We start from the raw sequence: 72,089 nt of genomic DNA on the forward strand, positions 1-72,089 counted from the left end.
ACTAGATGCCTCAGAATGTTAGAAGTTAATAAGAAAATACCATGAAAAAATTATTCTATTAACTTAAGATACTCATGATACTAGATATAAAAATTCTAAATAAAATATAAGCAAATAAAATCCAGCCATGCATGCAAAAAATAATACATCATAACCTAGTTGAGTTTATTCCAGAAATGCAGGTTGATTGGATAAACACTGGAAAATCACTGAATGGAATTCAGCATGGCAAATAAAAGAAGAAACACATGATTGTATCAATACAGGCTGAAGAACACATTCAATAATTCAGTAGAATTACATATATTCATTATTTTTTAAAAAAATATTTTTATCATAGTAGAATTAAAAAGGAATTTTCTTATTCAGAAAAAAAAAACTTAGTAAAGTTATGTACAAAAAGAAATATATCATATATCATAAGTTAGTTCATGATGTTAGTTCTGTTTTTTTTTTTTTAATTTTTTTATTTTTTTCAGCATAACAGTATTCATTATTTTTGCACCACACCCAGTGCTCCATGCAATCCGTGCCCTCTACAATACCCACCACCTGGTGCCCCCAACCTCCCACCACCCACCCCTTCAAAATTCTCAGATCGTTTTTCAGAGTCCATAGTCTCTCATGGTTCACCTCCCCTTCCAATTTCCCTCAACTCCCTTCTCCTCTCCATCTCCCCTTGTCCTCCATGCTATTTGTTATGCTCCACAAATAAGTGAAACCATATGATAATTGACTCTCTCTGCTTGACTTATTTCACTCAGCATAATCTCTTCCAGTCCCGTCCATGTTGCTACAAAACTTGGGGATTCATCCTTTCTTTCTTTCTTTTTTTTTTTTTACAGCTTTATAAACATATATTTTTATCCCCAGGGGTACAGGTCTGCGAATCGCCAGGTTTACACACTTCACAACACTCACCATAGCACATACCCTCCCCGATATCCATAACCCCACCCCCTCTCCCAACCCCCTCCCCCCATCAACCCTCAGTTAGTTTTGTGAGATTAAGAGTCACTTATGGTTTGTCTCCCTCCCAATCCCATCTTGTTTCATTTACTCTTCTCCTACCCCCTCGACCCCCCATGTTGCATCTCCTCTCCCTCATATCAGGGAGATCATATGATAGTTGTCTTTCTCCGATTGACTTATTTTGCTAAGCATGATACCCTCTAGTTCCATCCACGTCGTCGCAAATGGCAAGATTTCATTTCTTTTGATGGCTGCATAGTATTCCATTGTGTATATATACCACATCTTCTTTATCCATTCGTCTGTAGATGGACATCTAGGTTCTTTCCATAGTTTGGCTATTGTAGACATTGCTGCTATAAACATTCGGGTGCACGTGCCCCTTCGGATCACTATGTTTGTATCTTTAGGGTAAATACCCAGCAGTGCAATTGCTGGGTCATAGGGTAGTTCTATTTTCAACATTTTGAGGAACCTCCATGCTGTTTTCCAGAGTGGTTGCACCAGCTTGCATTCCAGTTCTGTTTTGATATCAGAAGTAAGCCAATGTAGACTCTTATTACTATCATTACTATTATCAGAACTTCTATTCAACATTGTTCTAGTGTGCCTATACAGCAAAATAAGGCAAGAAATAGAAATTAAAGAGAGAAGCATTGAAAAGAAATAAGCAAAACTGGGATGCCTGGGTGGGTCAGTCAGCTAAGCATCTGCCTTTGGCTCAGGTCATGATCTTAGGGTCCTGGGATTGAGTCCTGCATGGGGTACCTTGCTCAGTGGGGAGCCTGCTTCTCGCTCTGCCTCTGCCTGTCACTCCCCCTGCTTGTGCTCAGTCTCTCTCTCTCTCTCTTTCTGACAAATAAATACATAAATCTTTTTTAAAAGAAAAAGAAATAACCAAAACTGTCATTGTTTTCAAATGATTGTTTATAATCACATTTCAAGTTGTGTGTTATGATTGTTTACATAGAAATTCTATGTAAATTATCACATAAAATTTTTAGAATTACAGTAAAAATCAAAAATATTTCTATACAGGAAGAGCACAAATTAGACACTGAAATAGAATATAGCATACTACTTAGGGTGAGTAATTAACATTATAATAATCAACCTCCTAAATCTCACTGTCTTAACACAATACTGATTTATTTTTCACTCATGACAATAATTTAATCAAGTATTTCATGAACAGTTTTGCAAGATGCATTCATGGACCCTGCCTCTTTTTAAATCATGTACCATCATCTTCTAGGACTTCTTCAGAATTCTCTGCTAAGTCTGTACAGGCAATGAGCAAAGAGGAAGAACAGGATTGTTGTGAATATTTAAGAACAAGTCTACAAGTAACATCTATCATGTCAATGGAGTCTCAGAACTGTAAGCTTCTTATATGCTCAGAAAGATTAAAGAGGTCATCTAATAGATTCTCCTATAATAATTGTGGTGGTAGTGTATGTGTGTGTGTGGGGGGGATAATCAATGTTTATTTATTTATTGTATTCCATGTGTAGAACTCAGCAAACTCCTTAAGGAAAAAACTTCAAATCCTACTGAAGCCAATGCACTATTTCACTATTCAGAATCTATAGGCGATATGGCTTCTCTTTCAAGTTTAGACTGTGGCCCAGGAATCTGACAAATAAAACATGTTATTTGTCCCTATGCTGATAACTGCCCAGCCCCACTCCCAATATAATAATAAAACAGGGACAGGAAAATGTCAATAAATCCTCTCTTTTTTTGTAGCATGGTGTCGCCACAATGTTGCTCATGTCCAAATTTCTGAAACCTGTGAATATGTTCCTGCCCATGGTAAAAGAGCTTATGTTGATGTAATTAAGTTAATAATTTTGAGCAGATGAGCTCAAAATAATCACAAGACTACTTATAAGAGTGAAACGGGGGGGGAGGGGGGAGAATGAAACAGGAGGCAGAAAAGAGGGAAGGTGTTGTGGATGATGGAAGCCAAGAGGAAAAGGTGATACTACGCAGCTGGCTTTGAATTAAAGATAAGAACCAACATATCATTACGATCAAAAATGTAGGAAAGTGCTTAACAGGAAGTTGTAGTAACAGCAAATCTTAGAAATTCCAACTCCAGAAAAAGAACTTCCAGATGTACCACCCAAATATGCAAAGACACATTTAGAAGGAATATCCTGGCAGCATTTTTTTGTCAGAGCAAACAATAGGAAAGAACACTAATTTTCACTGATAAAGGACTGAGTATATATATTACAGTCTCAGGCATATGAGAGAATACTCCTCAGTAGATTAAAAAAAGAAAAAAAAAAACTTTATCAAGAGAAGGAAGCAAACCAAGAAACAGAATTTTTTTTTAAGATTTTGTTTGTTTATTTGAGAGAGAATGAGCAGGAGCAGGGGAGACGAGGAGAAGGAGTGGAAGAAGCAGATTCCCCTCTGAGCAGAGAGCCAGACAAGGGGTTCCATCCCAGGGATCTGGGATCATGACCTGAGCTGAAGGCAGGCACTGAACTAAGAGCCACCCGGTGCCCCCAAGAAACAGACTGTTATCTGTAGAGAACAAACTGATGGTTCCAGAAGGGAGGTGGGTGGGGGGATGTGTGAAATAGGTGATGGGGATTAAGGAGTGCACCTGTGAGGAGCACTGGGTGATATATGGAAGTGTTGAATCACTTGTATATTGTACACCTCAATATTATACTCTGTTAACTAACTGAAATTTAAATGAAGTCTTTAAAAAAACTTTATCAAATTAGGTTGGTGTAGAATAATCTCCAAATACATTCATAAACTTAAAAGAACAAACAATACATATACTATTCATTCATTTAGGGAGAAAGCAGTTTCATTTTTATGAGTCTAGAAAACTTCTTGCACTATTCATACATATAAAAACTGCTATGTTGTTTGGAATGAGGATTAAGGTGGTGTGGCTATGGAATAAGACATAAGGTTATATTTTATATCACTTAGAATTTTTGCAATGTTCACCATATTTGTTTCTACTTTTCAATTTAAAAATCACAATCAGATAGATACAGATAAATAGATGGTGGATGAATAGATGGATGCTTGGATGACTAGATAGACAGAACAAAGTAACATTAAACCTTTTGGAAGATGAGCCTATGAAAATGATCTTATTCAACAACCACCTCATTTTACTTCTATTCTTTCTATTTTCCAGAAGAAATTAAGGTTTTTTTCTTGTTTATCCAGGTTTTCTTTATCACTACCTTTACATATACACACTACTTCTAGCAAACTATCAAAAGTACCTTGTGTACTCAGCCTTCTATTTCTTGAATAGTCACTCAATTTGTCACAAAATATATATCTGGCCTTATGTTAAAAGAAATTTCACTTCAATTTACACAATTACTCTGTACAGTAGTCCCATGTCCAGCTTCTATTTGACCTATGCATTGCAACCTCTTGGTCATTCCATATAAAACCACTGCTTATACAAAATTTTAATTATTAGCAAAACACACAAAGATTATTAAGAATCTGGATGGCAAACTAACTTGATCATTCACCAGATATTTATCGAGAGCTTACTATACATGCGTGGCATTCTGCTGAAGAAATAAACTGAAGGACTCTTTTTTTTCTAAAGTCCCTACCCTCAAACAGTTCAAGTATTTAAGTAGAGAGAGAAACACATACGCAAAGATTATAGTGTAGTGAGTGCAATAAAGAAGACTAGCACAGAGTATCAACAGAGTCACAAAAGAAGGGCCTAACTGTCTATAAAGTGGTCATAGAAGGTTCCTAGAGCATTGACCTTTTTAGGAATGCAGTGAAGAAGTCTTTGGAATTTATCCAATGTACACACACACACACACACACACAAATCTAGCAAAGGCACTGAGGTTTAGAGAGCAGGACAAATTGGGCAAATACTATGTAAGGCAGTTGGCCAGAATAAAGGCCTGTGGCATGGTGGACAATGTTAAATTCTTAAGGTGAATCCTTGATGGGGAATCTTTGTTGGGCATGCCTCAAAGTGTGCATTTGTACTTTAACCAGAGAAAGAGTAGAACATGAACATTTGGAGGATGGGGAAAGGTCATGACATAATCAAATTAATGTTTTGTAAAGATCCTTCTGGCAGCAGCATGGAGAGAAACATGAAAAATGGACTGAAGCAAGGACAAGACTTGAGTTGAGATCTATGTTTTCCTGCTTTTGAGGTAATTCATTACAAAGGCTGGAGGGTAGCGTTACATGCAGTCAGGTGCAGGGTTCCAAATAAGAAGGTCGAAGCTTTTAAGATCATCTGGTTCTGCCACTTAATGAAACTGAAATTCCCCATATGTTATCCTCCATGAGTGTTTATCTGCTCTGTGTTTAAAGCCCAGAAACCAGAGGATTAACTCAATAACTTCCCTGACAGTCTACTCATTTTTTTGATTTTTGGAACAAGTCTGACTTTTACGAAAATGTCATTGTTGCCAAAATCAGAATATCCGTGCCGTCACTTCTTTCTCTTAACTTCTTTGGTCATTAGCATCCCAATTCTCCCTTTCTGCCTCAGCCCTGCAAACCACTCAAACAGTATGTGTTTTTCCTTCTTGACTATCAGTTTCTTCTTATATAACATATGCAAATAAACTACACGGAGTAGACAGTACACACCACCACTTGGGGTTGATTTGTGATGTTGTAATGAGGAATACTCATTCATTAGAGTAAATACAATTTTGTACCATCTTAAGAAATAAGTAAAACATGGGGCACCTAGGTGGCTCAGAGGGTTAACGCCTCTGCCTTCATCTCAGGTCATGATCCCAGGGTCCTGGGATCGAGCCCTGCATCGGGCTCTCTGCTCGGCAGGGAGCCTGCTTCCTCCTCTCTCTCTGCCTGCCTCTCTGCCTACTTGTGATCTCTGTCTGTCAAATAAATAAATTTAAAAAAAAAAGAAATAAGTAAAACTTAAGTAGATAAACCTTTTATAAATAATGCAAGACTTGAACAATATATATACTTTTTTAAAAAGATTTTATTTATTTATTTGACAGAGAGATCACAAGTAGGCAGAGAGGCAGGCAAAGAGAGAGGGAAGCAGGCTCCCCACTGAGTGGAGAGCCTGATGTGGGGCTCGATCCCAGGACACTGAGATCATGACCTGAGCTGAAGGCAGAAGCTTAACCCACTGAGCCACCCAGGCACCCTAATATATATACTTTTAAAGCAGGAGAATAATATCATATATTTAAGGAAATATGAATAATGAAAACCAAAATTAACCAAGATCAGCCATTAAAAATATAATTTTAAATTGTTAAAAATGTCCTTATTTAAATTGCGGATTTTTTCATTTTAAAAATTTCAATATTTTTATTATAGTCACATGCATAACATTGCAAAAAGTACTATTTGAGATATTAAAACACACTTATGGAAGTAACTTTTAACTGACAAGAGGCTACTAATAACCATTAGGGAAAAAAAAAAAAAAGAGCACTTAGCTCTGGAACCAAACATGTAAAATGACAGATAAGTCGGTAATTTCTTTTCAAACCCAAAGGTATGACCTGTGAACTATTATATATATAGTCATAAATACACATTAATTGGAATTTTAAGGATATAGAAATTGAAGTGTCCAGAAGTTTAAAGTATTGAAGGTAAAATACAAATGGCACAAGACAAACTCAAATCCATTTCTTTCCATTTCAAACCCCATGCTTTTAACCACTATGCTATATTTCCTAAGTTAATAGAAAGTAAAGAATTAGTAGTAGCATTTTACAGTTTCTTTATTGATTATAGATTTGCTTTCCAAGCATAGAGTCATTTTTATTGGGCAAGGGGAACTAGAACCCACAGCCTTCAATTTTGATGCTGTTTTCCCTGCATCTAGAAAATGTTTATAAATAACAATGATATCAGGTTTCATCAGTAAAGATCACAACATGAAATCTGTTTCTGAATTTACTGTTAATATTAAATTGTGGGACGCCTGGTGGCTCAGTGGCTTAAGCCGCTGCCTTTGGCTCAGGTCATGATCCCAGGACCCTGGGATCGAGCCCCGCATTGGGATGTCTGCTCAGCAGGGAGTCTGCTTCCTCTTCTCTCTCTGCCTGCCTCTCTGCCTATTTGTGATCTCTGTCTGTCAAATAAATAAATAAAATCTTTAAAAAAATAAAGAAATAAAAAAATAAAAAATTAATAAATAAAATGCTATTCAACATATTATTTAGAATCCTAAGTACATATAAGTTTCCAATATTAAAATTTGTTTTATGAAAAATATCTTTTTAGATAGACTTTGATTCTGGGAAAAGTAATTATGTGATTACATTGTTCATTTAGTTATCAAGAAAAAAAGTAAAGATCTGCACATCTGTGTTCATCTTTTAACCTCATTATCTGATTTCTATTTTTTATAATTTTTCTTATCAAAGGGATTTTAAGTCATGTGAAATAGTTATGTGGGTAAATGTGTGTAGAATAGGTTATCATCTGTGTAAATACACATCTGAATGAATATATAAAAAGGAAGAAATCTGGACCAAAGAAATTGTAATGTATAAATTTAAAAATAATGTTCAATTATAAGTTCATATTTCCATACATTTTTAAAATGTTGGTGTATCTGTTTAATAAATAGCATCTCATGACCTTGAAAATACACCTTGCAATACCCCTTGTAGTTGTATCCATAATAATCATAAACCTGTAGTATTCAGAGAAATGGAAATTATTTAGTGTGTTATTTAAGGACAAAACAATATAAATTAAATTCATTCATATGAGCATAATTAAAGGCCTATCCATACAAAGCAAAAAAAAATGTAGCTGAGAAATAAAGAGTGGTTAAAGCCATGTAAACTGCAAATTTCTATATAAATTACTTGGCATCCAATTTTTGCTAAATATTTAATGTTTCTAAAGTGGGTTTCTGCTTATACATCTGTCTTTTTGCTTTTCTCTATAGAAAACGTGGAGCAGATGGGGACAGTGAGACAATATAAAGATAATTCTTCTTCCTGAATGTGAATTCACTAAATATTTAGGATCTTGGCAGTAGCAGTAGTGTGCCTTTCACAGAATGACAGTCCTATAATCTCTCCATCTATAGACAACAGCTGTTTTATATATTGACATACTTTTTCCAATTTTTTTCCATCCACACATTGCCAACTTGAGGCATACGTGTGTCTGTGTATGTGAATAGATTTATATGTATTTGTGCATACATGTATGTATCCAGATTTTCTCGATTAACATTCAGTCACAAATATCTTCCATATATAATACTTCATTACGTTCATATCCATAATTTATTTAATTATAAATTGTTAAAAATTCAACATTCTTTGCTATGTAACTCTGGGGTGTATATTAATCTTTTTGTCATGTCTAATGGCATTCTTAATATGAAGAGTTAATAGTAAATGAACTGAGGCAATAAAATAATAAAAATTTTATGGGTTTTAACTCTTACTGAGATTTGGTATGTTTATGTATGCATACAGAAAGAAAAGTAGCAAAATCAATGTATCTCAGAACAAGTATATTTTAGCAGCCTTTCTTTTAGATGGTAAGACAAAAATAGGTTGGGTAGTTACATATAGCATTCATAAATACACTTCAATAAATTTATTAGTATGTCAGTAAATGAAGACTCTTTAAAAGCTTAAGATAAAATGGATCCCAAGACTAAACACAAGCAATAATTGAGGCAGATAGCACACACTTCAGAGGGATCTCTATTTTTACAGTGGAATCCAATATCCTTGGATATAACTTGTTGCTGATTTTAGAGACTCCTCAGGTGACATTACAAGCTACATTAAAAATTTAAACCTTGGGTTCCTGGGTGGCTCAGTGGGTTAAGCCTCTGCCTTTGGCTCAGGTCATGATCTCAGGGTCCTGGGATCAAGTTCCGCATTGGGCTCTCTGCTCAGCAGGGAGTCTGCTTCCTGCCCCCCCATGCCTGCCTCTCTGCCTACTTGTGATCTCTCTCTCTCTCTGTCAAAATAAATAAATAAAATCTTTTTAAAAAATTAAACCTTTGAAAATGAAATGTTAAGTTGAATATTCAAAAAGTATTATAAAATGAAATAACAATAATGAATGATGATGTATCACTGCAATTGCATTAATAAAATAACAAATAATTAGGGCAAACCCAGAAGAAACTGGAAGAATCCTTGTCCTTGTTGGTTCGACATTATCTAAGTAAAGAGACTTGTCTGCCAGTTCTCAATATCTATTTATATTGATTCATTTAAAATTGTCAATTGGCATATAGTTACTTTCCATTTTAGAATACCCTCATACTTTATGAAACCCTAATTTCCAATGCATCAAAAAGAATTCATATTATTATTTTATATGTTCTCAAAAGGTAAAATTGCTCTAAAAATGAAGGATTTTCTTTTAAGAGTGGGGGGAATTATGTGGTGTCTACATTGAAGCATGCTTCCTACCACCAAGTAAACAATGACTTTCTATAAACAGAAATGCTCAGACTCTAAAAAAGTATATTCCACCATTACAAATCATCTAATAGTACTCAATCCTTTGGGGGCTCTTGGGTGGCTCAGTGGGTTAAGGGTCTGCCTTTGGCTTGAGTTGTGGTCTCAGGGTCCTGGGATTAAGCCCCCTGCCCCATGTGGTTGGGCTCCCTGCTCAGCAGCGAGTCTGTTTCTCCCTCTGCCTCTCAGCCCACTTGTGCATGTGCACTTATGCCATCTCTCTCTTTCAAATAAATAAAATCTTTTAAAAAATAAAAGAACTGAATCCTTTGTACATGTGAACTGTTTGAAATATGAATTCTAAAACCTAAACTTTCCTGGGGAAATGGCATCACAAATTTCTGGACCTTCAAAATTCAGATAGTAGACTTCTCACTTGAGGGCAAACCTAAAACATTACATACACACCCCTTTCCCTTAAAAGAAAAAGATTTAAGAAACACTAGGTGAAAACTAGAAACACTAAACAATAGATAATACATTTCACAATAGCATTGTATCCTGATTTAACTGAGCAAATAATATTGGCCCTCAATACCTAATATTAAGTATATAAACATGAGCATTTAATAGTTATTGTTATTTCAAAAATTCTCATCAGAATTCCTTTCTATTTCTTACCAAGAACTAAGTTGACAGCTACCTACAGTTACTATGGCTTTCTAATAAAAAAAACTCTACTAGTGTTCACCTGCATCTAATTGCAATTATGTACAAGGCCCATCCCCATAACTAAATAATGGGAAGAAGAAATGAATATTACTATCTGTGGCTTCTTGACTCAGGGATCAGCTGAGAACATGCTTTGCCTTTGTCAGGAAGAGATGCAACTCATTCTTCTAACCCTACAAATGACCCTTATATTAAACAGTACAAGACCTTGTTAGTGGGGACATAAATTAGTGTTTTAGAGACCATTATCTAGGGGCCATTAATGTTGTCTAGTGACTAGTTAAGAAATCGATGGGATTCTAATTATCCAATCTTCAAATCCATTTTTTTTTACCAAAAGTGAATCTTTTTTAGAATTGTCAAATTGCATTAAGATATATATTCAATAATAATTATTTTTTTTAAAGATTTTATTTATTTATTTGACAGAGAGAGAGATCACAAGTAGGCAGAGAGGCAGGCAGAGAGAGAGAGAGGAGGAAGCAGGCTCCCTGCTGAGCAGAGAGCCCAATTCGGGGCTCGATCCCAGGACTCTGAGATCATGACCTGAGCCGAAGGCAGCGGCTTAATCCACTGAGCCACCCAGGCGCCCCATATATTCAATAATAATTATTAACTACCTACTATGTAGAGGCACTTTATGTGAACACAAAGATTATTAGACTATTGTCCCTTCCCTCGAGAAATCGGTGTAGAGCAGGTTAAGACAACACATTAACTACCAAAGGAAAAATGCTTTTTGTATCTTAGCTAACTTAACAGATAAGAAATAGATCTGGACAGCCCCAAGCAAATACCCCTTTAATGGCATCTACCACCAGCGAAGCTTTTTTTTTTTTGACCCAGAATTACATGATCTATTTTTTTATTAAATTTCACTGAATACAGGACCATTTTGATGTTTATTACCCCATTGAATTCCCTGACTTTAGAAACATCTCTATGTAAATGGTGTGCTGGGAAATGTACTTTAGTCTCTATTCACTCTCTGAAGTAGTCATTCATGGTTCATTTGACCACTCTAGGGTTCAAGTTCTCTTATCTGAAAATGAGAATGCAAATTACTTCACAGATATAAAGCCTGGCATCAATGCTATTTTTAAAAACCTCATGATTCATTAAAACTCTTCATAGTCTCTGTACCCCAAACCTCTATTAGGTGCTTAAGTGCCACCAAAGCTTTATCAACAAGTACTCACGTACCACTCACAGGAAACACTCACATGGTGAAGGGCACATGTTTATGTAGTCAATGCCAAAGGTACAGAGCGTTAAACAATTATGACATGAACACTTAAAACAGATCCCCATTGTTGGATTTAGTTAAGTACCACCAATTTGAATGTGCACTTAACATCTATGCACATATTTTACCTATAAAACTGACAGAATTTCTAAATGATATTAAAAAGCATACTTTTTCCAACTAAGATAAACTTTCACTGAGTGGTAACTAAATAGGAAATATATATATATATATATACATATATATATATATATATGTATATATATATATATATCAGTATAGATATGTGGTTATATGCAGATATGTGATATATACCACATAGATATGTGGTTTCTTTAACTAACATGTTGAGTATTTAAACTAAGGAAGGATCTTAGTGAAAATAGCTACAGTGGTATGAAACCATTGCTAGATGTCAAAACAAAACTTAAAATGAAACTAATTGGACTATATGGAGTATGTAAGAAAAGATTGATCAAACTTTGTCAAAACTTTAAATATCATCTCAAGACCAGCTTGAACTTCTCATGAATTTAATGTACATGTATAACTAATTCACCTATGAAACTTTCCCAACTCTGAAATCAGATGATTTTACTTTTAAGCTTATAATGAACTAAAGTAGGAGAACTACTTAAATGGTAAATCGATATGTTTCTATCATTATAAAAAAGTAGTCTGCTGCTCTTTCCAAATATCAGCATCTACTAAGGAAGTACAGGACATTGGAATTTTTTTTTTTCTTCCTTTGGGTATGAAGAGATTCAGCAAGCCTCATCCTTCTGCCACTAGAGGAAGACGGTGCACATATTATTCACGTACACATAATGAGCTGTTTACATCTCAAGGGTGTTGTTCATATGGCGGGGTGGAGATTGAAATAGGTTTACGAGTAACTGAGAAACCAATATATAAAGTTTTTTTTAAAATCTACATTTTATGAATATATATGGAACTGAATTTTCCAAAGTATGAAGATGATATCTTTAAGGTCTGAGCTGTATAATACATTTACCAATCATTCTGGTCCAACACAAAACACCTTATTACTAACAAATCCAGGACATCTATTTGGGTCTGCATTATGATTGGTTTCACACAACAATAATCATTGCATTGCTTATCTGCTTTTTATGCATTTCTCACCATCATCTTATTACATGAAAAATAAATATGTAATTCGGTAACATTTGAAATTGAATTGGTAAATTAACTTGTAAATCTACAATTTCAAAAAATATATATCTGTACAATTGTTACATGTTACTTAAATATCTGTTCTCCTTTTTAATTTGCATTCTTTTTCCAGAAACAGTGCTATACATAGACAGCAACTTTGGTCTTCAAATGTATTAATTTTTTAGAGATTTTGGTAGTTAAATTACCATTACAGAAGAGAAGCTGATGGAAAACTGAAGGAAAAGGCTCTGCAAAATGCTCGATCTTCATAGATAAACAAAACTTTATTTTTTAAATATTGTGTCCCATATGTTTCTTCTAATGTAAGCAATCATGAAATTTTTTGTTTCTCGTTTTTGTTGTTGTTGTTTTGTTTTGTTTTGTTTTGTTTTGGAGGAAGGGAAGGTGCTCAATGCCTTATCCTTCTAGTGCACTGTGAAACCAACAGAAGAACATGGATTTCCATCCTATGCTTGGGGCTCTCAGACTTTTTCACCCTGCACACTGCTTACAAGGGTTACCTTTACACACTCCCATCTGTGACATTGTTCATTTATGTAAGTTATTCTCCATAGGGGCAGACATGGATTGCTGTATAATTTATAGCTTCCACATTTCTCATCCCATCCCCATATTCTAAAATAAACCTTAGGTAGAGCTGGCTGAACCCTTTAAATCTTTACTTCATAAAGAATGGTTCTGGGACCATTATACCAGAACTTGTTAAAATATAGAATCTAGGCCAAATCTGTTTAATCACTCGGGTTAAATGTCAATATTCTCTGGTCAAATCAACTATGACTAGTATTCCAGGATCAAATGAGACAAAGTATGCCAAAGTGTTCCCAAGGAAATATCTCTGTCTGCTTAGTTCTTAAGGGAGTTTTGGGAATATAGTGACAGATTCTTGGAGTTTCATGGTCCCCTCTCAAATACAACAAATGACTACAATATTTGGCAGCATATAATAAATTCCACAAAAGAATGCTTACATTTGTCGACGCTGCAAGAGGAAGAGATTTCTATTTGAAACAGTAGACTCTCTTGGGAACTTTTTGAAAACATTTAAAAACTACATTAAACAAATCACTTTTGCCATAGATGAATGTGTTTCATAATGTAGTAACTGCTTAATTATGCAGGTAAAAATAGATTTTAAAAAAGATTGGTGAAAGTCTCGGCTGCTTGCAATATGTCATTTGTTGACCTTAATTGGTTATTAAACTTTTCAAATGTAAGTGTGCCAAAATTAATGTTTGAGAAACCAATTGAAGGCTGTCAAATATTAGATGAATTTCTCATACCTTTATATTCAATATTCACTCTTCTGCTTGAGTAAAAGTAGTTCTAGATGCTTCTAAATTTATCAAGTGTTCATTAATTATACAAGATTGTTCTCTGAAGTCTATATAAAAGGAGAGATAACTGTCTTTATTTTGTTGACAACAATAAAGGAGACAACAAGTTAAATTTCACTCTCAAGACCCTCCAGGATAGGATCTAAAATTACTTCTCCACCGCTCTTTATTTTCTACCTACTTCCCCATATGTCACTAGCCATTGCTGAGATAGACCAGATCCTGTCATATCTTCTTATTCAAGTCCATACTGAATCCTGTGCCAAAGAATACCCTCCTCCTGCCTTCTTCCTTCTTATGCCCAAGTTTGGGACTCTTGATTATCTTTTAAGACATAAATAAACTTTTTCTATATATCTGTTCTCACAAGTCAAGACCACCATCTACTGTGCTGTGATATACAGAATTTGGTATATGTTATTATTATAGCATTTCTCTTATTATATTGTAATAACACCTGACATGCCTTTTTCCTCCAATAGACCAGGCACTCCTCCAGAACAGACAATAGAGCATCCATTCTGGCACTCCATTAGCACAGTGCTTCATACAACAGTGTGCTCTCAACAATGCTTTTTGAATGAAGGGATGAATTTTTCATTGATTAGGCATTAAGATAAATTCATCTATGTAAAGTCTCCCTTTTACTTTTTTTATTGCATGCCTTATAGCAATGACAACAGCAACCAAACAACAGACATTTATTGAGGACTTGTCTACTGCTAGGCACTGTGCTAATAGCTTTACATCCATTATTTATCTCATTTAATGTTCGAAACAATCCTCTGAAGTGAGTACAATTGTTATCCCCATTTTAAGAGAAAGAAACCGAACAAAGAGAGATTACACATTTGGCAAATGGTAGTGTCAAAATAAAAACAGGTTTTCTGACTCCAGCACTTGCCATTTTGAACAAATACAAAAAGAAACCTCCTACATGATTGATATAAAAGCTAATGAAATGGTTTAGCCAATGGCATAACTTACCAAACATCTGAAAACAAACCTCTATTAACTGAACAAAATAAATTACTCTTCATAAGAAACTTTCCACTGCTTTCATCTTTCCCACCCTGCACTGTATTTATTAACACATTGCAGTTGTGATAGAAAGAGATTTCATTATTTACTCTGGTATGGTTCTGTTTATATATACCTATTTGACTGCTATATAGTCTTAATTTATCAATCATCCTAACATTAAATATTTCTTCCAATTAATAATTCCCAGTTTGCTTCTAAAAAAACCTCTGTATTTACTGTGTAAGACCATGGAATATATAAACCATTGAAAAATTCTATCTAATCCTTGAATAAAATGATGTTTAGATAGTACTTTGATTAATTGTCTTAATTCTTTATTTAAAATTTACATAGTGTAGGGTGCCTGGTCAGTTAAGCATCTGCCTTCTGCTCAGGTCATGAACCCATGGTCCTAGGACCTAGTCCCACATCTGGCTCCCTGCTTAGCAGGGAGCCTGCATCTCCCTCTGTCAGAGTCCAGCCTCGCTCCGCAAGTGCTCTCTTTCTCTCTCTCTCTGTCAAATAAATAAAATCTTTAAAAAATAAAATAAAATTTGTGTAGTGTTGATTTTTTTTCACACACACACACCTGTATGCAGAAAAAATATCTACCATATCTGCAAGTTTCCTTTTGTTTACACTAATGCATATGAAATTCAGTTATACCAACATTATGGTTTCAGTGTTTCTAAGTCAATAGGGGAGATGTAAATTGAGTTAAAATTCAATCATTATAGAAATCACAACACTGCACACCTATGAAACATAGATTGACTTGAATGAAGAATGAGAAATATTTGAGGTGAAGAACAGGTTCTATATCTTGACTGGTTTCTTGGTCATCTAAAAATATATCATTTCAACCTAATTTGCCATTCTGTTATTACCTGTGCTTTATTTTCCATTCTCCTTAAACCAGACTTTCCTTGTAAAATATGGTGTTATCATTGCTTTTTGTCTCTATATAACCTAGTCTGAAATGGTTTATACTACTAGAGTAAAAATTGAATTTACCTTAATTATCTTAAAAAATACTAAAGACAAATTTTATGCCCTTATTAGAGCAACTGTAATCTATGACCTCACCCTGGGCAAGAATAAGTTATTTTTTTAAGATTTTAAAATTATTTCCAGACTTCAAGCTACATAAGTAGAAAAAATATATATATTTTTAGTCTTTCAGGTAAGATTCAAAGAGTTTCACATGACTATCCCTAACACTGGCATGTCTTGTTCTTGGGAGGGTTAGGTATATGTCATTGTGAGACCATATACTCTGAGGCATTCTTAGTTGGAAAGGAGCTGAAAAACATTAGGTCCTCCTCTCTCCTAATACGGGAAATCTTGCCTCTCTTTCCAGGTATTACTGAAAGTAATTATTAATCCATTACTAGAGTCATGGGCATCGACAGAGTACCCACAATGTGTGGCGTTTACCTAGACAAATCCCACTTTGCTGAATTACTGAATGTAATTATTAATCCGTTACTAGAGTCATGGGCATCAACAGAGTACCCACAATGTGTGGCAGTTACCTAGACAAATCCCACTTTGCCCCTGAACTCAATGAGTTCAAGATCTAGTGGGAGAAAAAATAATCCTACAATAACTTCTATGAGAATAAAGTTACAAAAAAGGTAAGACTGTTTTACTTACCAGAAATTATTTGAACATCAGTCCTTTGAATAATAATGCCAAACAATCTCTAGAAGGTAATTTTTGTCCCACATTTATAAAGACATTATTCCTCCCCTCAATGAATGTATGGTTTTATGAGGTGGTTATCTACAAGAAATAATTTTGCTATGATTTAGTAAACTCTATAATAGGGCTACCTGGCTTTGATACAAAGACTAATTTTAATGCAACATTTATTATAAAAAGATACCACCACAATGGTATTTCTGTTAGGTTTAATCTTTACTGACTCTCTTTTGCAAACTGTTTCCCAAATATTTAAAAATATTTTACAGAAAGATTTCAGTTTTAACTCTTTTTTCAGCAATCAATTCTCTCCTGTCTCATATGAGTGGAACATCTTTATTTAAAATTATATTGAGATAAAATGGAATGTTAACTTGTAACTCAGAATCTGATATGCCTGGTCTCTTTTTAATACTATGTCTAATTATTTTCAAGTGTTTTTAGACTGTTAAAATGGAATCTGTCCATTCTGGCATGAATCCTGGTTCATCTAAGGTGTGCCAAGCAGGAGTGTGCTGGTCAAAATGCACTCTGGCATGTGGCCCTGTCAAATCAGATTTTCCTACAATTTTTAGTGAAAAACAATAAAGAGGAAAAAAATTCTTCTTGAAATCAGTTATCTTGAATATCACATAATATTCTCATGATTTATTCAAATATTCTAATTGATTTGATTAAATTGGATCGGATTGGATTTTGGACTTCTTTTTGTTCTTCTATTTTCTTTATTGTCATTGAAATGTATTCATTCTCTTAATCTATATTTTTATGGTTTAAATATTGTTCACCAATTTGGAAAACAGAACCTAAAATTCAGTAGCCTTGATCAATTAGCTCAGTTTGTTCAGATTCCAAATAAAGAGCATGAAAATAGATATTCTACAGGAGTTGGGGGAATATGTGAGGCACAGGTGACAATGTTCTGCAGTAGATTTTCTAATTCCCTGCTTCCTGACGATAGCACATAGTCCTTTAGCTGGTGGGAATGTTGATGGCAGACATCTCCGTTGACCATTCTCTTCGAACAGTCTTGCTTGAAAGGCATCAACCTCCTCAAAGGGATGGGTGTCTTCACAGGACAGCCTGAAGCCAATGACTGGTCTATTGGGCAGAGGTAGCTCCTATTCAGAACAACTGTAAAGGTCCACCCATGCTTCAGAGCTCCCCATGGATGAACTGAGGGCATTCAGACTGCATCACAATTCAAGTCCATCCTCTGTCCGATCCTGCTTCTCTCCCTTCCGTTCTCCCAGTGTTAATCTCTAGACTGCAACATAAAATTCCTTCAGCTTGCTAACCTCCTTCTCAAAGTCTGTTTATGGGGAAATGCTGAGATGAGCCCTGCCCAGCAAACTGTAAGAGACGATCAATAGGCTTCAATCTTATCTGTAAAAAATGAATTTATAGGGCGCCTGAGTGGCTCAGGGGGTTAAGCCTCTGCCTTCAGCTCAGGTCACAATCCCAGGACCCTGAGATCGAGCCCCACATTGGGCTCTCTGCTCAGCGGGGAGCCTGCTTCCCCCTCTCTCTCTGCCTGCTGCTCTGTCTACTTGTGATCTCTCTCTCTCTCTCTCTCTCTCTCTCTCTCTCTGTGTCAAATAAATAAAATCTTTAAAAAAAATGAATTTACTCTGTGACCGAATGTCTTGGTGAGGAAGCCAGCACTATTCTCTGCCACGATTTTAACATAATCTAGTATTTACATAAGCATGTGAAGAAAGTTGGTTTTTCTCTGAACTTACAGATTTTACTTCATCAAATGATACAAGAGGGATTTGCTTAGCAACTTTTGCTTAAAATGACAATATAAGAGAAAAGTGACATTCATTTAAGAGAACAGCAGCCTTCTGGAGAATACTAGTAGAATTAAGGGATCCTGTAATAAGATCACTGCAGATCTACAGAATGATCCATTCTTAAACTGGGCAAAGCTATCACATTGTCTATGCTTCTTTCTTCTCCCCTTTAAAATGTGATTCTTATCTTCTTATGTGTCTCCTCTATATTCAGTTAATAAAAAGGAGAAGGAAAGTTAGAACTGAGCCGGAGTTCACAAAGATTTAGAAAGGAAGTTACTTTTAGGTTATCTTATTTAGGTCCCCTATTTTAAAAATGAAGGATTTGAAAAACAGTATAGTTAAGTTTTAGGGAAGATACTAGAAGTTGTTTGTGTGCGTGCGTGTGTGTGTGTGTGTGTGTGTGTTTAACACTTTGTTACATTTTCACCAAAGTTTTTGTATAACAAATGCTCATATTGTAAAACCGCTCTTGCTTATTATATCTTGAGTTTGGTGGGAATAGATACAAATAAGCAATTATGTCGCAGTTTGATCAATTCTGTAAGAGAAGTCAGTTCGAGTGTGGTTTTATAGTCATAACCTAAATCTAGAAAAAAATTATATATGCACATATATGTGTGTGTGTTGTTTCTGTGTGTTCTATTTTCAGCTTTAAATCCTAACACTTTCATGATTTTACGTTTGGGTTTTTGCCTTGACTGCATGGAATACGTACCACCAATTAAAATTCTTTTTTTTTTTTTTTAAGATTTTCTTCCTTTTTTTTTTTTTTTTTTTTTGAGACAGAGAAAAAGAAATTGAGAAAGAACAAGCAGGGGGAGCACCAGAGGGAGAGAGAGAAGCAGGGTCTCCTCTGATCAGGGAGCCCAATGTGGGGCTCGATCAAAGGACCCTGAGATCATGACCTGAACTGAAGGTAGACACTTAACCAAGTGAGCCACGCAGGGACCCTATCAATTAAAATTCTTGAACTCTGTAACTGACAATAGCACTCTCTACCATAGACAAATGTATGCAAATATCAAATAAAATATTTAACTGCACATTTTAAGGTGTTAGTATGGTTTTACCAATGAGAATCTAAACATTATTATAAATATTAATAATAGTAAATCATGTTATAATTGCAACAAGGCATGGCAAGCCATGAAGTGAAGCTGATTAATGGCCTTCCAATGCAGACTAGAAGCACCAAAGAAGTAAATTAATCAGAACTACTGCATTGTTTGTCGTGTTCTATTGCTTAAGTATTTTATATATTACTCTAGCCACTAAATTTTAAGTGGATCTAAATAACATATTGTATTAAATTAATTTATTCCCCAAGGAAGCAATTCTATATACTAAATATCTGAGTATATATACTAAATTTATATTTAGTATATAAATTTAGTAAATTTAGTAAATAAACTTAGTAAATAAATAAAGTATACATATATTAAATATATATTTACTAAATACTTTAGTAAATATACTAAATACTAAATATTCCCCAAGGAAGCAATTCTATAAATATCTGAGAATTGAAAATATATTTGAAATTGAAAATATATTTGCCTTAGAGTTATATAACCACTCACAATTCCAGTCATATTTACATTGCCTTGATGCTGGCCTTTTACAAATCATGCAACCCAGTCCTACTCAGAATCTACCCTTACTTTATGTGAAGATGGTATCCATCATTTAAGCCTCGGAGGGAGAGACATAGCTCATCTTCCAAATGACTAGTGAAGTGGCTTTGTAATGTGTCAACCGGCTCCATAGACTTCGAACTCCAATATCAGATGTGAAGAGAATTTTTCAGAGACGGCTTAGCCAAATGCCACAATTGCCTGAGATCAAATCTCTCAATATGTCCTGTTTTTGTTTGTGGGTCTGTGCTTATACACACACATGTTGTCTGCTTCTCTGAGGGAACTTTCACTGATGTAACTCTCTTAAACAAGTCAAGCAAAAGGGGCTTTGGCACTAGGAAAAGGGGAAAAAATTATAAAAACAACAACAGCAAAACCCTTTTACTCTTCCTTCATCCTGAAGCTAACCATGGAATTGTCCTGATAAACCATCTCTAAGCTATATTGATAGTCCTGAGGGTGTGCTCGTTATCAGGTGTAAGTTAAAAGATACGTGCTTTTCTAAAGTAAGGATCCTCAACCATTGTTTCATTGCATTGTTTTATTTTATTGCAAATCACTATCAGTAAATTTGAGGATCCATGGAAGCCTACGCATATTTGCTTACTTTATGAATCACTCACATGTAATTATATTAGTCTGTATATCAATATGGTAAAACTTTTTTTTCACTTATAAATAAAAAATAAATACAAATTAGAATTCCAGAATTTATCTGTGTATCAACCTTCATCTTGAGCACCCATCAGCCCTGGGGCAAATTTAGAATGGGGCAAATTATCATCGTACAGTCCCGTATGTTAGTGCCCCTGTTCTCCACTAAATCCCGGTAGTTCTCCTACTGAGTCACTAAGACAACCCCAAATACCGCCAATGCCTATGTGCTCCCTGGGTTACCAGAATTTCACCAGGTTGAGATGCCAACACTGATCTAGATGGTCCAGAGAACAGACTGGGGCCTGGCAGTCTGACCACACTTGGCTTGTTATTATTTTCCCAGTTGTAGGAATAGTCAGTTGATGGGATTGTTCCAGTTAATAAGATTTACATTTTACTTCATTTACAGAATTCAAAAAAAAAAAAAAAGGCACTTTGTATTTACTAACACAGTCTACAAATTCAAAAAAGAGTTGAAGAGGGGTTTGTAAGCAAGGAATGCAAAATGCCGATGTTTAAAATTGCAAAATATAGACAAAATTTCTCATAAAACAAGGATAACTTTCATTTTCCAATCCATTGTTACAAGATTATGTAGAAACACCAACTTCATTTCCATTATTATAGGTAAACTAATTATTTTCACAAGTTAACCTTTGCCTAACTGTGCTTTGGTAAAGTTCCAATGCAAATGTCTTTTATAAAAACCCACATTTAGACCCAAAAGCCTCATATGGTCCAAATTCTGGGTTAAGAACGTATAAAAATTACAACTATGCTTATAAAACCATGTTTGCAAAATTAGCATTTTTTGTTTAAGATAAACAAAATCCAAATAACAATTGCTTCTTAATGTAGACAGGAACAATGTATATAATTATCCTGCATAAATAATCAATTTTAAAAACCACTGTATTTGCAGGCTTAAAAGGAGATTATATTTTATAGTTTCCTATGATGTAATTCATTTGAACTACTCTTATATATATTGCTTGTTGCAAATAAGATTTTACTAATTTATTGAGAAGAAGAGAAGATACAAGATTTCTAAACTTGTGGCTAAGAGTCATTTCCAAGATATATTTCTACTGTCAGGGTTTATCACCAATTTCCATAATTGATGTTTCATCTATAATACCACAACTTTTTTTAGACAATATAGATAATTAACTAGTCCTCACTTCCAGCTGATTATTTCTATCCTCCAAGGAGCCTCATGGTATAATGGACAAAATGTCAAGAATAATTAGGAATAATGATAGAGGCAACTATGCCATCAAAAAATGTGCACTTCAAACTGATTCTTTTATGCCTTGCCTTTGAAGAAATTTACATGATTTTAAACTCTCTCCCAGGCTTTAATTTTTCTTGATACAAAAGTAATAAGGACCTGAAAAATAAAAACAGAGTTTCTTTACGTTCATATATACATGCACAAAGTCAAGGCTGATGATATGTTTATTTTCCTATTTAAGGTGGGAAAATCAGCTGAGTCCCAAGCACCGCATGGCTTCAAAAGGTACCCTATTTCTGCCTATGTAGTCATTTGCTATTTCCACATGATCTTTGGGAAGCCAGCGGAGCTATTTATCATGCTGAATGAAGTCGGCAGAAGGAATGTTTTCTTTTGCTTTGTGTGAGAAGTGATACATTTATCTTTAATGATACCGATACACATGTCTTTATTTCTTAGGTGACCTAATATGTGCTTGTTCAATCCCTCCTCCAGTTGTGGTTCCTCAAGGTAATTTTGCTGAGGGAAGGAAGGCAGGATGCCCTCTTGTGTTATCATATTCAGTCCAATTCACAAAGTGTCACTTTTGTCAAATCACGTAGAAATTATTTATGCTAATCCTGTCATACACTGCTGACCATGAAGAAACTGGTAACTTCATTTCAAACTATAAAATAATTCTAAAAATATAAATGCATTTCATACTATAACATGTATCAGAGCTCATATCATCTAGCATATGAACACTTTTATCTGCACTTCTGTACAGTTTTGAAAGTGTTTATTTTGTTGTATTACTAATACAGCATCCTCTTTTTTCCCCACTCATTTGCTCTGTGAGATGAAACAAAGATTTATGTCTAATATTATAGATGAAAGCTGTGAGTCTCTGGGGACAAGTGATTTATCCGAGGTTGCCCAATTGGTAAGTAAATGTCATTAGAAGTAGAAGCAGTCTTTCCTGAATTTTGATTATATTAACCAAACTCTTCTTCAACTCCTCTAACGTCATATTATTTGTACAAGAAAGATAAAATTTTCAAATTTTCCTACTTGAAATTGTAAAAAGTATCTCTTGAGATATAAATATTTAATTTCATGAAATAAATAGCTAAATTTTACTTAGTAATAGTAACATAGTTTTACATAGTAACATGAAGTTGACAATCCCATTCCTAGAAGGATCCAGTTATACAGTACAAAGAATGCTGAAACTCAGAGAAAGCATGTTTAATTTTTGTGTATAACCTTTCACTCCCAAAGTCCTATGTATTTCACCTCACCTATCAACAAAAGTCGAGTAATGTTGAACTTTAGTGTCAATAGTCACTTTCACATCCAGCAAAGAGCAAGATATGCAACAGGAAAATACATAATAACCCTTTATTGGTCTCTTGGATTCTTCAGAGATTTGTCATGAAAGTCTTAGACAAGGGGGTGCTGTTCAGCAATGTTCACTTGGGGACCATGCTCTTGAAGATCGCACAAAAGTGTAATGTCCCTGAAGATAAAGTAATTCTCTGACACCACCTAAATCCATGCTAATCGAGTAAAGAGGAGAATGAGTCTGGGAGGGAGAGAATCGAATGTTGCATTTAATGAGGAACTCTTTATTCTTCCCAGTCGAGCCATTTCATGCCGTATAAAAGGAAGGCTGGTATTGGATTACGTCTAATGCTACAAAACAGGTTGAAGAGATAAGTAAAATCCATAAGGACTTAGAGGCATTCGTAGGAATGGGAGACTAATAAAGATTCCTTCCCCTCTGGATGTCTGGGGGAAAAAAATTCCCATCACCACACGTGGGCATGTCACTGCCTCAGCTACGTATACTTATGATTTGGTAGTTGGAAATCTTTGAGGATGGAATTTTTACCTCTCCTGAGTATGCATGCTTTCTTGATTTTGCTGGTTTAAAGAAAGCTGAAAATCATCCCAGCGATGTGATGGATGCCCCCAGTTACCTGTAACGGATGTTTCTAACGGTGAATGGTTCTAAATTAGAAAAGCTCAAGATGTTTTGCAGCCCCCTAAAATAATATCTTCAAAATTTTTAGATATTTTAAATAATTCCTTGAGTGATTAATATTTATGATTTTATATAGAAGCTAACTTGATGCTGTAGTTGGAAAGTTAATAATTTACAGAGGCTGCCTTGTAGTCTAATGGCAACACTTGACTTTTGCTATGGCTGGAGGGTCTGCAACTTTGATGTTCTTGTCTTAAATTAAGAGAAAAAAGAGTCAGGTATCAGCTCCTGTTCAGTTCCTTTTTCTGAGGGGTTCTTTGAAGTGAGTTCCATGAAGCCATAAATGTCTTTTAACAACAACATTGATTGCAAAATAAAGCCTCTTTCCATTATCTTCTTAGAGGAATCACAGATAGAGGTGTTTTAAAAGTTGGAGTAACATTACTTCTTTCCAGAATGTAAGTGTACTGTTAACTCTCTGGAGCACATAAAAGGAAAGTTTCCAGAGGGGTTTGCTTTGTAAGCAAATCTTTTCTTCTTTCCCAATTCAAAATAAATCAAGCAAAGCCAGGGCATTCATTTCCTCTGACTGTGAGTGTATGTGTGTTTTAATTTAGAGAAACTCTCTAGATTGCTGGATTTTACTTACAAGTTTGGTAACAATCACGTACAATGAACACGACTGCCTGTGACCTTGAGACCTTGGAATTGACAGATAATGGTTCTGAAGGTAACCAGCAGTGCCAATTATCCTGCCCTGGCATCCACTGAAGCTGGTAGACGAAAGCTCAACAAGTCAAACCATCGCATACTGAGGGCACTTAGCAAAAACTCGAAGGATTTCCTTATCCAGTGGACATGATCTGTAGTTATTCATCCTCACTGTGGCTGGTTATTCCCAAATTCCATCATATTATTAAAATTCAGCAACCCTGCCATTTTGTATTCTACTAAAGCATGAAGCAAAAGCCTAACATAAACCTGGACATGTATTTATTTTAATGGTCTGTCAAATCGTAAGTAAAAAATTTGTTCAATCCAAATAATGAAAAGTGTTTGTTTTTTTTTTAATTGGACTATGGAACACTGATACTTGGGAAACATGATTTTTGATTCCCAAGTGAATGTAAACTAGAGCTAGTTTAAATGTTTTGAACTCATTAGCTGGGCGTTTCTATTTTGCAGACTACTTCAGGGCTCAAGCACATAAAAAAAAAAAGAGAGAAAATATGGCAATAGAATAATTTCTGATAGTAGGAGGGACAGAAATCTAAATCTCCACTACTTACTCACAGTTAGTAACAAAATAGTAATTAGGTTTATGTGGCTGGTAAAAGCTTAAAAGACCCACCACAGAACTTTTAATTAGTCAAAGAACTCGTTTTCAGTATCTTTACGGATACATGGTGAGAATTCCAGAAATAAAAAAGATGGCATCTTTCCCCTGACTCAATGACTTGTCCATCAATAATCTATAGGAAATAAGTAATAAAAACTCATTGAGACAATGTTTTTTTAAATTTCCATACTAAAACACAACTACATCACATAGGTATAAAAAACATTCAAAACAACTTAAGTGACTGTTTTTGTGTTACTAAGTGAACACTTTGTTGATAAATATATAAAGTACTTCAATATCTGATGAGGTTCCAAGTGTTTGATTGATTCAGTATTTCTGAACATTCCAATTATGTTGTTTTTCTAATTGGTCCCTCCCTTTTTTTTTTTTAATTTTAAGATTTTGTTTATTCATGTGAGAGAGAGAGAGAGCATGAGTGATGGCACAAATGGAGAGGGACAAGCAGACTCCCCACTGAGCAGAGAGCCCAACTCCAGCTCCATCCAAGGACCTGAGATCATGTTGAAGGCAGATGCTTAACTGACTGAGCCACCCAGGTGGCCCTAATTGGTCCCTTTCAAACAGAATTTAACATTAGTTCCTTATTTCCCATTTTTAAGCATTTTTCACTGGCTGAAATCAGCCTTATCTTGAGATAATCCCTGTATATTATGTGCTTCCAGAAAAGGCACTGTGTAATACCTTGGACCTTCCATGAGTTTCTCCTTAGCTGCTGGGTTTTTTTTTTTTTTCCTTTTTTTTTTGGAAATCAGATTCATCTACTTTGAAAAAGCATTCCACACAGATCTATCAGCACCCTGTCTATAGTCTATCTGTTACTAATATCCTATCAAATTACATTTTCTTTCTTCTTACAATTTCTGAGTTACATGATTTTAAATATTGATCATCTATCTGTCTATCGATCGATCATCCTCTATCCACAGTAGTCCTCCCTTATGGAACAGAGGGACAGCTGTTCCCAAACCCCCAGTGGATGCCTTAAACTATTGATTGTACCAAACCCTGTATATACTGTTTTTTCTATACATGCATACATATGATAAAGGTTTTTTTTTTTTAAAGATTTTATTTATTTATTTGACAAAGAGAGATCACAAGTAGGCAGAGAGGCAGGCAGAGAGAAGGGGGGGAAGCAGGTTCCCTGCTGAGCAGAGAGCCTGATGCGGGGCTCTATCTCAGGACCCCAAGATCATGACCTGAGCCAAAGGCAGAGTCTTAACCCACTGAGCCACACAGGCGCCCAAGGTTTTTGTTTGTTTGTTTGTTTGCTTGCTTGCTTTTAAGATTTATTTATTTATTTGAGAGACAGCACAGGAGTGAGAGGGGCAGAGGGAGAGGGAATCTCAAGCAGGCTCCTCCCAGACGCAGGGCTCCATCTCACAACACTGAGATCAGAACCTGAGCTGAAACCAAGAGTCGGATGCTTAACCGACTGCACCACCCAGGTGCTCCTGATAAATTTTAATTTATGAATTAAGCACAGTAATAGATTAACAATAATAACTAGTAGTAAAATATAACAGTTACAACAATACACTGCAATGAAAGTTATGTGACTGCATTCTCTCTCTCTCCTCCCAAAATATCTTACTGCACTCTATTCACCCTTCATCTTGGGACAATGAGATGATAAAATGCCTATTGATGAGAGGAAGTGAAGGGAATGACAGGCACTGTGATGTAGACTAGGCTACTATTGACCTTCTGATGATACAGAAGGAGGGTCATCTGTATCTCTACCTCATTCAACTAGGGGCAATTGAAACCACTGAAAGTTAGACTACAGATAAGGAGGGGGCTGCTGTATATGCTTACAGGTTTTGTCCACTTGTATTGATTTCACCTTACCAAAACTCTACAAAAATATGAGAACTTCTGCTTCATTTCTCGACACTTGCTTATTGACTTATGCTATAGGTAATCAGTAATAGGCTAGTAAGCCATCTCAGGATCTTTAATACGTGATGGAAATATATTATTACTAATCCATTAGTTAGCATTAGTTAGTTAGTTAGTTGCAAGAAGAATACCATTGAGAAACCTACCAGCTATATAAGTAAGTCAGAATATAGAGGGAAAAGATACTGGGGAAAATAATCCTCTTATTAATTAGTTTTTCCTAGAATCCTACTCAGTCTCATGATTTTCCAGGAAATTAAATTGATCAAAGTTTTATAAATCACTTGGGGCGCCTGGATGGCTCAGTCATTGTGTCTGTCTTAGGCTCAGGCCATGATACCAGGGTCCTAGGATCAAGCCCCTTATCAGGCTCTCCACCCAGCAGGAAGCCTGCTTCTCCCTCTCCCACTCTCCCTGTTTCTGTTCCCTCTCTTGCTGTGTCTCTCTCCGTCAAATAAATAAAATATTTTTTTAAAAAAGGTTTGTAAATCACAAATAGGTTGTTAGTCTTACCATTGACCTAATGAGAAAATACCTTTCAAATAACACATTTTAACAGATATTTCCAAAATTATTTTGTTCTATTTTCCTATTGCCATGCAAATAAAAATAAAATTACAAAATAATTGAAGTTTTGGGGTGCCTTGGTTAGTTTCTGACTCTTGGTTTCAGCTCAGGTCATGATCTCAGGTCATGATCTCATAGTCCTAGGATCAAGCCCTGCTTCAGACTCCTTGCTCAGTGCAGAGTCTGCTTATCCCTCTCCCTCTGCTCCCCCCACCTTCTCTCTCTCTCATTCGCTCAAATAAATAAATAAAATATTTTAGTTTGTACAAACTGTACAGAATTCTTTCTCATGGCTCCCAGGAATCCTGTGCTTTTATTGTGTCTGGTTTCACATTTAAGAAGCATGGATTATTCATCTAGAAAAGGGCAGAACAATTTACCCTAAGGTTGTGTTTTCATAAGCAATTTTAGATAATTATACAATTCAAGCAGAGTTGGTTTGAAGTTACATTACACAGATTATATAACAGTGTAATGCTTTAGCAGAGTACTACTGAGGAGTCTGGAATTTTATTTCTAGTATTAGCTTCGATTCTAATTACACATGTGAGCTTGAACTAGTCACTTGATCTCAGTTTTCTCATCTATACATTGAGACATTTGGCCTGAATTATGTCAATTTTTCTTTCATTTAATACCTTATGTTTATGTCAGTTTTCACTTCACTTTAGCTCCCAGATCATTGCCTTGAAATAGCTGAACTTTTTATCCTATTTGAAAATGTTTACAGATTTACAAAATGCCATAAAATTTAACAAGTCTGCTTTTTATTTTTATTTATTTATTTTGGCAGGGAGGGGCAAAGGGAGCAGAGGGAAAGAATCTTAAGCAGGCTCCATGTCCAGCATGGACCCTGATGCAGGGCTGGAGATCATGACCTGAGCTGAAATAAAGAGTGGGTCGCTTAACAGACTGAGCCCCCCAGGATCCCCCAAGGAATCTACTTTTTAAAACATATTTATAGTTTAAAGACATTATCTTTGGGCAGAATTTCTAATTAAAGGTATTTATAAAAAGTTAGAAAATTATTTAAATACCATTTAAATAGATCCATTTAAAGGACAGAATGAGGGCTATATTCCTCTGATAAAAAATGGCTTTGAAGACTGAACCCAAACCAACTTTCCAGTGGGTGAAATGAGGAAGCAATTCCTAAACAGAAGTAATCCATACACTCGGTGTTTCTGTTGTGAGAAGTAAATGTTTATTCTAATGCATTTAAAGCAAGGAGTATTAATGATTAATGACATTTTTGATTCTATAACTAGACCTACAAATTCTTGAATAATTAATGAGGTACTCAACAGTGCATGGGATCTCCATCTACTAAGAATTTGTGTGTGTGTGTGTGTGTGTGTGTGTGTGTGTGTGTGTGTGTGTGTGTTTTCAAGGTATTAATATTGAAAATAGTACAAAAAACATGAGGGAGAGATTTGGGATTGAAGTAATAATGTCTCTCAAAATATACAGGTTTTTTATTTCTTGTTTTTCATGTTAAATGTTTGCAAACTGTAAGTGAGATAACTATGATCTAAAAGCATAAATAATGAAATTTTTTTCTTAATTATGTCATCTTCTATAATAATAATGAATAGCCATTGAGAAATGTAGATAATGCTGGATTTTAAGAATAATATGAATTAGAAGGTATATAAGATTGAAAAGCAGTCATAATTCTTCATACTGTTTAGTCTGTTAGATTGAGAGAAAATTATTTTAATGGGCCGTCTTTTAAAGAATTACTTTTGCATTCAGTGGAGATACAGTTTTTGAGACATAAAATGAGAAAATAAGTGTTAGTCTATAAGTCATTACCATGTCATCCTAAATTCTAAAAGATAATCTCATTCTTCATATTTCATATCTTATTATTATTTTCAGGTTGAGTTCTTAAAAAAAAAGACTTATAATCCTATGATGATCACAGAATTAAAGACATAGATTTGAATGAGATCTTTAAGAATGTTTAACTCAATTTCTTTATTTTAAAAATCAGGAAACTGAAGCTTGAGCAGGTTAAAATGCTCCAGAATTCCCTCTAAGTCTGTGACATTCATTCCGTTTCTCTTAAATGAAGCCTTCATTTTGAAGTAATTCTTGTGATGGAGCAGCTCTGTGGTGTAAGGTCTTCAGATACTTGGAGAGTCTAGAAATGTAGCATTTCCTGTCACTTTGAAAATGTGTCACTGTTCCCTACATGGTGACAAAGTGGAGGGCATCAGAGTATGTAAATTACCATTGAGTTCAGCTATAAGTTATTCTCATTTCATTATCAAATAAAAACTGAGCAAAAAGTTACATAATACACAAAGTCGTGACAAAAATATTTTAAAAACTAGCAATAAAATTATTTAGAGTTTTGACAGTATTGTTAATATAGTCCAGGTAGTTTTAATGTATATAAAATTAGTGTCATGAAGCCTACCTTTTTCATTCAGCTAATAATATGATATACACTATTATTCACATTTATGCGTAGTAGGTATACATATAACAGTGCAGTCACAAAACTGCAAATATTTCACTCCTCTGGAAATCAGAGAGCTTCAAAGTTAAATTGTAGGACAACTGGATTTCTAGTAGGATTTCTGTAGGGCAACTAATTTCTAAATACACTTTTGGAAGCTTAAGTATTTTAAGTTTATCAATGAAAATAGAATTCTGAGGATCTTATCATCTATTTACATTCTAAAAATATTTTTGAATGTGAATTATGGGTCACCGACTAGGAATATGATGGTAAACAAGATAAACACAGGCTCTGGCCTCTAACCATGAAGAGAATAAAATAATAACGGTTTAAGAAAATACATTTTGACATGGAAAAAGTGTGTCACAGTAGAAAATAATTAAAGTACAAATTAAATTAATTTACATTAAATTATGTGTTTAAATCACTTTTTTGTACTTTAATTTACATATGCACCCTTTTTTTTTAAGATTTTATTTATTTATTTATTTATTTATTTGACAGACAGAGATCACAAGTCAGCAGAGAGGCAGGCAGAGAGAGATGAGGAAGCAGGCTCCCCGCTGAGCAGAGAGCCTGATGTGCGGCTGGATCCCAAAACCTGGGATCATGACCTGAGCCGAAGGCAGAGGCCTTAACCCACTGAGCCACCCAGGTGCCCCTTTATGCACCCATTTTTAATGTACAACTTGATGAATTTGGACAAATATATAGCTCCATGTACTGACCATCCCAAGCACTGTATTTCTATCACCCGGAAAGTTTCTTCATGCCCTTTTGCAATCTTCCCCCAAACCTCTCCCTAGGCAACCATGGTTCTGATTTAAATCACTATTGATTCATTTTGCCTGCTGTAAAACTTCATATAATAGAATCATACTCACATCCTTTGGTTGTCATCCCAAATCTCAGAGTTTAAATTCTAAGACTAAAATCTATAAGAAGAATAAAACAGGGAAAATATCAAGCCAGACCCTGTATTGAAAGATGATCTAATAAAGCAATATCATTAAATTCAGCAGTGGGCCTTGGGATATTAGTCAATACAATACCCCACATTTTATTATTTTTTATACAGCATTCTGTATTTTATTATGCATTTGTGAATTATATGAACAGAATATACTTTTAAGAACTTTTACTTTATTGTATCACTTTCTATGATTTCTTCAATTAATCAGAAACATCTGTGTGTTTCCTAAACAACTGTTATTATTTACCTTAAGAATTCTGTAGTTTGTATAAAAAAACTTGATTTCTCTTTTCATGTTCACTGATTAAGGACAAAACCCTAACCCACTCCTGGGAAAGGTATAGGATTTATGGTTCCTATTTTTGTGATTAGCTCATTTCTAGCTCCATTTTATGTCTTTATGTCTTTGTTGAATTTCTGTAGTCTATTTTCTTCGAGTCACCTGGTTCTTCAAAGTGTATTTTACTGTGCACTGACTTTGGTCAATTAATTAGCTCAGTTAAGCTAAAGACCTAAGTTTTATTTTCAAACTTGCATAAAATTTCTAATCATTTAAGAATTAGTTCAGAGGACCACCCCAAATTATTGTCTTAACCTCAAAATTCCTCTTTTAAAAAATGAAATATCATTTGATACATAATTTTGGCATGGAGCAATCTCCTTTAGAAACTCACTGGCAATTTAGGAAGTACTGAAATCCGGTAAATTTGATAATTGTTGGATATGACCCTTTGCTGTTAGTGTTTATGTGCACTGCATTTCCCAGAAGCAAAGTCCAAATCCTACCAGATGTTATAGCAACTCTGTCTTAGCCCATTACTCTAATTAATCTAGGCTTATTATCAAGGCTTCCAACTTGCAAATAGAAAGTCAAAGAAGATAGAGAATTAGTGAACTTTCTGAGATTAATTAGGAGGAAAAGAAGCCTCCAAACATTTCCGATATAGTAAATCCTTTGATCTATAACAATACCATGTACATTCCCAACACACATCTGAAATAAAAGCTTGAAGGCATAAAAAATGTGCTCATAATAGAAATTATGGCTGAAGCTAGCCAGATGCCTTTTCACTTGTAATAAATTGCTAAGTTATACTACACACATATGGCTTTTAGTTATCCAAATATTATTAAAACATAAAAATTACAACTCTTTTCTCTATTGAGACTAAAAACACTAACAAGTTTCTTGCCATAAGGAAGAAACAAGTTCCTAATATCGAAAATATAAATATTTTACGCATGTAGCTTAATCACCTCAAAGACAGGAGGAATGCGGTAGAAGAGTTGCACCGGGGGGCTCCTGGGTGGCTCAGTGGGTTAAAGCCTCTGCCTTCAGCTCAGGTCATGATCCCAGAGTCCTGGGATTGAGCCCCATATCGGGCTCTCTGCTCAGCAGGGAGCCTGCTTCCCTTTCTCTCTCTGCCTGTCTCTCTGCCTACTTGTGATCTCTCTCTGTCAAATAAATAAGTAAAATCTTTAAAAAAAAAAGAGTTTGCATTAGGTAGTACTTCAGAGTAAACACTTTCTTCATAACATGAAAGCAAATTCATACATTTAAAGAAAACATAAGAAGATGACAAAACTACGTTGACATTGTGCATTCTTGAATTTACGATAATTATGCTTTCGGCCTTAAATTGCAAAACTGTAAAAACATAAAGTAAAAACTTCCAAAATTCAAGTAGACTTATATTTAAAGGTTAAAAACAAGGTGGGGCGCCAGGGTGGCTCTGTTGGTTAAGCAGCTGACTCATGATCTTGGCTCAGGTCATGATCTCACATCATGAGATTCAGCCCCAGGTAGGGCTCTGCGCTCATCATTGAGTCTGTGTAAGAGTCTCTCTCTCCTTCTCCCTTTGCCCCTTTCCCTCACTCGTTCTCTCTCTCTCAAATAAATAAATAAATAAATAAAAAATCTTTAAAGATAAAAACAAGGGTATTATATATTTTTTGATTGTTTCTGACCCTCTGAGTGGAAAACACTCTTCTATGCCAAAATTAAATAAATCAAAGAAATTCTAATGTAGGTTGGTTACCACGAGAGTTATGATTCCTAAGTAGCCCACTAAAAGTAACTTCTACGGAGTTAAATTAAGGATAAGCTCCAACATGGCAAATGTTTGACAAGGATGTTTTGCCATATCCTGTCAGTTCTAAGAAATACTGGAAGTTTGGCTTTCAGGGCATTTTATTCTACCAGGCAGCTAAACTCAAAGTTTGCATCTCATACCTGTTCTACAAGCACATTTCAGGCCAATCACCTGACTTCATACTAATTTATTGTTTTAGAAATAAGATTAACTTTACTGGCACTTATAAAATCATATACTACAGACCTCCCGATTAAGAATTGTATTGGAATCTTGTTAAAAATGCATATTCCTGAATGCCACCATATTTCTATCACATCAGAATATAAATTATAGAGGTCAAAGAGAGTGCATTTTTAATCAACTTTGTATTCAATACGTATGCAACAAACCAAATTACCAGGTTAATAATATAAGATGTAAGAACAGAAGGGATAGGATCTGATGAAAATTTCAGATCCTTTTGCCTTCCAGGTATGAAGAAGTAACTCCCCTCTTTCTGGACCTTCACTTTGGTGTGGGAAGAAGGCAAGGGCATCTGAGAGACTCCAGTACCCTGAGTGGGACTTCTGTTTTATTTTAACTCATTTGTAGTTATCAGTATCTGAAAATATATATTTTATTTCTTATTGCTCTCACTAACAATTATGAGCAGAGGTGGAGGGAACAGTTGTCAATAAGTATTTTATGAATGAGCAAATGAATTAAATGTCTGCATGTAACATTATCCTTTATATATCTCCATGAAGTTACCAGGCATTTATGATGAATTCTATAGCCCCCTGACTGTGAAGATGACTTCAGTTCCTCAATAACTGAGAGGATAGATTCCAGCCTTATAGAAGCAGAAGAATTTTTTTTCAGTCTTTGATATTGGAATGCCCTTCCCCACTACCTCTTACCCCCAGTTTAATAAATGATAATCTTATAAATAACCTCTCAGCCTTCAATCATCTTCTCTTCTGTGAAAAGTTCCTGGTGCTTTTAGACATCATTAATAAAATTTCAGCAGTCATTCTTAAAAATCCCATAACCAAAATAAAAATGTAATAATGACATAAAAAGGATAATCTATCAATAATATTCACATTGTTAATGTTTGATCATTAGCTTTAAAATCAAGAACCTATCACTGACACCCATTGATTTTTTTTTTTCTTCTTTCAGTGTTCAGTTTCTTTACTAACTCTCATCTCTCTAAAGGGCAGGTGCAGACATCTGGGTCAATGGCAAGAAATGGTCACTTAAAGATACTGCTCTGATTGGAGACTTTGCTCACATGCTGGAAGGTCCCCTCCCAGGGAAAGTACTCTCAAACCATTCTCTGGGGCTCCTTGCTTCCAGGATCTAGTTCACAGCCTTGGAAGACTTAGACTCCCAAAATGGAGTGACTACTCTTAGTTCCAAAGAGGAAGACACTTATAAAGGCATTCTTCCTTAGCTTGTCCAGTCACTGGAACATTCCATCGATGAGGTCACAACCATGAAGTTCTAAGTGAGCTCTTCAAAGAAGGAGTACTTGGAGTATCATAGGGACCAGCCATCCTTATCAAACTATGGCAGCACCACAGAAAGGGTGTCCTTGTTGGAGCATTTGCACATAAAGCCATTCAACACAAAGGTCATCTTGGTCAGGTGAGTAAAGGAGTCCTTGGCCTTCAACTTAGCAGGCAGTACTTGCTCATCTTCATCCATCTCCTCAGCAACAGGGACAGTCCTCTTTACACTCTGGCTGGGGATTCTGCTTTTCTCCGGTGAAACTTTCACTTTCTGTGAGGTATCCATTTTAGGCTACATGTCTGCAAACATTTTAACATCAAACTGGGCTATCTTCTCACCTTCTGGGAAAGAGTTTCACCTTTCCCCGAACAGTCTGGAAGTGGGACTAGTCAATGCATATAAGGAACCAGTGATTAATATTGGGGGAGGTCTGGTTGAGAGAAAGCCCCAGGACTTGTTGATGGAGCCACTGCGGGGTTCAGACAACTGTGATGTTAGCCAATGTCATGTGTTCTCCATCAAAAAAGTCCTCATTTTCAAGTGAGCCCCCAACAGCCCCAAAAGTTACCCTACCTCCTCATCCTGCTTGTTGTGGCACATGATGCCCAAGGTGGGCAGGTACTGACTGGCTGGTGACACTATGCTGCTATCAACAAAGTTCACCTAATGTGTCACCTGTTGTTTCTAGAGTACATCCCGGCAGCTCCTCATTGCTTACAGAGTAGGCAGTGACATTGCTCTCAAATACATGGGATCCATGGTTACCTTAAAGTGCTGGAAACTTGCTGGAAATTTATGGAGAAATTTAGGGGTGTAGTTGGTTTGGGCAAAGTGGAAGTGGGGAGCTATGGACAACATGCCATCCTGAACCCCACCATACTGAGCTGCAATGAGGGCCTTGAAGTTCTTCTAATTTTCAGGATATGCGTATAGGATTCCAGCCACCATGGTGATTGCACAGAGAAAGGGCCACTGATTCTTCACTAGCAGCTTTTGATTTATCCTTACATCTTCATTCCAGCCATCACTGCCATTCCATTCTCTTGTTCTTTTGACAGCATCATTGCGAATGATACCTAATTGATCACCCATCTAGCTCATCTTCAGTCTTGTGTATTCCCAGAATACTTTTTTGAAAATCCATATCTAAGTGTGACACATATCCACTTAAAACATTTCTATGTTTCCATATTACTCATTGGATAAAATTCATAATCTTTTGATTGATGTAGAAGATCTCCATTATCTGGTCCTTAACTTTTACTGCAAATGATTCCTGACAATTTCTGAACTTTACCTCCTCTGCCAGACAAAACTATTTAAGGTTTTTCAAAGGTATAAAAATGTTTTCTGTTTCTGTACCTTGGCATATGTTCTCTCATTTTGAAAAGCTCTTCTGCCTACTTAAGGACCTGGAAAATGGCTACTCAACTCTAACTCAAGTAGATTGTCTGTATGAAAATGTCTCTGACTTCCCAGTGTTTGTCATTTATTACCTCCTTGTATTTTCCTTCTATGTTTTACAAGCTCTTATCATAGGCACTCTTTACATTGTTCTGAAGCCATTTTTTATGAGAAATAAGTTGATCATTTTGAGCTTCTTTACTATTAACTTCTAAAGAAAAATCTAAACAGACATATTTTTAATCACTTGACACCCCACCCCTACTCTCAAAGCCATGGAAAACTAAATAATAGGATGATTTCCAGATTCATGGTTTCCTGGTCAATCCACTGAACAGAAAACACAGATCAACTAGGTGATCATATTTTATCTTTCAGGAACTTGAACTGGAAAACGTAGGAGCAATAAAGTAGCTTTTAGCAGAAAATAAATCTAGAAAGGCCCGCTCAAGGAAACCCTGAAATACTTTATGTCAGGTAAGGCGAAGAGCAAGATTCATGCTGGAGTTATGAGGAAAGAATAGTTAGGAGTAAATAGGAACTATATGGCAAATCAAGTTTCTGTGCACAATGGAAAACAAGACAAAGTAAACTAGTAGCAAAAGGGCGGAATGATAAAAATTTGGAGGATCATGAATCGTTTTAGAACAGAACCCATAATCATTAATAATTCTGTCTAATCTACAGCTTATGTACTGCCTGAGATCCCACCCCCTGCAAGGGAAAAAAAAAAGTAGGTTTCTAAATTCTCTTATTGCTCTGCAATATTATAATTTCTATCTACTCATGGCCTAAATATGCATTTTTTTCTTGGATAAATAGTTATTCTTAAAACAGCTTCTTCATTACTCGAAGTAACTTGAGTGACTCCCTTCTTTTTAGCCTTCTTTTTAGCCATGAAGTGCTAACTAGAACATCTTTTTCCACCACAGCAGGAATTTCACACAGGCTGGGATCCTCTCATCTCTCATTATATCTCTGAAACATCATAAGTACCTTCCTTTTCCCCCAGTACTAGATACTATTAACATGCCCCAGTCTGTCCCTAAAGTCTTTTTGCTTACCCTATAGGTTACCGATTTATTGCAAGCACGAGAGTTACAGTTTATAATCTCTTATAGTAACTACCATGAAGGAGCAGAGACAGGACAGCTAAATTATCTGAAGAAAAAAAAAGAGTCAATCAAACGTCTTAACTCACATATGAACAAGTATTTCAAGGTGCATCATATCCCACAGAGATTACAATAGGGAACAGTGAAGATAATAAAAGTAGCTGGTCACTTAGTCAAAGAATGATAGAAGTCTACAACATCTGATACAGCTACTGAGATTAGCACTTTTAAAAGGTCTATTTGCAAAACATTCTCATATTCCCAAAACTTCCCCATTTGAGGCTCTCAACGGGCCCTTAAATTCTGCATGGTGATTTGTTCAGGTGACCCCATTTCTTGTACCCAAAATTTCAATTAACTCCACACACCCTCACATTCCTCAGTTTCTTCCCAGGTCTGGAAACCTCTCATTTCAGACTTTCTGAGAGTATGCAAATGTCATAACATGGCAGAAATGGCATAGCTATAACAAACATACTTTTTGAATTATTATCTATATTTGCATATATCAGTGCAAGAAGCTCAATAATTCCACAGATTACTAACCACTAATTTACAATATATTCATTTATAAGTGGTAATTCCTTCAGGTCAGCAACCTAAATTATCTGTAACTTAATTTTCTATATCACCATATTATTTCACAGGAGTGTTATGAAGTATGGCTAATTAATGATTATAGCATCTTGAAAATTCAATGTGCCATATTAATGCTAAATAATATGGTAGCAATGACGTTAGGTGTGTAGTACATCAATGGACATTTACAAGTGATAAACAAATTAAATAAACATATTGTCTGAACTATTACTCATTCAAAAGTGGATTAGTTCATATTTATATTTGCCTAATCTAAATACAGACTGTATTAACTTAATTATTATTCCATTTCTATTCTAAGAAATACACTAGGAAATATTTTACAAGTTGGAAAATGAGAAAACCAAACACGAAATGTGATTTTTGCATTCAAAGCTTAAAATCTTTCAAAGAGAAAAAAGTTACACAGCTGACTTCACAATCCACTCATGCTCATGCAACCAGATGTTTGCTTTATTCAAACAGCATATATATATATATATATATAATTGGTAATTCCAGAATCATTACTATGTTCTCAATGTATTGACATCCTGTTAAAAATTTCTAAAATAATGACATATCCAGTATATGACAAGATTTGATTTTGAAAACATGTTATTTATAGATCAATAAATTAGAGATAACTACCCAGGTCATATTCTCTGGGTAATAAGGAGAAAATATAAGGTAGTTCTTTCATAGCTAAAAAGATATTAATGTAGGCACAAAAATGTGCCCAGATACATCAAGACATAGAAAGTTCGCTATATTTGATCACTCTATTTTCTTCTCCCTAACACTCACTGTATTTTTGTTAAGATATGGGTAAGTCTAGAATTGAGCCCTTGTGTTTCATGAACAAATCCACCAGCAGATGGAGTTTGGGAGGTGACTGTTGAAAGTAAGAGTGGTTTGGTAAAAGGTCTGTTAAACCAGCCAACAGATTCCATTCCCCTAGCCAAAATGATCAGCTCAGCTGCAAAAGAATTACAAGACTACTCTTTGAATAGCTAGGTAAGAAGTGTTTTATCTCTACCTACAGGAAAATGAAGACGCTGTTATTTCTAATTACTTTTAACCGTGAGGAAATCAGCCTAAGGACAAAGGAAGAGAACAAAAATAAAGAAATGTTAAAGGAAACAGAGATGAATCCCTCATCACATTAGGTCTCAAGCCTTTCTTACTTCTACATTATTCACGTACATGAGCCAGTACACAGGTTGTACAATGGTATGGATTGTAAAACGATATGAACAATACAAACCCACCTCTTCTATAATGGTATAAGCTCTTTACACCAATGACTTTAGCATATAAATGTGTGTGTGTGTGTGTGTATATGCACATCTATATATATATCCCAAGTACCATGTATGTTTGACCGTAAGAAAATTTATTACATATTTTTATTTTAAAATGTTTTTGATTCCTAGTTGATTCTAAATAACCCACAAATTTGTTTGGTTGCTGTTATTAACTATAGGGCTCCTAAGATACTGTCCTTTATAGCTCTTTCATTATAGACTTCACCAGTCTAGAGAACCTTTTTGCTTCTGATTTCCTTCATGAATGTTCTTCCTTTTCCTTTTCATGGTGTTCTTTCTTTTCTTTATCCTACTGCTTCTTCAATATTACTGACTTAACAAAGTTTCATGAGATGGTTTAAAAATGTACAGCCTAGTAAAATAAAAGCTTTCTATACCTCTCTGGGTCTCTGGAGTTCAACCTTACTATTGAAGTGCATATAGCTTAGAAAATAATAGTTTTTAGAGGGATGCCTGGCTGGTTCAGTTGGTTAAGTGACTGGGTTCAGCTCAGGTCATGATCCCAGGGTCCTGGGATGGAGCCCCACATAGGGCCCCCTGCTCAGTGGGGAGCCTGCTTCTCCCTTACCCTCTGCTCCTCCCCTTGCCTGTGCTCTTTCTCTCTGTCAATAAATAAATAAATAAAATCTTTAAAAAGTAATAGTTCTTAAATAGATATATAGATAAAATATATAGATAAGTTAGATTGATGGCTGAAATTGCATATTATATGTCTATGGAGATATGTCTACATTATCTCATTCTATTGCATCTCAAATAAGGATTTTATCTGATTCTTATCAGTGTGAACAGTGTATGTAGAACTCCCCACTCCTTAAGTATGGAATACATGGTGGTTTGTTTCAAAAGAATACACTTTGAAAAGAGAAAAAGAAAAAGAAAAACTTCACAGTGGAGGAATCTGTCAAATACCACTTCAGCCAGGTAACCATGATTAACACCAATAAGTCATGTTGATTCATGTACTCTTGGTATGATGTGTTCAGAACAAAAATTATCTCTGCAGTCTTCCAACCAAAAACCCATAACCCCAGTCTAATTATAGGAAACAAATCAGACAAATCCCAGTTGAGGGATATTCCACAAATATGTGAGCAGTTCTCCTCAAAACTGTCAAGGTATCAAAAACAAGGAAAGGGAACAAGGGAAATATGAGAGAATCTATGGCCAAAAGGAGCCTAAGGAGATGTGATGACTAATTGCAATGTGGTATCTTGTATGGGATTTCATAGTAGAAAAAACTAAAGAAATATGAAAAAAAATGAGCTCTAGTTAATAATAATGCATCAATACCAGCTCATTAATTATGATAACATAATAATATAAGATGTAAATAAAATGGGAATTTAAGTGGGTGTATATGGAACTCTATCCTACACTCACACTTTAGAATACTCAAAAAGTATTCTGAAATAAAAAAGATTAATTAAAAAATAAACTATATTTGGGGTGTGGAACTGGCTTAGGTGATGTTTTCTTTCAGCTACTCATCTAGAGCCTAAGCCAGAAGCAGTCTAAATGAGCACCTTGGGCCATTTTCCCCATGTCCATACCACTGAGCTCTTACATTGCTGAGCTCTGACACTTAGGTAGAGAAAAAAGTCACACACACACACACACACACACACACACGGAAAGAGAAATAAGAAAAAAAAAGCAGTCCTTCTCCCAGACTACTATGGATCTAACTCTCAACCTGGTGGGCTTATCAAGAACAGCAGAGCTATGGGGCGCGTGGGTGGCTCAGTGTGTTAACCCTCTGCCTTCGGCTCAGGTCATGATCTCGGGCTCCTGGGATGGAGTCCCGCATTGGGCTCTCTGCTCAGCAGGAAGCCTGCTTCCCTCTCTCTCTCTCTGCCTGCCTCTCTGTCTACTTATGATCTCACTCTGTCAAATAAATAAATAAAATCTTAAAAAAAAAAAAAAAAAGAACAGCAGAGCTGTGCCAGTGTAAGGGGCCCAGGAAAATGTGAGAATAGACATCAACGCCAAGAGAATACTTGCTTGTCTGTTTCTATTTACAGCCCCTCCATTCCTTTCCCTATTGTCCCCCCCCTTCCACCAGTGAATCATCAGTGTCCTTCATCCACTTCATAATCTCTATCCCTGTGTGTAGATGAGGGAAATACTAAAATATTAACGCAGCATTTATTGTGTACCACTAAAACAACAAATAAATCTTAAATAACATAGGTACCTCACACCAGTCAGAATGGCTAAAATTAACAAGTCAGGAAATGACAGATGCTGGCGAGGATGCGGAGAAAGGGGAACCCTCCTACACTGTTGGTGGGAATGCAAGCTGGTGCAACCACTCTGGAAAACAGCATGGAGGTTCCTCAAAATGTTGAAAATAGAACTACCCTATGACCCTGCAATTGCACTGCTGGGTATTTACCCTAAAGATACAAACGTAGTGATCCGAAGGGGCACGTGCACCTGAATGTTTATAGCAGCAATGTCTACAATAGCCAAACTATGGAAAGAACCTAGATGTCCATCTACAGACGAATGGATAAAGAAGAAGTGGTATATATACACAATGGAATACTATGCAGCCATCAAAAGAAGTGAAATCTTGCCATTTGCGACGACGTGGATGGAATTAGAGGGTATCATGCTTAGCAAAATAAGTCAATCAGAGAAAGACAACTATCATATGATCTCCCTGATATGAGGGAGAGGAGATGCAACTGGGGGGTTGAGGGGGTAGGAGAAGAGTAAATGAAACAAGATGGGATTGGGAGGGAGACAAACCATAAGTGACTCTTAATCTCACAAAACAAACTGAGGGTTGATGGGGGGAGGGGGTTGGGAGAGGGGGGTGGGGTTATGGATATTGGGGAGGGTATGTACTATGGTGAGTAGTGTAGTAGTAGTAGTAGTAGTAGTATGCTGTGAAGTGTGTAAACCTGGCGATTCGCAGACCTGTACCCCTGGGGATAAAAATATATGTTTATAAAGCTGTAAAAAAAAAAAAAAAAAAAAGAAGAAAAAAAGAAAAAAGAAAAAAGAAAGGATGAATACCCAAGTTTTGTAGCAACATGGACGGGACTGGAAGAGATTATTCTGAGTGAAATAAGTCAAGCAGAGAGAGTCAATTATCATATGGTTTCACTTATTTGTGGAGCATAACAAATAGCATGGAGGACAAGGGGAGATGGAGAGGAGAAGGGAGTTGAGGGAAATTGGAAGGGGAGGTGAACCATGAGAGACTATGGACTCTGAAAAACGATCTGAGAATTTTGAAGGGGTGGGGGGTGGGAGGTTGGGGGCACCAGGTGGTGGGTATTGTAGAGGGCACGGATTGCATGGAGCACTGGGTGTGGTGCAAAAATAATGAATACTGTTATGCTGAAAAAATAAAAAATTTAAAAAAAAAATGATAAATTTTAAAGAGCCAATAGAGTACGGTCATAATGTAGGACATATTAGTTACATATAGCATAATCTTTAGCAATAGTTCTTATTTTTAACTTTAAGGAAAATAAGAATGAAAGAAACACGAGATATATTTGCTCTCTTTTAAAACTCGATTACCCTTATATGTTGACATTTTATGCAAGGATGACTGCATTATACTTGTTTGTATTTAGTAGATATATTTTGTGACAATACAACATATGTTTTGTTATATTGCTTACTACAAATACTAATGTCTTCTCTTATTTATTTTTTTCTCTCATGTTAATTTGCATTCATCTTCATTTTATACTTTTGTCTAATTTCACTATTGTTTTTACATTGCCAAGTCTTTAAATATGAACTTATTGATGTATAGTTAACTGCTCCTATGTTAACAAATTCACCACAGACTTAGAAGTTTAAAACAACACTTACTGATTCTGTCACAGGTTGGATGTATCAGAAATCCAGATGTTTAGCAGGCTATGTTTTCATTGGCGGACTGCTTAGGGAAGACAGTACTTCCAGATTGTTCATCTTTCCTTCAGATGGTTGGTAGAATTTATTTTCTTGAGGCTGTATAGTTGAGGGCTTGGTGTCTTGATGGCTGGGTTGGCTGGAAAGAGTCCTCAACTCTGAGAAGGTGCTAGAGTTCCTAGAGCCTGCCCACCAATTTTATCTATGTGATCTTTCCTAATATAGCCACTTTCTTCATCACACCAGCAAAGAGAGTTTCCAGACTAAGTCGGCTAACAAGATGGATACTTCCATAGATGATATAACATGCCATTACCTCTTCCACATGCTAGTGGTTAGAAGCAAGTCACAGTTCCCTCTCATGCTCAAAGAAAGAAGATTACACATTGGTATGAATAATTTGAACATACATAGGTATGAATAGGTATGACCATGGGAAACATGAGGTTGCCTTAAAGTCTACCCATTACAAACCACATAGTTCAAAGTTATGAATTTGTAGCACCTTCCAAAATATGTCAGAATAGATGTATTTTTATATGAATTATAAATATATTAGCGGCCACCATGTGAATATAATAAAGTCAAACTTCAGAACAAGTCTGAATATATATAATAGCCTTTTTTAATGTGAAAACAATTGACTTTATTTATCTATTAATTAATTAATTTATTTTACATGCCTATTAAGTCACAAAGTATCTTTATTTAGAAGGCCATCAATACAAAATACAATACCAGAAGTTTTTTCTGTTTTTTTGCTTGTTTGTTTGTTTTTAATGAGGAAGGCAACTGAGTAAATTTTTAACTTATTTTATTTATATATTGGAGCCCTATTAATGATTACCTATCTAATAATAGAGTTAATTTTTAAAAAACCCACATGCAACATTACAAACAGTCACAAAATCTAAGCAATATCACAAAATATTAAAGCTGAGAACTATTCTTATTCTTTTTGAAATTATTCGTGATGATGTATCAAATAGAAATTTCTAGCTGAGGGGCTAGTAAAAGCAGACATCAAAAAGATAATATGTAATAAACATTTTGGCAGTTAAAAATATTTGAAACTTCCACATTCTTTTGTGTTGGTCCACCAGAAAGCTGGGGGTAAAAAAAAAAAAAAAAAGGAAAGTTCAAAACAATATGTAGAATCTGAGGGATATCAGCAATTAGAGAAATTTATTGGCAGACCTCATTGACAAACATAGTGATCTCCATAGCATCAACACCAGATTTTGACATCTTTTTAGATATGTTAAATCTTAGTATATACATATTAGTATATAGTATTACATATTAATATATAGTAAATATATAGTAGTATTTAATGATTTTGGTTCCTGGACACAAAGTAAAATTTAAGGTCTTTGCTGATCACAGAGACCAATCTTGTTCACTGTGATTTTTCACTGTTGAAACTAACAAAGCAGAACCACAAAAGAAAGAAATAGAACAGTGTTTATGAACTTACAATTTTTGAGGTGAGTGACTTTTAAGAGTCTTCAGAATGAAGTGACTGAGCAATATTACAACTATATTTTGAAAACCTTTTAAATGAGCTGTTTGCAATGGTCTCATAAATGCCTTCTTCCAAGCTCAACCATTTCTGTTTTGTTTCTGCCCATGCATTTGAATGTTGCCCTAGAGGCTAGGGGATATCAGTCATGAGCACTAGAGTCAGACTGCAGCCAGAGTAGATACAGATGTACAAATCCATCTTTCTCCATTTGAACAGTCTGCTAAATTCTGCATGCAGCTGCTGGCTCTCAATGGTTTTTAAGTCTTCCATAAAATATATTCTGAGAATATTAAGTATGTATTATTTTTCTCTCCATCTACTATCCTTTATTTCTCTATTCCATCATTTAGATGCACAATTTAGATACAATGAATCTGATGATTGCCTCAAATTCCTATAAAGTGAGTGTCCCCATCAATATCAGGGTCCCGGGATGCTCTTGTCTATTCTTTGATTATACAAGTAACATGTAATGAAGCAAAGCAGGAAAGAAAATATAACTTTAATTTTACAATAAAGTTATTGGCCAAGTTTCTTCCCCAGTCAGTGTTGAATCAATAGCTTTAAAATTAAAAGAGGGTAATGGGAACAATAAAGATACATGTAGAAGAGACCTAGGGTAGAAATATAATCCTCTCAATGTTTCAGCTTAAAAAAAAAAAAGATAAAATTATGGAATGATATGGTTGAAAATTTCCCTACTTTTCCTTACTGTTTGGAAGGTTCAGTTGCTTTCCACTAATGTCTCTTCACCCTTCTGTTCACTCTTAACCATTTCAGAGGATTGAATCTAGCCATTGTAAATGAGCATATCCAGCAGACTCAGTTTTTAACAGAAAACTAAAATTGGGCAATTTTCCCACTCACGTCCACCCACCAGTGTTAAGTGAATATAGCAGCAAAATAAATCATGCGTAAACTCCCCCCTTGCTGTAAATGAACATCTTCTAGAAATATGTTGTCAAAGGCAGTTCAGTTCTATTCTTTAAAAGAGAAGCCTGTCCTGCTCATGAATGCCACACATGCTCAGAAAATGAAAACAGTGATAGTTTTTCTAGCAAGAAACCGATTACACAATACAAACTCATTCCCATTATATGGTTCTGGTGTGTCCCATCTGTAGCACACAAGCAAATTCCCCTAATTACTGATATCTCTCTGTGAAGGCCCATGTACCCTGTGTGTGTTTTGCACTTTCCTTTTCATCAGCTCCCTTGTGGACTAAAAGCAACAATTCTGTCAGGTGAGCTTAACAGATGCCATTTTCTGACCCGGGCTGTAAAAGGTTTGTTGTTTTGTTTTTTACTGGAAACATCTCTTATTGGACTGTACAAGGTTTGTGCTTTTCAAACTGATCCACCAGCTTGTTGTCCAAGTTTCAGATTACAATTCTTATCAAAAATTAATAAAAAATATTCTCAGTACACTTATGGCATACCAATTGAAGCATATAATAAATGCCAAAACTCGAATCCATCAGTCAGTGATGAGTAAGGAACATGATAGGGTCGGGTACAGAAAAACCAGAGCAAGCAGCACTCGGTCCAAGTAAGCATGCAGGATCCAAGATCTACACACAAATCCAAGGTCAAGGCCAGCCAGGATACTGAAGAAAGCAAAGTATGTAAGCTTAGAAGATATTAAAACATTTCTCTACAGTATGGTCATTTCTGGAAAGTTTCTGTGAAAATTCTAGATTCTGCCCCAGTGTTTATGTCTCTTTTTTTGAAGGTTGTCACATCTGGGATCACGGTTTTTGTCATATAGACTCTTTTCCTCCATCTACTTTCCCAAACTGCCCTAACTCTGACATCTAGCTTTCTCCTTACTGGCACTTGAGTATTCATTGATTTCCTTCATTTCCACATTACCATTGTGCTTGTGATCTTTATCTTATGAAGTTAAACTTTACTCAGTCATTCCACAAATATTTATAAATTTCCCATCATGTCCCAGTTTCCTTTGACTTACATTTGCTCTTTTCTTTCTACCTAGGTATAAGAACCTCAATGATAGGTATTTAGTGATAGAAGCTTGTTTTTATACCCCTTATATCTTTTAACATAGTACAGGATACAAAGTGAGAATTTCAAAAGAAATTTTTAATTAAAAAAGGGTAAGATGAAATTATAAACAGATAAAATCCAGATATATATTAAAATTAAAATCAAATATGCAATAAGCATATTTGTTTTGTATATTGGAAAGGTATATGTAAAATTAGCAACAAATGTCTCTACAAGTTAGGTCCAGAACTAGAGTTCTAGCATTTGATAGGCTGAGGAAGGGGGCAGAATTAGAGTCAGAGTACAATTGTCAAAATCATAACAGATCGAACACGAGATAAATTAAGAGATGGTTTTATAGAATGACTTCTGAGTTTAGAGATAAATGATACAAAAGTATCACCACGAATCACAATTTTTGTGTGTGTTATGATCTTTCTTCCAGACTAAACTTTCTTTCAGCATTGGCACCTGCGTCATATTCCTTGTCAATTTCACTATCCAAGATGCACAAACATTTCATTTTACATTTATTTAGCAACTATTTATTGGATGAATAATAAGAGAAGCCTGGCATAAAGATGCATAAGACTTAGCTAACAATTTAGTCAAGACAGATGGTATTTAAACCATGGAAATTGACACACTCTACACATTCCCAAAGTGCTATGGAAACACATATAATCTGGCCTCGCAATGCAGAGAAAGGTTTTACAAAAGAAGTGACATTTAAATTGAGTGTAGAAAACAGTAGTAGTGAATCGAGTAGAAGACATTCTAGCCAAAGGAAACTGCCTACACAAGTCCACAAAGACCAGAAAGAGCATGTTTTAGGATAATTCCACATCCCAGCCCTTCTTAACTCTTCCATTCTTCTGTAAGCAAATGGTCAATGCTCAGTTAGGTCTTAAGACACAGTGTACTTTGATAAGAAACAAATCTAAGGAATACTGAAGTTTTATTCCTAGAGTAAAATATAATTTTATTATTTATTTTTAAGCCTAATTTATGGCTAGAGTAAATCACTGGATATTGTTGTTAAATAAAATATATTTTCTGGGGCACCTAGATGGCTCAGTCAATTAAGCGTCTGCCTTGGGTTAAGGTCATGATCCCTAGGTCTTGGGATCTAGTCCCACATACAGCTCCCTGCTCAGCAGGAAGCCTGCTTCTCCCTCTCTTTCTCTGTCAAATAAATAAATAAAATTATTTTCAAAAAAAAGATATTTTATGAACCCAGCACAACAGTGAGCACATGATAACAATGGAGGTGGTTCCAAACAAATAAAGACACGAAAAATTCATAGTAGTTTTTTGGTTGTTCCTTTGTTTTAAATCATCTCAAGACATCTAAACTCCAAAGCTCAGAAAGATAAGCCATGATCTGAGCTTAAGTTTTGACTCCATTTCTCCATTTCATATTGTGTGTATACGTAAAATTACGATAATGACAGAAATTTCACTGTCTCAAAGTCCTTTGAGAAACTCTGCTATCAAACCAGGTCAAAGCAGTTTAACAAAATTATTTAGAGTTTTAAAAAATATAGTTCACTACTCTCTAAGTGCAGTATTTTGATATACATTTTTTTTTTCATATCTGATAGTTCTGGGTCATCATGGTGACATTTTAATAGTGAAACATCCATTTTACACGTATCCTTCAAAACTATGAATTTACATGGACAATGATGGAATTGATATATAAGACAAAACAAGATCTCTATCTTACTTATATGCTGCGTTATATTTTTACAGATTTTGTTTAAAGTAAAAAATATTTTCTAAGGCTAAATTTTAACTTCTTGCTGGGTTTCAATTTAACATTCTTCCCATGTGAAATGAAGGCAGGGATGTGACTATGTTAAACTTGAACTGTAGTACCTTGAATTCTTCAAATTGCAAGAGGAATCTTAAGATAAACAAGAAGGGTAATCACATTGCCTTTCCTGTTTCCGTAGAGTAGAGAACTCCTTCTATTCATAAGGAAGTTGTAACAGCACAATCTTTGTGCCTGAGTACTGAATTGCATGATAGCCAATTGAGAAAGAATTTGGAAAACTGAAATTAAACAATCAAAGAGGTCACTTTATTTCTTCTCTCCAAAGGGTAGAATATACAGAAATTTTTCTTAACTTTTGTGATTTCCTTTCCTTTTACCTTTTCTCCATGATAGCTCCCTACTCTTCTTGCAATAGGACTATTGAGGGAGTTAGCGTGAACAAATAAAATCTGATGTATGGGGGCGCCTGGGTGGCTCAGTGGGTTAAGCCGCTGCCTTCGGCTGGGGTCATGATCTCGGAGTCCTGGGATCGAGCCCCGCGTCGGGCTCTCTGCTCTCTCGGGGAGCCTGCTTCCTCCTCTCTCTCTGCCTGCCTCTCTGCCTGCTTGTGATCTCTCTGTCAAATTAAAAAAAAAAAAAAAATCTGATGTATGCAGAAAGAAAAAAAAGCAGAATATCAGCACGCTACTACACGTGTCCTACCCGATTCGTCGCTTGTTCTCCACCTTTGTTCCAATGTCTTACCAGATGAGCAGGTAGAGAAAAGGTTATACCCCAAGGGTCATCGATCCCACTTAGAACAATGTGGAAAAGTCTCTCTAACCTGCTAGCTACTGCAAGAATGGGTTATCTGGCAGCAATCCCCTGCTCGGGAACCACTTGTGCAACTCGAATCAATACAGCTATCAGACATACTTGAGAAAAGTTGTTATGCACACTTCCTGTGTTTACGTGGTTGGTTGTGTCTCCTTGAGCCCCTCTATCATTTTTAACAACACTTGAGCAGAGTCCTTTCAAAAATTAGTTATGTGATAGCCATCCAAACAGTTGCTAGAAAATTAAACTGTATATTCTATATGTTGACTATATCAATAAGCATAGCAATTGTGAATTTTCTTCAAGAATCATTGTCAAACCGATGAGGTCCTAAATCTTTTGGAGCTAGAGGATAGACTTCAGCACTGACACGGTTGTCTGTGTTGCATCATGCTTTCCTCTTATGATCTCTGGTTATTTTCTAGTGAAACAGAAAAAGTTCCAAAGTAGGTCACCTTCAGAGCTTTATTTGACACCATCTCTATTCACTTACATTCACAACGTCCTTTCTCACAAACCCAAATTTTTCTCCCCGACGGGGGTAACTAATGATAATGTTTTCTGTGATTTATTTGTCCTGTATTGGTTGGAAACTGCCCCCTCACACGCTTCACATTGGCATGATTGCATCGCGCTGTGCTGCTCATGGAGTCTCAGTCTCCTGCATCTCTACTATCGCCTTGCCCTGCCATGCTGGCAGAACGACCACCCTGCTCTGTGGTCAGGCATCCTGAAGAGTCTCCTCTCTGTGGATCCCAAGTCTCAAGGATCACTCTGCTTTCTGCCCTGAGTGCATCATGAATAGATACTTGTCCCATTGTCATCATTTTGAGTGTGAATTAGAATAATGGCTGTAATTTTTTTTAGTGTCTCCTATATGCCAGAGAGCTTGATGAGTACTTGACACATATTATCTAATGTAATCCTCAAAAATAAAAATGTATGAAGGAGGTACTCAGCCTCTTTTAGAGGTGAGAAAACAATATGAGAGAAAATTTTTATATTAAATGCAGTCACAGAGCTAATAAATGACCCAAGCCTGTCTGATGTTGGAGTCTATTCTCTCATCCATTAATCTCCACAGTGTTGAGAAATTGTTCCCAGGCAACGAAAGGCTAGAAAAATGTATCCTTTCTCTGACCATGTTCTGGTCAAAACTTGCCATCCTAATCCCAGTGCAGGTGCCACCATCATTTTAGTCCAACTCTTAATAGTATTTCCTTTGCCAAATACTTTGAAATGTTTTACCTTATGTTAATTCTGAATTCACATTTCCTTAATTGAAATAAATGTTAATGACAGAAGTTATTTGAAAAGAAAGGAAGGAAGAAAGAAAGAAAGTCTGCTTAATAAACAAAGATATGGCTCTCAAATTATTAACATTGGCAATAAAGATTCTATTTTAGCATTTTAAAATATTTTACCTCCACCTTCCCATCAATGGACTTAAAGTCCATCCATGGCTATTTTTCTTAAACAAACAAATAAAAACTGTGTTTTCCTTAACTGAAGTTGTAAAAGGCCCATAACAAACACCCCTTCTAGAGTTTGGACTGTTTGAGAGACAAAGGAGTTATATAAAAAGAAATTAAAGTATCAACTTTGTTGCTGGTAGAGTTACTGTAAAATTTGGCTCAGGTTAAATAGAATTAGGTGAGTGGTACCTGACTGTCTCAGTCTATGGAGCATGAGATTCTTGATCTTGGGCTTGTGGGTTCCTGACCCATGTTGGGTGTGGATATTGCTTAGGTATTAGGCTGAGTCACCCATTCAATCAGGCAGTGCTCCCTTAAAAGGCAAGCCTCAAAGCAGTAGTTCTCCACTGGAACCCATCCCACTCCCTGCCCAATCCTCAGGGGACATTTGGAGATAATCTGAGAAAGGTTTGGTTGTCACAAATGGAGGCATGCTACAGGCATCTAGTAGCTATGAGCCAGAGATGCTGATAAAGAGCCTACAATACCCAACAGTATCCGCAAAACAAAGAATTGCCTGGTCTAAGATGTCATTGGGTGTCATGGTTGACAAACCCTGAGCTAAGCTTAGGGAAGGGACTAGCACAGAGTAAGATGTGCTGTCTCTGGAAGTAAACAGATTCCTTCTAAGAAGGAAGCCTGCAGATGCTGACTACATTTACTCAGTTCCTGCATCAACACTTATCAATCAGATGATTCGCTCATCTTGCCCAGGTTAGGAATATTGGAAGAAGCTAAGAAGACCAAGTTTGTGTTGCAGTATTTACCATCCCTCAGCAGAGAAACACAAGGTGAAGAAAAAGGTGACTCCCCACTCTAACACTTATTTACATAATGTGATTTGTTTACATATTCTAAATCGATTCTCATGGCATAGGACCAAGATAACTTGAAGGTGGTTTGACTTTGCATCATTCGTACATATTTGTTTAATTCATGCTCAGAAGAATAATGAACCTTTTATTTGCACTTGGGTGTATCACACAAGAAAGGAGTGACCAGTTGCAATGGGTATTTTTATCTGTACTATCTTTTAATATCTACTTGAGTACATATATCGACTTTTCCATGATGGAGGTAAAAAGCAAAACTAATATAGTTTGCAGAAGGCATATTTGCTTTATTGATTAAACAATTCAAATTGGGTTTGACTAGTTACTACATTGTCCCAGAAGCACTTAATTAGTCCTGCTATTAAACTTAGAAGGAGAAAGAGTCAGAGAAGGAAGGTGGGTAGGCAGAGTGACGTGGATCACCACAAAAAGTAAGGTTCAGGTCACTGGAGTGAAACTAAAGATGGATCCCAGAAGATTTACCTCAATTTACTTCTTTCTTCCATTTTCTGATTCTTCTTGAAATTTTTATATTCTGAAACATGACAGCTTTCCCTTTTCCTATGTTTTTTCTTTGAGCCTAAAGAGAGGGTAATGCCCTGCAGATAAGCAATAGATTTCAAGCTGATGCCATTCTCCATTGTTTCAATGTCTGCGTAAAATGATCTAAAGGATTAGCTAGAACTGTTAGCATGGTAGTGGGAACCTAGCCTCCTTGACACCACGAGGCCATTCACACAGAAACCTGTGCTGTTCTTAAACATGATAACAGCATACTCCTCATCTTAAAACTGTAACAGAAAGAAAAGACCAAATCCCAAAGCAGAGGCAATTTCTAATAATAACATGATGATCTTTGATATTTCATGGTATTACCATGAACCAGACCCTATATACAACAAATTCTGTGCCTCATGTCAGTTTGTCCTCAACAGTATCTCTGAATAAGGTTAAGTAATTGTTTCCATTTTACAGAAAAAGAAACTTGTCCAATGTCAAACAGAATGTGGTTTAGTAGACTTAAGATCCAGAATCAAGTTTGTTGATGCCATACTCTATTATCTTTTTTTTAAGATTTTATTCATTTGGCAGAGAGAGAGTGAGAGATCATAAGCAGGGGGAGCAGCAGAGGAAAGGGGAGAAACAGGCTTCCCACTGAGTAGGGAGCCCTACACGGGGCTTAATCCTGGGAGCCCAGGACCATGATGTGAACTGAAGACAGATGCTTAACCAACTGAGCCACTCAGGTGCCCCAATATTCTTATTATCTTAACCACTGTGTGAAAATAACTTGCTAAAAGAGCAGTCACAGTACTAAATATTTCTGGGATTCATTGGTCCCTAAATGCAAGAAAACCATTAACATCATGACAGTGGTTACAAACTTCAAAAACCTTCCTTGTCTATGTTATAAGCCTTACTACATCTAAATATTTTTCTTCCAGTGCTTTTCTAACTAAACATAAATTACTTTTCTTGTGTCAAAAGCATTATGAATGACTCCCAGATGGTCTGCTTGGGTAATATGAAAAAAAAAAAAAATGAAAGTGTCACTTAAAATGTATTTTAAAAATAATTAAATTAAAAAATAATGTAGATCTTCTTTATCCATTTGTCTGTTGATGGACATCTAGGTTCTTTCCATAGTTTGGCTATTGTAGACATTACTGCTATAAACATCCGGGTGCATGTGCCCCTTTGGATCACTACGTTTGTATCTTTAGGGTAAATACCCAGCAATGCAATTGCTGGGTCATAGGGTAGTTCTATTTTCAACATTTTGAGGAACCTCCATGCTGTTTTCCAGAAGATCTGGTATATATACACAATGGAATACTATGCAGCCATCAAAAGAAATGAAATCTTGCCATTTGTGACGACGTGGATGGAACTAGAGGGTATCATGCTTAGCGAAATAAGTCAATCGGAGAAAGACAACTATCATATGATCTCCCTGATATGAGGGAGAGGAGATGCAACATGGTGGGTTAAGGGGGTAGGAGAAGAGTAAATGAAACAAGATGGGATTGGGAGGGAGACAAACCATAAGTGACTCTTAATCTCACAAAACAAACTGAGGGTTGATGGGGAGAGGGGGGTTGGGAGAAGGGGGGGTGGGGTTATGGACATTGGGGAGGGTATGTGCTATGGTGAGTGCTGTGAAGTGTGTAAACCTGGTGATTCACAGACCTGTACCCCTGGGGATAAAAATATATGTTTATAAAAAATAAAATTAAAAAAAAATAAAAAAAAATAATGTAGATAAGGTGATTAAGAAATCATGTAGATAAGGAAATATTTTTAGGTAAAGATAAGTTCAGTTTAGAAATGTTAACTCTTTTTATATTTTATGTTTTATATAATATTTATTATATATGAATGATTTATACATTTCATATAAATGTTGTTTTTGAGAGTTGGGAATACTCTTCCTTCTCTGAAAATGTCATGAAAAAGACCAGTTGAAGTCTTTCCCATAATTTTTGCTGGTACTGAGAAAAGTGAAAAAAAGGAGAACTAAGAACCATGTAGATCTTCAACCTGCTAAAATTATCCTTGCCGCCATGTTAGAGAGCCCTCATGCCATTGACACTTACAGCAAAGGAGAGGGAGAGAAACTGGCTCATCACCTGAACACCTGTACTATGATATTCCCAAGGCAGACTTTCAATTATAAGAACCACAAAATTCTGCTTTAAAAACTTAAAAAAAAAAAAAAGGTTAAATTTGAAATGTATACCTGTAACTTGCAATTAAGAGTGCTAAAGTATATGATGTTGATGTGGCACAAAAGTGATTATATAGCCCTCTCCTACTCTGCACAACTCAACTGAAGGTGGGGTTGTATCCACTCAGCCAATATACTGTGGTACAAATTCCAGACTATTGATTTGCTGCCACTTCATACTGAAACGTTAGCTCTCCCACTTCCAACTTGGTTCTCACTGTTTATTTGAAGTCATGCCATTTCACTTTGCATCTTTCCCAAATGATCAATGCAATTCTTCCATCTTCCTTGATGATTTCAACACCTGGCTCACTTGCTTCCTCTCTTCATGCTTAATCATTTATAGTTCCTTTAATAACAATGTCAATGATTTATTGAACTTCTCAACACAGTCGCCATTATCACTCAATTCTGTTCTTCCAGTTCAGCTGCCTTGTAACTTTACATCGCTCCACTTTCCTTTTGGGATTTTCATTCTTCTTGGTCATTCCATAATGTAGTTTAAACTTTAAAAACCTAAACAGGACTTCACCTTTTATAATGACCTCTGAAAATTATTATACTTCATATGCTTCTTCTACCCTTACTATAAACTGTCTTTCATCAATCCTCTTCAGATTATACTTGATTTCATTTTTCAACTTCAAATTTCTAATCACATCTGTCCTATTGACTTGACACAACTTTCTTCCTCACTTGCAGCTCCCCATCTCTCACTAAATCTTACTGATTTCACTTTTACCTCCTACTCTCCATTTCATTGTCTCCACATACAGTATTCTACCCTCATCTGGCTACTTAATTTCTTTTTTTTTTTCCTTTTTATTGTATTTTATTTTATTTTTTATTTCTTTTCAGTGCTCCAAAATTCATTGTTTATGCACCACACCCAGTGCTCCATGCAATATGTGTCCTCCATAAAACCCACCACCAGGTTGATTCAACCCCCCCACCCCCCTCCCCTTCAAAAATCTGTTTCTCAGAGCCTACATTATCTCATGGTTTGTATCCCGCTCTGATTTCTCCCATTTCACTTCTCTCCAAATCCAATATCCTCTGTGCTATTCCTTACGCTCCACAAGTGAAGCCATATGATATTTGACTCTCTCTGATTAAAATGATTCAAAGTATAGGGGTAGAGGGAACATTCATCAACTTCATAAAATCTATCTAGAAAAAACCCACAGTGAATATCATCCTCAGTGGGGAAAAGCTGACAGTCTTCCCTTTGAGATCAGGAACACAGCAAGGACGCCCACTCTCACCACTGTTGTTCAACATAGTACTAGAAGTCAACAATAGCAATCAGACAACAGAGAGAAATAAAAGATATTCAAATTGGCAAAGAAGAAGTGAAACTCTCTCTCTTCACAGATGACATGATACTTTATTTGGAAAACCCAAAAGACTCCACCCCCAAACTATTATAACTCATACAGCAATTCAGTAATGTGTCAGGATACAAAATCAATGTACAGAAATCAGTTGCTTTCTTATACACTAACAATGAAAATATGGAAAGGGAAATTAGAGAATCAAATCCATTTACTATAGCACCAAGAACCATAAGATACCTGGGAATAAACCTAACCAAAGAGGTAAAGGATCTGTACTCGAGGAACTACAGAAAACTCCTGAAAGAAACTGAAGAAGACACAAAAAGATGGAAGACCATTCCATGCTCGAGGACTGGAAGAACAAACATTGTTAAAATGTCTGTATTGCCACCTGGTTCCCCCAACCTCCCAACCCCCCCACTTCAAAACCCTCAGATTGTTTTTCAGAGTCCATTGTCTCTCATGGTTCACCTACCCTTCCAATTTCCGTCAACTCCCTTCTCTTCTCCATCTCCCCTTGTCCTCCATGCTATTTGTTATGCTCCACAAATAAGTGAAACCATATAATAATTGACTCTCTCTGCTTGACTTATTTCACTCAGCATAATCTCTTCCAGTCCCGTCCATGTTGCTACAAAAGTTGGATATTCATCCTTTCTGATGGAGGCATAATACTCCATAGTGTATATGGACCACATCTTCCTTATCCATTCATCCGTTGAAGGGCATCTTGGTTCTTTCCACAGTTTGGCAACCGTGGCCATTGCTGCTATAAACATTGGGGTACAAATGGCCCTTCTTTTCACTCCATCTGTATCTTTGGGGTAAATACCCAGTAGTGCAATTGCAGGGTCATAGGGAAGCTCTATTTTTAATTTCTTGAGGAATCTCCACACTGTTCTCCAAAGTGGCTACACCAACTTGCATTCCCACCAACAGTGTAAGAGGATTCCCTTCTCTCCACATCCCCTCCAACACGTTTCCTGTCTTGCTAATTTTGGCCATTCTAACTGGTGTAAGGTCGAGCACTGGGTGTGGTGCAAAAACAATGAAAACCGTTACACTGAAAATAAATTTAAAAAATTTTTAAAAAATGTCTATATTGCCTAGAGCAATTTATACTTTCAAGCTATCCTGATCAAAATTCCACTGGCATTTTTCAAAGAGCTGGAAAAAATAATCCTAAAATTTCTATAGAACCAGAAGAGATCCCGAATTGTTAAGGAAATGTTGAAAAAGAAAAACAAAACTGGGGGCATCATATTGCCTTATTTCAAGCTTTACTACAAAGCTGTGATCACCAAGATAGCATGGTACTGGCACAAAAACGGACATAGACCAGTGGCTACTTTATTTCTTATTTGGACTCATAGTTTCTTCATATTTTGTCTGGCTTCATTATATTCCATTCCTCACACTTAAGTTCTTTTTTTAAATGAAATATTATGATATCATCTCCTATGTAAAACCTATTGATTGCTCCTCATTGCTTCTAGGAAAACAAAACTAAGCTAAACTAAACTAAAATCTTTATTGTGGCCAATAAGCCATTGGTTTCGTTCCGACCTCCTACTTCTTTGCTTTAATGTCACACCACATAATCACTTGTTCTTTAAGATTCAAACATACTGTCATTTATTTTATTCCTTGATTAAGTCATTCTTCTCCCTACTGGTTCTTTGCATACTCCTGTCCATCTCTTTGGAATGCCCTCCCCTCTGTCCAATTTCACCTTGTTAATACCAAGTCAACAAGTATGTTTTCCTCTCACTCAAATCCCCAGGAAAAACCTCCCTGGTGCTCCCGCTTTTAGATCTGGGAAAGTTTTCCTCATTTGGTGAAGCCTGACATGAGTCTAAAAATTTAAGTTTAAGCAAGTTGGATAAAAGCATTCCAAGCAGAAGAATGATCAAAGGATGAATTTGGGGAAATATAACTCACGTTTGGCTTTATGGTGCAGGATATTTTAAAGACTATTTAGAGATGAGTTTGTGGATATGGGCAGGAGGAAATCATGAAGAATCTCATGGGCCATGAAAGAAGTTTGCCAGGAAAGCAGTAGGAAGGATTTCAATTTGAAAAGTAACATGAGATTCATTTTTAGGAAAAACAAATTTAGAAAATCTAAAAATATATTGGAAGACTGAGAGAATCATGGGGGGGAGGGTGTAATCTTTCCAATCATACGTTATTCCACTCAGTTGTTTCCCAAGTAGAGCTCTCTTCTTATTTGCTCCCATAGCACCATACACCAATCTCCATCATGGAGCTTACAATAAAGTACCGAGCTCATTTGTTTACAAGTAGGTAGCATCTGGCATAATTCTGTGTATATAGTAGAACCAGTGAATGCTCTGGACTAGGTGAGTGAATAAGATAATAAGTCAATCAGTCTTTGAGAGAGCCGTGAAGATTCCTAACAGTGATTAATATGGTTTACATATTTACCTTCATATGATGTTGAATCACAGTGAAATTGATTTCTTTGATCTATAAACATATTTAATATTCCTCTGGAAAAAATTTATATCATCTTACCGCATTCTCTGTGGAATAGAGCTAGCTATTTAAAGAAGATAGGAACTCTAACAAAAGTTGAGTCAATCTCCCCCCCCAATTAATTGTGTATATATCAGATATCAGAGTGACTATTGTACCAATGAAGTGAACAAATATGAGGTGAATGCAGGTTTTTTGTAAGAAGGGACTAAATTATTAAGTTAAACAATTTATAGAGGTCAAAGGATTTCTCAGTGGTTTGGGTTTGTGAAAAAGTAATAAATATACCTTTCTTTATGTAATGTCATTTTCCAAGGTATAATAGAAAATGTTGAGATGTTTGTTTTTAAACATCCTTATTTTTGTTATTCTGGCTTAATAAAAATTTTTCCTACTAATTTATTTAATCTATCATAGTTAATTTAAATAGCACATGAAATTTTAAACAGATGTTATATCATAAATATCCAGAGTATAAATATCAAAATTCTGCTTACAAGTATAGAAAGATGTATTTTTATTTTAAGTAATTAGCACATTTTGGGAATGTTTTTACAAATAATTCTCAATTATCAGAAAGAAGCATCATGGATTATCCAAACCTATGAATAATCCAGAAGGCATTTGTATCCAATTTGGGGATTCTTTTTTTTTTTTTTTTTTGTAACAGAACATCATTGTGTGTTACTGAGAAAAAACTCAAATTAGCTTACATTTCCTGTGTATATAAGAAATAATTTAGCAGCTGAGCTGTAAGGTTAGTTGACAAGAAATATGTTGGGCTTTGGGGAAAGAAAAAGCTGATCCACAGACAACAGATATGTCACAGTACTTTTATTATCTTACTTTATTAGATGCATTCCTATTTCCTTGACTTTTAAAATATTTAATTATTTATTTTAGAGAGAGACAGCACAAACCAGAAGGAGAGAAAGAGAGGGAGAAAGATTGTCAAGCAGACTCCACGCTGAGCATGGAGCCCAGCATAGGGCTCTATCCCATGACCCTGAGTTCATGACCTGAGCTGAAACCAAGAGAGTCAGATTCTCAACTGAATGTACCACTCAAGTACTCCCCTATTTCTTTGAGTTTGAGCAGATTTTTTTCACAGACATTTAGGTAATTCACTCTCTTCTGTATTATCTTTGTCTGAGCTAAGAATATTGAAAGTAGTCAATGGTAGTAATTAGTTTCATAGATAATGTATTTTTCAGCGTTAAATAAAAACTACATTTCCTGTGGGAAACCGAATATGTGTCTATAACCTGTAACATTCAGGGATACATAGTAAATTATACTCAATATAAACTAACTATAGTTAATAATAACTATCTTTGAGTGACAACAAACTCATAAATTCCTTTTTGTTTTTTCATATAAAAATTATTAAAGGTATGCTACCTTGTATGAAGGATTATATTGAGATCTGGGAACACAGTGATTGCTAAAATAGAATATCTATCCCGATGGAGGTTACCTTTCTAGAGGTAAGCTTCTTTGCCTAAATGAAATAAAATAAATTTATGGAAAGAATTTTGGATATTAGGAATATTTCATAGCTTGGTTATTTACATTTTATATCAATTATTCTTTATTTTGTTTTAGAACAAAAATATATCAACCTATAAGAAGATGGAGTCATTTGTGAGGATGTGGGGGGACATATGGCACAAATGTAGACAATGGCTGTTTCAGAAAAGAAGCTGAGGATTTAATAGTAGATACAGGGGAGGGAGTATAGCACTGTCATTATTTTGTGTTTTTTTGTTTGTTTGTTTTAGAGATTTTATTCATTTATTTGACAGAGAGAGATCACAAGTAGGCAGAGAGACACAGGCAGAGAGAGAGGAGGAAGCAGGCTCCCTGCTGAGCAGAGAGCCTGATGCAGGGCTTGATCCCAGGACCCTGAAATCATCACCTGAGCCAAAGGCAGAGGCTTAACCCACTGAACCACCCAGACGCCCCATAGCACTGTCATTCTTAATTAGCTCTGTACATAGTGGTTTCCAGTGGAAGATGAGTAATATTAGGAGACAGGGATGGGTTTTGGGATATCTATTCAGAGTGTGACACTGGGGAATCCATGAAGAGAATGAATATGGGAAGAGGTAATAAGCATTCTGATTAGCTTATAAAAATATTCAAGAATCCAGTTAATAGACTCAGTAATATAAGTGAAGAGACTCTCCAAAAGAAGTGGAACTGGCCGAGATTGGGAAGGCAAATAGATGATTAGGTACATGGGCTAGGACTCTGCTCTATGAATAGAAACTAGAAACAGGGAAAGGAGGAAGAATCAAAAAGGGACAAACTGGGCATTTTGGTTTGTTGTTGTTACTTTTTAAAATGGCTTAGTAGGCAGAGTGGTTTAACCTCTGGAAGAATGGATTTCAAGCATGGCTGACTTTGAGATAAAGACTGGGCCCCTCTGGACTGGAGTAAGATGGAGAGTGAGCGAAGTTTCACGCATAGTGTTAGATTATTAATAAGCGTATCAGTCTTCCCGTAGGCCATTAGCTAGAGAAAAGTCCAAATTTTTTATGTATTTTTGATATGTTATCCTTTATGAAAATATGAAAGTAGTCATTATTGGAAAGTCAGAATATTGGGGGATTATTAACAGATTTTTAAAATTATCCATGGAGAGCAGACTCATTGTTTTACAAGACTTGTGCACTTTTAATGTCATTATACTAGCTCTAGCCCTGTCTGAGTGCATGTTTTGAGAAAGAATGCTTGTTGTACGAAATATGCTTCTGTTATTATTCTGAACTGAAGCTATAAATAGAATAAGTGGGATATGAGTAGATTTATTATTTTTGTTTTTTCTAAGTTCACATCTGTCCTCCAACAAATTCAAATAATTGAAAGTGACAAGGACAGTCCAGTTCTTACAAGTGATCAATAATCATTAAGAAACTTCATTTTCTCTTCCTTTATCTTTTCAACCTTCTTCTTTTCTTATTCATTTTTCCTCCTTCATTCCTTATCCTTCTTTCTTTATCATCAATAACACTGTAGTCAAATATTGTATCTATCTGTCACTCAAAGTTCAGTACAGAAAATAGAAACCCTCCTACTTATTTCAGTCAGAAACGAATTTAATTCAGGGAAAGAAGAGTTAGCCACCTCCCCCCACTCAAAAAAAAAAAAAAAAAAAAAGCTAGCCACAGCTTTGGGAGGCAGGGAGATACTACAGTCAAGAGGCTATCATTTCACTAGTGATTTGAAATATTACCATCTAGTTCCAATCAGGAATACGAGAAGATGCTGCTGACACTACACCACCAAGACTGCTCAACAGTGCTTTTTGGTGCCCAGAAAGCTGGAAACTAGATGTTGAGTTTGGACACCACACTTCCTCACATCTCGTGATCTTGCTTGCAAGAGGAAACAGCAGCAGGAAACAGCTTTTGCCTCATGTCTGCTTTCCAAACCTTATATGTGTATGAACTATGAGTATACCTTACTTCATCTAGGCCCTATCTGTAAGAGAGTGTGGGAAGGTTTTTTTCAGCCATTTTATTATCTCCAAATTGAATGAAGTTGGACTGGAGTTTGGGAGAACCAAATCAAATGTCTCAGACAAGCTACTATAGTGATTTATGTTGACCTCCCAACTGTTTTCTATATTTGTCATTATTCATGGATTTTATTAAATCTATCTCTTATATTCTGCTTACCTTTCCCCTGACCCTGCTAAATCCCATTTCTACACTCTTGTGTAAGCACATTAGCCAGTATTGTACTTCTACATTGCTGTTACCTGGCCCATTTGCTATAACATTAACTCAACTTCTGGAGCACTTCCCTATAATTTAGAGAAGAAATATACTATAAGGTTAAAACCAGAACTTAAGTACATAAATAATTTTCTATAGGTCTAGAGAAAATTATTTTATTTCATCAGAATATGTCTTAAACAAGTGATATTTCTATCACTCATGCACCTAATCAAAATGCACAATTATTGAATGATAAATATGATCTAAGGTGGGTATAAAGAAAATGTCTTGAATTTTAACTGCTCCTAAATTGACTTTTTAAATTAGGAGATAATACATTTAGTAATCAGGCAAATTTTCTCTCATATATTTGGTACCACAGACCTTGAGTTTGTATTGCTTTAATTTTAAGCTAGCACAAATGGTAACACAAAATATCCACAGGCAAGAAACATTTACATTATAAAACCAATATCATTCATTCATCTAGTCATTTTAGTAGAATTTTATTTCCTCTGTGTATGCTTTCACTGTACACAGATATTGTCCTATGTTAGTGTTAAGAGTAAAACATGATTTCAAAATAAGAAATAAGATTATGTCCATCCCAATTATAATTCTAAAACAATTTTCCATTTATCTTTCAAGCTTAAAGTGAGATTAGTCTTCCATTGTATTATTTTGCTAAGTTTGACACTTCTATCAAGTATCACAATACCTTTTCCATCTGCTATCCTTGCCTCTAAAATAAAATGGGCTTGTAAAACTAGTTTTTAATTAGATAATCTATTAAAATGTCTGCTTTTCCTTTTGGATGAGTGTTTTTGCTCTGCTCAAAACATGTCCTGTTATCTGAGACTGTGAAGCTATGTTGTCCCCTGGTTCAGAATGCTGGACCCAAGAGTCTGATGTTGTGTTTACTGCATGAACAACAACTTAATTAAGTGTTGCTTTAGAAACATCACCAGAGCTTTGTTTCTGGTATTACACTCAGGCATGTATCACATTGTTTTGACACATGCATTGGGAGATTTGCTTTGTAGTTAGTCATGTTTTTGGAACACTACTAGTAAAAACAGAAGAAAAGAATAATTTTATTGGTAGAGCAAGGAAAAAGCTCTCAAGATGCAAAACATGACTATAAAAGACAGGATCAAGACCAGATTTTCTTCTGAGAACTTTCACGGTAAAACCAAATTTCCTCTTTTGACAATTAAATGTTTAAAAGCAAATGTTTTTATGGTTTTTTTGTAAAGATAAATAAAATCAAATGTACAAAGATTTCTTTCTTTTCTATATTCATATTTATCTCCCTAAGGCACATATTTTATACACCTAAGTAAATTCAACATTTTAATTTTAGGTTATTACTTATCATGATAAAACATCTTTAAAGTAGTATTTTTCTGTGACAAACCAGGAAGGGTTAAGGAAAAAATAATAATGCATGAATACATTTTCACACGCTCTTCTACAAAGAAGTAAACAATTTTTTTCTTCCTGATATGTTCTGAAAGCTCACGTAGAACTAAAAGGAATCAAATGTGTCACCCTCAAAGCACTAGAATATTTAACTCCACTATCATTGACCTCATAATGGGGATTGTAAAAATGAATACAATTTTTCAACAAAGACCCAAAAACTTGTCAAAGGAAGCTACCAACTAAATATAAAGGAGTGATTTCTTCAAAGGTGGCATGGCCTAGAATCTCTAGAAAAGATGGCCCAAATGAAGAGTGGGGGAAAGTGTCCCAGAAGGAAAACAGAGCTTTAAAGATCTATAAGATAAAGAAAGGAAACTAGTTATTTTCAAAAGTTTTCTCAAATTCTTTTTATATCAATAATTTTCCCTATTCTAGTCCAGTGATATATGGCAATGGTTAAACCTTGTTTACCTAAATGATATGTTAATATGAGTCCTTGAATCTTTTTTTTTTTAAAGATTTTATTTATTTATCTGACAGAGAGAGATCACAAGCAGCCAGAGAGGCAGGCAGAGAGAGAGGAGGAAGCAGGCTCCCCACTGAGCAGAGAGCCCGATGCGGGGCTCGATCCCGGGCTCGATCCCGGGCTCGATCCCAGGATCCTGAGATCATGACCTGAGCCGAAGGCAGCGGCTTAACCCACTGAGCCACCCAGGCGCCCCTGAGTCCTTGAATCTTAAGGTGCCCAACTGAAGCCATTTTGATATGCACCTGCAAGAGAGACACCTACATGGACAACTGTATTTAAACTGTTGTTTTTGACTTAATTCTTAATCAGTTCTGTTCAAAAATTCAATATATATTTGAGAAAGGCATTATGTTAAGATCTTTTATTCAAAATACAATTGCTTGTGTAAATTTATAAAAATGTTGGCATGTGTGTCTGTTTATATTTATATTTGCTATTGCATTATGAAATATCCCTGTGTTCTAAATGATCACTTTGTCTCATAATTTCAAAGACTGATATCACACTATATATTACTTGAAAATATTTTGCCAAAGTAGGAAAAACACAAATAACGGTAGCAATAGAACATTTTTCCAGAACATTATCAGAAAGTGCCCAAGAATTAAGCAAAGTTAAAAAACATATACCTACCAGTATCTATAGCTGAAATTAAGTAAGTTGACCAAAATTCTATCCCAAATGCCTATGACCCCAGAAATTTGATCCAAATTGCATTTATGTTTTAATGGACAGAAAAATTTCATGTTATGTAAACTATTTCAGAGCAAAAAAAAAAAAAAGTCTACTTTTTATCTTACAAACTTAGTATACCTTTAAGGTAATAATACTTAAAGTAGACATTAGAAACCAGTTCCATTGAATCACTTATTAAGCTATTGTCCCTCAAGTCCAAAGCCATCTTGCTATACATGTTTGTATTGTTGGAGCTTGTTTGCCTCTAAAAATGGCATTTCTTCTTTGTCAGCTGGCTACCTATCTGTTTTCAGCAATCAGTGGTGTCAGTAGGGAAACTGGCAGACAGGAGAGAGATGAGCTTGCTTCACTCTGGTTTGCTCACTGTCCATTTAGCATAATCTCACCAACAGTTTTTCACTTTAGCAAAAATAGATACTCCAAATTCCATATTTTTATTTTCTCCACTCTTCCAGAACCAGTTCCAACCATACTCCTCAGAAGTACCAAAACAAGATGGCCACTGCCCCCTTCTCGAGCTCTTTAGGTAGTCTCCTCCAAGCTCCTAGGTACAAGCAATCCCTCAGAGGTCTAGGTCTCAGCTCTGTGGGGCCCTCATACTATATTATAGGTTCTGATAACACCCATATCTTCCATTTCTTCCTCCTGCCCTAAGAGTGAACTACTTCCTTAATTGCGATCTCTCTTAATCTCCCTCTTCCACTCTCTCTTTCCCCCACTTACCTCTCGCAGTTTTTCTAGTGCCTGCATTATCAATTTCTTATATACAAGTATCTTTTAAAACTATCTGGTATGCTTTCTATTTTCCAGTCCAGACTATAATACATTCACTTATACAAACACCAATAAACAATTGTAAGTTGTTGCAAATTAAACTTATAGTATGAGATATTTAAAAAAATAAGTAAAAATATAAAAAAAAATAAGTAAAAGAGGTAAAGGAGGAAGAGCTGCTAATAAGAAGGAGAGAAAGAAGAAATCATTATCATATACAGAGTGTGTTTAAGAAGGGCTAGAGTGGGGGCGCCTGGGTGGCTCAGTGGGTTAAGCCTCTGCCTTCGGCTCAGGTCATGATCCTGGGATCCTGGGATCAAGCCCCGCATCGGGCTCTCTGCTCAGCAGGGAGCCTGCTTCCCTTCCTCTCTCTCTGCCTGCCTCTCTGCCTACTTGTGATCTTTCTCTGTCAAATAAATAAATAAAAATCTTAAAAAAAAAAAAAAGAAGGGCTAGAGTGATATTTTGATTTGTAATAAGACATATGTATTTGATCTTGGTCCCTCTTTCTGGAACAGAGTTCCTAAGAGCCTCCAGGATTTCCTAAGTGAGGAAAGCCACAAAGATGTCTTTCATTACATTCATACAGCACCTAAGGATGGGCCCAACCCTGTGATTAGAGGACTGGAGTTTTCAGTCCTAGTCCCCTGACCTTTGCATCTCTTCAATCTGGCTGCTCCTGAGTTATACCCTATTATAATAAACCAGGAATCTAGTAAATAGAATGCTTCTCTGTGTTCTGTGAGTTGCTCTAGCAAATTACACAAAACTAAGGAAGATGGGAGTCATTGGAACCTCCAATTTGTAGTCAGTTTGTCAAAAGCACAGGTAACAATCTAGGTTTGTGACTGGCTTCTGAAGCAGGGTGTAGGGTTAGAGCCTTATAGGACTGAACCCTTAAACAGTGGAATCTGATGCTATCTTTGTGTAGATAGTGTCAGAATTGAACTGAATTCTTGGACATGAGCAGGACATGAGCAGGTGTCTGAGAATTGCCTAGTCTTATGTGGGAAGGCTCCTCTACAGATATACTTTATAATTGGGTCCAGGAACCTCAAAGAGGTAAGATGGGTAAACAAAAACATATTAATTATTAATCATAAATTAAATGGAAAAAAAAGAACCCATCTGATTCTCTTAATAGACCCCAAAAATGTTCTGCTAAAATCAACAACCATGTTGTGAGAAAAAACCATCATGATTAAACTGATATTTTCTCATGCTAATAGCCAATATCATACAAAACAGGGAAACCTATGTACCATTCTGATAAACTCAAGAATAAGGCAATGATACACACTTTTATCACTATTGTTTGTCATTATTCTAGAATATAATCAGTGCAAGTAGCCATATGACCTGCTTAGGCCAATGAAACAAGGGTAAGTAACATAGCTACTTATACACTTACCTGTTTTTCTGAAAGTCAGTTCTTAATAATGGAAGCAATATTTAGACGTTGCTTTACATTTTCTTTTTAATCAGATTTGATCAGAATCAAGTCAATTTCAGAAAGAAGTAAAGCAAGTATATTTTTCCTTTTATTTTGGTCAACTTAATTACTGAAGTAAATACAAGAGGACAGAAAAAGAAGATATCTTAACGCCATCCAAAGTATATAAAAATAATATAATTGACATTAATGATAATTAAGTTAACAATAATTTAAGCAAACTTAGTCTTTGAAGATTTCCAGCCAGGACTATTAGAAATTCAAAAGAAATAAAGGTTACATGACAAACTAAAGCATAGAAATTTTTGCATATCTGATTCTGTTAAACTTGAATTTACAAATTAATGCTTTAATGTTCCTTAAGAAGTAGTACACAATCTATTTATAAAATCATAAATTTTTAAAAAATCATAAATATTAGATAAAAAGGGTTTTGCTTGATTACAAATGAGATTATTTTTAAGATATTGCTGTGGAGGGTTAGTTCACAAGTGATTATCAATACTTATAAAATGTGTCATTCAAGATTTTTACCTGATTAAGAAAATATGAGTCTGTACCTTTTGAATTCTTTCCCTAAAGTGTGGAAAGATTTGGGGACTAACCCTTACCTGATAAAAGTCTCCATTTGCAATACTTATGAAATTTTGTAACGGTTCTCATCTTTTATGATGGTGTCAGAATAGACTACATCATGTTATAATAGCAAACAACCTAAAAATCTCAGTGCCTGAAAACAAAGTTTTCATTCTTTTTTTTTTTTTTTTTTTTGTGCACACTGCTGTTGTTCTTTGCATGTCAAGTGCAGCTGTTTCTCATATGCTGGATATTTTACATATATATCTATACATATCTGTATATCCATGCACCAGAAGAAAAGACAAGTTGAAGAGTTGATCTTTGATGAGTATTTCCACCTAGAACTGATTCTTATGATTTCAGCTCAACTGTCATTGGCTTCAGGATGTCCTATAGCCAGCCTCATCTCTCCAAGGAGATGAGTGAGATCAGTAAGAAGAAAATCAGATTATCACCAAATAGTAGGAGTGTCTACCACAGGAATGTTTTGAATATATTTTTATTATAAGTAAATCAAATCAGAAAATCATTAATATTGTTTCTCATGGCACTCAACATATCATATCGTAACATGCGGTCATGGTCATATACCCACACACACATTCTCACTCCATATCCAAATCATGTAATTTACCCCGGAAGAATGCAATGCAGGGCCTCAGTTAACTGAACTTCAGTATAAATTTAAAAGCAACAGAATGCACAAGTCTTTTGATGAGATTACCTAATAATGTACCTAAAAAAGTATTTAATTCTAAGAAGAATCGTCTAAAGAGAGGGGGTCCAGAATAATGGAAAGTAGATTATCCACTCTGAGCCATGGCTCTTTCTGTAGTATCTGAAAGCACAGACTTCTCGTTTTCATTTCCAAAAACATCAGTGCATCAAACCAAGAAAAAAAATTTCCGTGTAGGGCACTGACATGTAGAGTAGTTTCATCGATCGCCGCCAGTCATGGAATTCTACAATGCACTACATCTTACACTCACCTGACCCCAAACCCGGAACTGTCTCAGATCTAATCTTAGCAGCAGCAGGTGTTTGGAGACCTTTATTTGGGACACTTCTCAATTTCTGTGTTTTGACAGTTCTGTTGCTATGAACAAACTCACATAAGATCCAGTTGCTTGTGAACAAGCCACCTCAACTTTGGACGTGTCTTGTGGTTTCTGACTCCTCATAACTCTGATTTCAGGTTAATTATGAATTCTGATGACTCGTAGCTTTAGTTTACTTCTAGCATTTGCGAACTCACTTCCTCTGCCATCTCAAGGTCTCTTTGTGTCTCTTCAGGTGTTATTTCCATAATGAAATCCTGATGCTTTTCTGTGTTGAATAGTTATGTTTATCAGAAGGATCTGACTTAACTAGCTAACTACATCATGCCCATTTGGGTAGAATCTTAATTTTAAGCCTCTTCAGGCAAAACTTATTAACCTAAATATCAGTTTCCTTTGAATCTGTGAGCCTGATGCTGGGCTCGATCCCAGGACCTTGAGATCATGACCTGAGCCAAAGGCAGAGGCTTAACCCACTGAACCACCCAGCTGCCCAAGATATACAATATTCTTAGGAAAAAGAACCATGAATAATTAATTATAAAAATTCTGCATGTTTTTTATATCTACATTTCTTTCTAATCTCTCCTAAATTTATCATTTATTGCTCTAATGCTCCACCTTACTATGAATATGGTCTCATACTTTTCAATTGACAACCACTTTTCTCTTACTCTTATAACTTGAAGAGGTCCTTGGAGGGCATAGATTATGTTGGATACAGGAATAAAATCCCACTGGGTAACGCATGTTTATAAGTTCTAAAGTACACTTTATTAGCATATAAATTGAAAATAGCAACTTTGATCACATTGTTTAATGAAAAACACCTCTTAGTACAAGTGAAAAACTATTTCCTTAATCCAGGTTGCTTAGAAAACAACAACAAAAACTACTTATGTGATTACTGCAAAAAGTGACAGGACACAGAAAATCAAAGTGATGGCTGAACCAATCAACCTTTAGAAAAAATCTTATGTTAACTCTGGGCGAGTAAATAGCTGGAAACATGTGTAGACAGAAACCCTTCCAATAACGTTCCTAATGTCAAGGTCTCTTGGGCAATAAAGACTTGCCTGTGATGAAGTCTATTAGGCAGCAACCTTATTAAACATGGCACACACAATTAGCTCTGGGTGACTACCTCCAGGATTCTCTCCTGTGACAATGCAACGAATCTTCATTTTTCCAATAAAAACTGATACAACTTTGATCAAACCTTCTAAACTTCAATTTCCCTGGGTTAAAAATATTCCTAGAAATATTTTTTGAAACCCAACATCATATAGACATCCTTTTATTTTTCTTCTCATATGTTGCATTTTTAGTCTGTGTGCAAATGTTGTAATTAAAGAATGAACTATTTCATGATGGTTTATCACTGAGTTCTACTGTTTTTATAATTATACCATGCAAATATTATGTCAAGTTGCAGAAAAAATATTCAACAAACTCATATTGCTATATACATTCTTATTCACATGTTTTGAGAGTACACATCAACTTAATAAAACAATTTTAATTGGGAAGGACATCTCACTATTCTTGACCACTGAATGATTATGAAGAGAGAGAATAAACATGTTACTGATTTTGAAAAGGTGAACAACCAAAGAGGTACTGGTTTATAGATGAGAGTTCTCTACAAGAGCAACATAAAAAAATTGACAAAAGTAAGTAATAATATATAATAATCTAAAGAATTTTTGTGACTGAAAAACAAAACGCATAGTTTGAGGATAATATGTACTGTTATTTAAACACTGAAAGGTAAAAAGTATGCCAAGTAGTAATAAATGGGAGACATCAGTTTTCCATAAAGAGTTCTAATCCTGCCTGGGGATAAGAAAGAGCCACATAATAGAGGTATAAAAAATATGATTGCTTATTTTAACAAAATTATTTTAGACATCTAAGTGAAAGAATTATACTGGAGGATCTCAAAAATACTGTTTTACTTTCCCATTGTGGCTTTAACAAATTAGTGCAAATTTTGTGGCTTAAACAACATAGATACATTATCTCACAGTTCTGGTATTCTGAAGTTCTCCAGAAAAGGGTCTCACTGGCTAAAATGAAGATGTCAGTAGAACTGTATTCTTTTTTTTTTTTTTTTTGAATACTCCATCAAATAAAACTTTAATACTATATTTAGTAGTACTTCCTCAAGACTTTTTCCCAGTATTTTCTTTAATAGTTTTTTTTATTTTATTTTTTCAGTGTTCCAAGATTCATTATTTATGCACCATACCCAGTGCTCCATGCAATATGTGCCCTTCTTAATACCCACCATCAAGCTCACCCATCCCTCCACCTCACCCTCCAAAACCCTCAGTTTGTTTTTCAGAGTCCACAGTCTCTCATGGTTCATCTCCCCCTCCAATTTTCCCCAATTCACTTTTCCTTTCCTTCTCCTAATGTCCTCCATGTTATTCCTTATGCTCCACAAGTAAGTGAATCCATATAATTGACTTTCTCTGCTTGACTTATTTCACTCAGCATAATCTCCTTTAGTCCCGTCCATGTTGATACAAAAGTTGGGTATTTATCCTTTCTGATGGCTGCCTTACATTCCATTGTATATAAGGACCATATCTTCTTTATCCTTTCGTCTGTTGAAGGGCATCTTGGCTTTTTCCATAGCTTTGTGATTGTGGACATTGCTGCTATGAACATTGGGGTACATATGGCCCATCTTTTCACTACATCTGTATCAAGTGTTGGAGAGGATGTGGAGAAAGGGGAACCCTCTTACACTGTTGGGAATGAAAGTTGGTGCAGCCACTTTGGAAAACAGTGTGGAGATTCCTCAAAAATCAAAAATAGAGCTACTCTGTGACCCTGAAATTTCACTATTGGGTATTTGCCCCAAAGAACTATATTCTTTTGTGGGGGCTCTAAGAGAAACTCCACTCCCCTGGCTTTCCAACTTCTAAAGGCTGCCTGTATTCTGTGGCTCATGGTAAGCTGTCAATATACCAGCAACATTTGCCCTGAGGATTGTTCAGAATCTTTGTTATAGCCTTTAACATAGAATTATGTTTAGATCAATCCAGTTTTTACCCAATTCATAGATCATATACAAATACTTCTTCTTAAGGAGGTTCTTGGACTTCTCTGACCCATCTTCATACAGAGAACATATGAACTTACATATTCAGTTAAAATTTTAATTAAGGTCTTCAATGTTGATGATAAAAATTGTCTCCTAACTCTTATTTGACTTATTTCCTTACAAATATCATCTTATATAATTGTACAAGTTATCTTCACTTTAGATTTATAATTCATAATTCACCATAGCTTTTAACTGTATTTGAGGTCCTATCAAAGCCTCAGTGGAGAAAATCATTTACACTATATTTTAAAATCATATTTACAAAGGTGTATTTCAATATTGTTTTCTGAACTTTGATTGAAGTTCACTAAATTAAAAAGTCTATAATTTCTTCTTTATTTGTTCTAAATCATTCTTCAGGGTACTATGTATTTTAAGGAATAGCAAATTCTAAACCTTAAACTTGCAGACACTGTGTTTAGTATAAACAATATTTTTATATTTCTAAAATATACATAAATGCATATTATATATGTATCTCAACATTTGAGAGGCTCTATATATATAGTAACTATATATATATATATATATATACACATTTATATATAAACCTATAAATCTAAATATAGAAACATTCATATGCTTTTAGGCAAGACTCTGTCCATATCTGCACAGGGCATAACACCC

The 72,089-nt window shown here is 35.5% G+C and overlaps 1 long non-coding RNA gene and 1 pseudogene across 1 annotated transcript; one reads left to right on the forward strand and one right to left on the reverse strand.

Annotated features, from left to right (window-relative positions):
- Positions 1-29,734: 29,734 nt before the first annotated feature.
- LOC125095716 (elongation factor 1-gamma-like) lies at positions 29,735-35,746 on the reverse strand (annotated as a pseudogene).
- On the forward strand, positions 34,849-59,036 carry LOC125095717 (uncharacterized). The gene is made up of 4 exons (XR_007125929.1): positions 34,849-34,933; positions 36,581-36,679; positions 51,428-51,511; positions 59,009-59,036. It is a non-coding gene; the product is annotated as an uncharacterized LOC125095717 (long non-coding RNA).
- Positions 59,037-72,089: the final 13,053 nt, after the last annotated feature.

Source organism: Lutra lutra, chromosome 3 (assembly GCF_902655055.1).
Source record: "Lutra lutra chromosome 3, mLutLut1.2, whole genome shotgun sequence".
In the NCBI taxonomy this organism is placed as follows: Eukaryota; Metazoa; Chordata; class Mammalia; order Carnivora; family Mustelidae; genus Lutra; species Lutra lutra.